Source organism: Bos mutus, chromosome 17, assembly GCF_027580195.1.
Source record: "Bos mutus isolate GX-2022 chromosome 17, NWIPB_WYAK_1.1, whole genome shotgun sequence".
NCBI lineage: Eukaryota > Metazoa > Chordata > Mammalia > Artiodactyla > Bovidae > Bos > Bos mutus.
The window spans coordinates 43520073-43579554 of NC_091633.1; the positions used below are offsets into that span (position 1 = coordinate 43520073).

General features: G+C 46.8%; 1 protein-coding gene across 10 annotated transcripts; it reads left to right on the forward strand.

The window, feature by feature from the left end:
* The first annotated feature begins 564 nt into the window (after positions 1 to 564).
* Positions 565 to 56817, forward strand: JADE1 (jade family PHD finger 1). 10 transcript variants are annotated; one of them, XM_070386521.1, is made up of 11 exons: positions 565 to 774; positions 19489 to 19566; positions 29674 to 29759; positions 31878 to 32035; positions 33889 to 34076; positions 36382 to 36593; positions 39248 to 39415; positions 40597 to 40713; positions 44134 to 44655; positions 49718 to 49835; positions 53181 to 56817. In XM_070386521.1, the coding sequence occupies exons 2-11, from the start codon at positions 19515 to 19517 to the stop codon at positions 54089 to 54091; spliced, it is 2532 nt and encodes an 843-aa protein (XP_070242622.1). In that variant the 5' UTR covers positions 565 to 774; positions 19489 to 19514; the 3' UTR covers positions 54092 to 56817. The 10 variants fall into 10 exon arrangements, 9 of the variants coding, with proteins under 9 accessions (XP_070242622.1, XP_070242624.1, XP_070242620.1 ...); XM_070386523.1 differs by lacking the exon at positions 565 to 774 and adding an exon at positions 1067 to 1184; XM_070386519.1 differs by lacking the exon at positions 565 to 774 and adding an exon at positions 1727 to 1938.
* Positions 56818 to 59482: the final 2665 nt, after the last annotated feature.

Sequence of the window (59482 nt, forward strand, 5' to 3'; positions counted from 1 at the left end):
TTCGATACAAACTTAGGTAAAGATGTGTTCCGGCTCCCAAACTGGATTTTCTATATTTAAAAATGTCGTAATAATCCGCAGCTCCCCCAAAACTGTTACTACCAAAGAACTATTTATTTTTCCATTCAATCTAAAAATAAAACCTCTCACCCAAACTACATTCCTTAATAGCCACAGTTTAATCTACATAATTTTAAAGTAATTTGAAAGAATCCTTTTCTAGTGCAGTGATGTCAAACAAGAGTTGAGACTGGGAGAGTCTGAAAGGGATAATTTAAAAGGCCACCACCCTGGAGGTGTCTTGGAGACACTTCAAGAAAGTCTAGGCTCACAAGAGAGGTGAAGGAAGAGATTTTAAAAGCTGAAGCATGCGGCTCTTTGCAAGCCCCTGCTGACATAGGCCGAGCCTGCTACGGCGAGGGCCGCGAAGAGTTAACGAGGGACAGAGCCCCCCGCACCGCGGTTCCCGGCGAACTCCCTCCGCCCTCCCGTCCCCACCCTCTCGTTTTGGCAAGGGATTAAAGTGCTCCCCCCTGTGGCAGCAGTGACCCAGAAATGAGTTTGATTCACACAGTCCTTCCTCCATAACAAGCCAAACGCCCGTCCGAGAGTGCCTCCCTGCGCGAGCGCCGGGTGTGTGCGCGCCGGCGAGAGCAGGGGCCCGCCCGGCTCCCCGCCCGCCACTCCGTCCGCCAGCCCGCCACGGCCCGAACTCATGCGGCGCGGAGCGAGCGGCGAAGAGCCCAGCGCCGCGGCCGAACCCCTCCGCAGCAGGTACGCGCGCGGGCCGCGGGGGGCGCGCGGGAAGGGCGCGCCGACCGAGAGTCCGCGCGTGTCCGCGTGTGGGTCCGTGTGCGCGTCCCGATTCCGCGGCGGCGGCAGCGGCGGCGGCTGCAGGACGAGCCGAGAGGCTCAGCCATATTTGATGGTTTTGTTGCTTTGCTCGGGAGTTCTCGGGAGTAATTTAATGCCGAAGGTCGCTGCCTAGTGGAAATAATATAGTACGTCATTAATATGGCGCCAAAAGATTGGGTTCTCGATATGTAGCGAAGGAGGGAGGGCCGGCAGCCGCCGAGCGCAGCGTTACTATCCCACCAGTAACTTGGGCATTGCCGGGGCGGGGGCCAGAGGAGGAGGAGGAGAGGATGATTTTTGGATCCTGAGAATTGATGTGTGTTGGATCAGTAAGTTTTATTATGATTATTTTTCAGTTTTGGGGGCTGAAGACTTAAGAGCTTTTTCTTTTGGATTAGCGAAGAACATGCGGTTTTCAGGCGAATCATCAATTAAAACGCGTTCAGGAGTAGAAACCCAGTTTAGTTGGCTTTAGTTATAGAATTTTTTAAACAGCTAAAGTGCATTAGGTTGCATGGAAGTGAAAAGCATAATAGCAACTTGGTAGACAGATGGCAATGGCAGAACAAGGTCCGGGTACATATATGAATCCAGAGTGTGTGTGACCGTGGTGGTGGTGGTGCGGGGGAAGGGACGACGACTGTATAGTCAAAACATAGGTGTGGGTATAGGTACATCTGTGTAGGGTAGCTGCAGCCCTATCTCTTATCACCGCGTCACCACATGTCCAAAATATTCATTGCATCAATTCAAGGACAGTGAGGGAGGGGTGGGGGGGCGGTGCAGGGACAGTTTAGCAATTAGGTTCTTCCCAATTGGGTTTCCAGTGAACGGACCTTTTACTTATAGTGAGACTGCCTGTGAAGTGTAAAACCCTTTATCGGTGAAATTAAGAAGGAGTTGCATTGGTAGACCAAACTACCGATTAACCATGAACTTAAAACGGATTGCAAATTGCAACCTTTTGGCACCGTCTGCAAATTGTGAGGATGGTGTCGTGTCGCTTGGTCCGCCTGAAAACGTGCAGTGTGCACCCCGGGACTGCAAGTTGCGAAGCCCTTCAAGTGCACGTGTCCTGTGCCTGTGAGTGTGTATTTGTGAGTTGGGGGCTGTTGTTCTGTAGCCAGCAGGCTTTCCGGGTTGTTGGCGCTGGCTTGCAAATGCGGGAGAGGGATGGAATGTGGAATGTTGACCGGGGAACCGAATCCTGTCGGAACGGTCCCATTTGCTAGAGAAATTCGATCCCTTCCACCTCCTTCCCGCTCCCCCCGCCCGCCTGCGGGCAGGAGGCGGGGCCGAGGACGCGGCTGCTGCTCAAAGTGGCGGAGCGCGGCGGCGGGAGGCAGGTGCACGGCACCCGCCAGTGGGGGTGCCTCAACTTCCGCGGGCGTTTAAATAGCAGCCTCTCTCCCCTCCCACCGGTAATAGGTGACCTGGCGGCCGAGGGCGGTGGGGGGGAAAGGGACGGGGTAGACCCGGGAGCTAACCTCCGCGGCACGTGGGCAGGTGCTGGGTGGCCCCGGGGCCAACTTTTGTGGCCCGCCTCTGGCTCTGGAGGAGAGGCGGCTCCATGTGGAAATGGGGACGGGCGGGCGGCGGCCGAGGCGCTGCTTTCTCAGCCGCGCCGGAGCGTCACCTAACGGTCCCAGCAGCGTTGCCGGGGCCCGGGGTGGGGGGTTTCGGGGGCGGGGACGCCTGGCCTACCGCGCCCGCGCCGCGGGAGCCCCGCACAAAGCCCGCGGCGCGGGGGCGGCCACCGCGCTCACGCCCGGGGAACGGCCCGAAGCCCGTCGCCGTCCCCGCGTTGATTCCGGCGGGCGGCCGCAGGCGTTTGTTTGTTGGTTCCGCGCCGCCTTCCTCGCCGGATGGCTTCCTGTGACAGAGGTGATACACAGTTTCCAGAACTGTCTGGGGGCGGGAGCGGGAGCCGAGTCCTCTCCGAGCTGCTCGCCGTCACCGCTGCTCCCGCTCCCATCTCACAGCCGTTTCTCGCCGGCGCGCCCGCCCCACTCTGAAGGTGCCGCCCGGGAGGGACTCGGGGAGGGGGGGACGGCGCGGCCGTTTCCAGCGGCGCAAGTGGCTTCTAGACGCGAGGGAGCGTTTGATTTGCAACTGGGGCCGAGCGGATTGGTGCAGCTGGCGGCGGCGGGGCGGGAGGAGCGGCGGCGGCGGCGGCGGGGGGGTGGCCACTTTCAAACGGAGAGGGCGGCGGCGGCGGGGACTCGCTGCGGAGGGAGCGGGGCTTGATTGCGCCACGAGAAGGTGTCATCACTGCACCGGGGCTAATTCCGGCGGAGGTGCCGGGAGTTACTTTCCCCTCCTCCCGCGCTGTTGTTTCTGTCGCCTTGGGAGGAGGAGGAGGAGGAGGCGGCGATGAGGGAGAGAGGGAGGGGGCGGCGCCGCTGCGCGAAGCCGCGGCTCTGCGCACAGCCCGGCGGGCGCCGTGCGGTGCTTTCTCCGGTGCGGGGCGGCGGCCCAGTTCTCCCCGCCCCGGGATCCCCGCCTTCCTGGGGTCCTCAGCTTTCTCTGTCCTGCCCCCCTTCCCCCCTCACGGGCTCTGCATCCCAGAGTCCTCCGCCCCCGGCTCTCCTCGCCCCGGGCCCCCCTCCCCGGGCGCCCCTCCCCGGTTGTACCCCCCTCTCCCCGCCCCGGCTTTTCCACCCTGGGCTCTCCTCCCCGGCGCGCGGGGGCGGCCGTAGTCCCGGCACCCGGTGAATGCAGCGAGCAAACAAAAAAGCGGGCGATTTAAACGTGCCTTCGAAACCCGTTAGGAATGCATCGTCACCACGAGACCGTTTAAAAGCAGCTTTGGCTGGTTTTCTAGTAAGTAGGAGGCAGGCGCCCCACCTCGCTTCGGCGGGGTGAGGGTCTGTCGCCTTCTATTTACCACAGCTGAGGGGGAATTTAAATTTTCTCTTTGTAAAGTGATAGCTGCAGTTGAATGACTTAAGACGGCTACGTTTTTAGGAAATTGAGAGAATCTGAAGTTTCCATTAATGGAAATACTTAGGGGCTCCTTTCCCAAAGGTTTTTATTAGGTGAACTATTTTTCCTTTTTAGAAAACCCGCTGTGAACGGCTAGCTCTCTAGTTACTTGTACCTCAAGGCTAATACCTTTCAAAGTTAATGAACTAGTTTTGAGATACAGAGAAATTACTTCCCTGGAAGCTGGTTTAGGTAGTGATCCACCAGTGGTTAGAGATTAGGAAGTTGTGTTTGACCAGATCGCCGCTAATCAAGATTTAATCACTTTTAGCTGGAGAAAAGGAGCGTTCAGTGTAACTATACTTACACTGACAACACTTTTGATAAAATAATTTATTGTAGTAGAGTGGGCAACACATACTGGACAGATAACGTGCGTGTTCTGTGTGTGACACTTGCTAGCAAATACCTTCACCCGAGAATTCTTAATGCCCTTTTGTCCCAACGATTTTAGTCTCATCTAATGCCACTTTTAAATCAGATTGACTTTGGTTATTTTTTTTCCCATAAGTTTATGTGTTTTTTATACGTTATTTGATGAGTTGGCATACATACCTCCTCCTTACAGCAGCCAGAGATAAAAGGAGTTGCCTAAAGTTGCAGTAGAATTTGAACTTGATTCCATCTTAAGGTCATAGGCTGCTTTCTAAGAAGAAAATTTGAGTGGGTTGTAACAGAGATTTTTAACTTTTACAAAGGTGGATGTATGTTCATTTAGAAAGAACAAGATTCCCCACCCCCTACAAGTTGCTCCTCCATCACCAGACAGGTTTTCAGCCTAAAAGTGAATACTTTGGTTTCCTATTGCAGAGGTTGAAAGAGTAGCTATAAAGGGAAAATAGTGAGAAATGATGAGTGTGTGAAAAGTGGGAACAGGAGAAAAAACTTTTTGGAGTTTAAGGACATGTTGTATTTTAGAATGAACAGTTGCTTAGCCCAGAGACTTTGGGTAGAAGGATTAACTAAAAAAGCAAACAAAACTTGGAGGACTTGGTGAGAATACAAACACATCTCCATGTGTTTCACCTTCATAAATAATTGATTTTTTACTTCAAAGAGCCCTTAGTGGCTTAAAGTATTGTTACAGAAATGGTGTTATTTTACATGTACATGTTTTCAACTAGAGAAGCACATATAAAAACACATTCCTATCACCTAGAAATCATCATTTTATCATTTTCCAGGTAATTGTGTATACATATGTATAATGACTCATACTGTCTGTACAGTTGTGTAAGGAGTGTTTTTTCCTCCTGTTAGCTAGCTTGTCTATTTGGGATACATTCAGATTTTCTTCCTTGGCCTCCAAATATAACAGCAGCTTTGTCTAAAACACTGTCCAATCAAAGATCATTGCATCTCGTTATTTCCTGTAAGTAGACACTAATCTGTAGTAACTTTTTGACAGAACCTATGACATTGAGGAGGCATGTCTTCGGAGTTAATCATGACTGGATTTGAAAAAGTTAGAATTTAAGTAGCATTTTTTTGTGTGTAATTTAGAGTCTTCAGTTTGAAGATTATTTGAAAACTGTTTTAAAGAAATTTGCCTGATGTATTTATCTGCACACTTGCTGAGAAAAAAAAAATTAACTGTGTTTCAGTACTGAGGTGGTTAGAACAGCAAACATCTAGACATCAGACACGGACCAAGTCTTGTATTTTTAGGCATTGTCAGGAGTGAGGAGGAGACAGATGACTCTCACAGTTCTGCTTGCTTGCTTCCTTTCTGTTGGTGAAGCTCTTTCCTCAGTAATACGGGGCACCTGTTACACTATTACAGTTCATGGTCTGTCAGAATTTGCGTTGTATGCCCAGTTTTCCTACATGGTTAATAAAACAAGACATTCTCTAGAGGAAAATATAACACTTTTGTCAATATCTTGCTGCTTATTTGGATTGGCATTGAAATGCTTGACTTAATTGGTCAAACAGTGGGAGTTATACCAATGTTAAACTTCTTTGTCTCTGTTCAAGCCTGTGATAGTTAGAACACTGTTGCCTTGTTTAACAGTAAATTAAAAAAAAAAAATTCAAATAAAGGCTGACTTTGCTTGGAGTTGTTAGTTTCTTGGATTGTATCAGAAGCCTGATAGGAACCTTAATTGGCAAAGTTTTAGTTCCTGAGTCAGTAGGTTGTTTCCTTTAAAGTTTTAGTGTTCAGCTGGTTTTCTCTGTATTAAGATCTTGTTCAGTCATTAAGCTGTGTCCTACTCTTTGCGACTTCATGGACAGCAGCATACCTGGCTTCCTTGTCCTTCACTGTCTCCCAGAGTTTGCTCGAACTCATGTCCATTGAGTCGGATGTTGCCATCCAACCATCTCATTCTCTGTCACCACCTTCTCTTCCTGCCTTCAATCTTTCCCAGCATAAATGTCTTTTCCAGTGAGTCGGCTCTTCTCATCAGGTGGCCAAAGTATTGGAGCTTCAGCATCAGTCCTTCCAGGGAATATTCAGGGTTGATTTCCTTTAGGATTGACTGACTGATCTTCTTGCTGTCCACGGGACCGTCAGATGTCTCCCTCAGCATCAGAATTCAAAAGCATTGTAAAAGCATTGTATCTGACTCTTTGCAACCCGCCAGGCTCCTTTCTCCATGGAATTCTCCAGGCAAGAATACTGGAATGGGTAGCCATTCTCTTCTCCAGGGGATCTTCCTGCCCCAGAGATTGAACCCAGGTCTCCTGCATTTTAGGCAGATTCTTTACTGTCTGAGCCACCAGGGATGCCCATTTGAAGACCTGGCAGCACTTTATTTGGTAATGTATTTAAAATTTGGACAGTTGATATGTTTATTATATGTAGTATATAAAATTTCAAAAAGTTGAGACAATTGAGAGTCTTGCTATTTGCTTGGTGAAAGTGAATGGGAAAGTCGCTCAGTCATGTCTGACTCTGTGACCCTATGGACTGTACAGTCCATGGAATTCTCCAGGCCGGAATACTGGAGTGGGTAGCCTTTCCCTTCTCCAGGGGATCTTCCTAACCCCGGAACCAAACCCAGGTCTCCCGCATTGCAAGCATATTCTTTACCAGCTGAGCCACCAGGGAAGCCCAGGAATACTGGAGCGAGTAGCCTATCCCTTCTCCAGCGGGTCTTCTGACCCAGGAATTGAACCCAGGTCCTCCTGCATTGCAGGTGGGTAGAAGCCTATTTGCTTGGTGTGTTTATACAAAAAATATTGATAGGTGATTGTGAGGGATTTATATTTTGGTATTTTCACAGATGGTTGGCTCTGATGGAATAAGTAAACTCTGCATTCCTAATAAATGGGAGAGTGCTCCTGGAGCCCCTTTTTGCCTTTCAGTTGAAGTGGCATCTTGTTAAGTTTAGGCAGGGCTGAGTGTTGTGGAACAGAGAGAAAATTTAGTCTAAGAGAATGTTGATTGTGACTCTGGCCATGTTATTGTGGCTTGGCCTTATCTAGCCTAGACTTTGAAAGTTTATTCAGGATGTCTTCCTTACCTGAAAGCAACAAAAATAGGAAGAGTCTGGGTATTTCCATTTTTGAGTCCTTTGTTACCTCTAGACTAGTGGTGTATTACGTGCCCTTAACAGGTGTTCAAGGACCAAGGTTTTAATGAATGCTCTAAAACAAGTTACGTGTTTACTTTTTTTGCTTTTGGTTCTTCAGGTAGAGTTAAAGACTGTTAAGGTGATTGAGGGCAGTTGAAGTAAGTTCATTTCTTTAAACTTTGGTTCTTTCGGGCTGATTTGTTGAAGGAATTAAATCACAGTTTTCTCTTGTTTTGAAAGCACTTCCAGCTGGCAATAATATATAGTTTTTAATACTGATCTGCACAGGATCAGACATTTAATAATGTCTGCACAGGAGATTTTATTAATTTGAAAATTCATGACAGCTTCTAAGACAGTTTCTAAGCAGTTATTTTAAGTGAAGGTTTCACTGGGGAGAGTCCAAACTGAAGAATAAGATGAACATTTTTTTCTTTTATTCCTTTCTCCAGAGTAAGCAGCAAGAATTGGCAAGGTTAACAAGTTGCTGGAGTTGGAGCTGCCTGGTTTGCGTTTGTTTAGCACAAAATACACTTAACATGATTTAAGATTTTTCTTGATTAGTCATGGTCATTTTTATGACCATCAGTTATTTCAGTGTTGAAATAAAAAGATGCACTTTAGATGTGTAGGCTGAGTACTTGTGACTTGTAACTTTTTTAAGGTCAAGGACACTTGAGATCCAAAACCTGTGGGAACCTCTCCAGCAGAAAAAGTGAGTTACTCAAAAATTTGCATGTCATTTCAGGGTCTGGATGAATACTTTTAAGTGCATCCTTGGATTTCAATTTGGCATTTAAATTCTGGTGACTTCTTTTTATGATTTCTCTCTGATCCTTTTATATCACTGTTAAACCACACATTATAGTTAAAATGCCTGTCTAGAACAGTCATTTTTCTGCTTATTGGTTACTGGCTTGAAAATCAGATAAGTTTATTAGTTGTTATAACTTAGTGTACACTGGCCCCAAGAAGGAGCCTCAGGGGTTTTCCTTTGAGAAGAATTCACAAGTTTCTAGACATGGCTTTAATTTAAGTTGGCTTAGAACACCACCCTCCTACCCCGCCCTTTTACCCCCTTACTGCTAGTCTGTTGATCAGTAGCAGAGATCAGTAAACTATTTTAGTAAAGGGGCCAGATAGCAAATGTTTTAGGCTCTGTGGGCCTGATAGTCCCTATTACAGCTGTTCAACTCTGCCATCCTAAATGCGAAAGCAATCAGTGGACAAAAAGTAAATGAACGAATGTGACTGTGTCCCAATAAAACTTTATTTACAGATAGTGAAATTTGAATTTGGGATAATTTTCAGGTGTTCTGAAATGTGATTCCCTCTCCCAAACCATTTACATACATAAAAACCATTCTTATGTATTGAGCAACAGCAGGTTGTAGACCCCTAATTTATAATGACACGGCCATACCTATATATATATATTGAAAACCTGTACTGTAGTATACATACCTGTAGAACAGTATATACCTGTAGTGTAGGATGTGCATGCATGCGTGCTGAGTCTCTTGAGTCATTTCTGACATTTGTGACCCTATGGACCTTAGCCCGCCTGGCTCCTTTGACTGGGTTGCTGTGCCCTCCTGCAGGGGAGTTTTCTGACCCAGGGATCAAACCAGTGCATCTTACAGCTCCTGCATTGGCAGGTGGGTTCTTTGCCACTAGTGCCGCCTGGGAAGCCTGTAGTATAGTATAGTGATACAGTTTTAGCTAGTCACCAGCTGGGACTGAATTCCGTTTCTGATAGGAACCTGAAACAAGTTGAAATCAGAAGTTTGTTTGATAAATATGAAGGCAGTTGACTCAACTCAGGGCTGTGGCTCCTAACTCTTTGGTTCCTAGATAGTCTTTGAGGGTAGGATGTGTAATACAGGACCCCATGCACCTTGCGAAACACAGCTAGGTAGTCACACCCTCCCAGGAGGCCAGGCCAAGAGGCCCTGCGTGAGGGAATATACATTATGACCTGGGACTGCATCCAGAGGGAGACGTTTCCAGAGGAGTGTGATGTCTCTCCACGTAGGGTGTGTGTCACACCAATCCGAAGTGAATACCTGCTGCTCAGAGGACACGTGGCCCTGTGATAGTGTTCAGGGAACCACTCGTGTGCAGTCTGTCCAGCTCTCCAGCAGGCAGAATGGCATTTGCAGCCATCTTCACATCAGCTTGCCAGGAAATATGTTTCAAGTTCTAAGTTAACAGACTGTTTGTTGAGTACATTTTAGTTGTCTGACCCCAGATAACATGTAGTCCATGGCCTTAATCTTCACGATAACCTCTTTCTAAATCTCAGGAGGTGTCCAGGAGCAGGAAGCCCACGGTCCCATCACCTGGGAGGAGGATGGATGGCACAGGTCTTTGATTCAGCCTCTGGCTTTGCCCTAGACCCATCTGTGTGTCTTTGCTCTTGCTGCTTAACCTCTCCAGAACTTACTGTACGTACTTCCTTTTAAAATTAGGAAAGGTAAATTACCTCCAAAACATTTTCTGGAGATTAAGTTAGGATTTTATGTGTTTCTTTGGGGAAGATGTCCTGTAGACACAATCCATGGCTGAGACTGTTTTCAGCTTTAGCCTCAGAGACTACATTGCAGACCTTGCTGCTAGGTTTTGAGACTGTCCTATGTTTCCGTGACTGTAGTAACAGGACTTGTACAATTGTGATGAAATGTTTGTTTTAATATATAATTCAGATGATGTGTAAATGGAGTTTTTGTTGTTAAGTGAGTCATCTAGATCTTCTAGTGTACAACATTGGAAGTCTGAATTTTTTTTTTAAACTGTATTTTAAAATTTTTTGGTGACTTAACATTGTTAGTGGTAACTGATAGTTTCTGACAACCGGCTATAATCAGGGAACAAAGTTCCTCAAAACAGCTGCATTTCAGCCTGTGCACAGTGTAATTGTCATTAGCTGGTTGAGTCTGGTTTCTGCAGAAGCTGCTTTGTATATCCTGTATAAGAACATCTGGTTTGAGCATTTAAAAATCTTTTAAAATTACCCTGTAGTCACTTTGCATTTATTGGCTTATTCTTCCAAGAGTCATATAAGGAAGTGTAGACTCCTTTCCCATCCTTATTTTGACATTGGTTCATTCAGAACTATCTCCTGCTAACACTTATTTTTTTTTTTTTTTTTTAAGTGTTACTCTTCAGTGAAGTTTTAGAGTTTGATCTGGAGAATGTGCATGTGTATGTGTTAAAAATTAGAATTTGGTTCAAAGATCCCAGGGCTGAATGGAACACAAAAGCCTCATTGCAGTGAAATGTTATATAAAAAACTATCTTTTCATATATTATGAAGAGATTGGTCTTATGTTTGTTTTCTCCAGTAATTTGTTAAAAAAGAAAAAAGTGTGAAAAGAGGACCTATAGGGCAAAATAGACTGCATCTTTCATGTGAATTTTGACACAGTGATAGCACTGTGTTAAGTGTTAAGGAGGATTCTGAGGTCACGCCTGGGCTTGTGGAAAAAAAGAATGACCTAATTTATTAACCATGCTTGCCATGGGTAGAGGAAATGGTGTGTTTGGTAACCATCTCTGGAATGTAGCTCCCCCCCCCCCCACCAAAAAATAGTACTGCTCTTAAAATGGATAAGAGGTTGAGTATTTATTTGACTTTGAATTCTTTAAAGGTAGTTTAAACCCTAGTTTTCTTGTCTGAGTTAGTTTTTCTATTCTTAACTGCATATATTTTTAGTGACCTGCTACTGGCACACTGGCTATTCTAATGTTTTGAAAACTTTCACTTTTGAATTAAATAATGAATGAGTGATAGTAGCATTTTACGGCATTATCCTATTACCTTTTCTATTTTTTTCCTCCTATGCTATTTCATCAGGTATTTTAAAACAAGATAAGCCTTTGATACCACATCTCAGGAAGGAGGTGGAATATATGTAGTTTATTGGTAGCTGCTCATTTTAGGCTGGTGCCTGTGTGGGGCCAAGAAGCTGTGCTCCCAGGGTCTTCTATAATGTGAGGAGCAAGAAACAACGGTTCTGGATTTTTAAATCTTTACTATTACAAATAGCATAGTGCAGGATCATGGTAAAAAATTAAAGTCATCTAAAATGTCATTCAGTTCAGTTCAGTCACTCAGTTGTGTCCAACTCTTTGGACACAACTCATGGACCGTAGCACACCAGGCCTCTCTGTCCATTGCCAACTCTTGGAGTTTACCCAGACTCATGTCCATCAAGTTGGTGATGCCATCCAACCATCTCATCCTCTGTCATCCCCTTCTCCTCCTGTCCTCAGTCTTTGCCATCATCAGAGTCTTTTCCAATGAGTCAGTTCTTCACATCAGGTGGCCAAAGTATTGGAGTTTCAGCTTCAGCATCAGTCCTTCCAATGAATATTCAGGACTGATTTCCTTAGGATGGACTGATTGGATCTCCTTGCAGTCCACGGGACTCTCAAGAGTCTTCTCCAACATTCCAATTCAAAAGCATTAATTCTTCGGTGCTCAGCTTTCTTGATAGTCCAACTCTCACATCCAGACATGACTACTGGAAAAAACCATAGCTTTGACTAGATGGACCTTTGTTGGCAAAGTAATGTAGGTCATATGCTGTAAAAGGTCATAAATGTAAATAAAATTTCCCAACCTATTCAGTCTAGAATTCTGCAGTCACTCCAGGAATTCTGAGTAGATGGAAACGGGTAGAAGCTCAGGGTTGGAGTCCATGATGTCTGGTTGCCTATATTGTTTGGGGTGAATTCATGGAAAGAGAACAAAAATACATCCCAAATACAGATGGTTGGAATATTTTGTCATAACTGCTCTTCAGGTGCTGACTGTAATTGTCATCAATTACAGAGACCTAAGAGGGATTTAATAGATTATTTTAGGGCTCATAAACAGAGATTGGATTAATTTATAAAGAACTTAATGATAAACTAGTGTGTTACAGCACTTGGATTTTATTAGTAACATTCACAGGGATGAATATTGCATTTATGATTATCTGGGCAGTTATTAAAATCTTCTTTCTGGTAGCGGTGGTTGGTTATTTGTTGCTAATATAAACTCTTTTTCAGCTGAATATTTTCAAGTAGATGTCTCTGCAGAGACTGTAGTAGCTTGGGCACCATGTCCTTTAAACAAATTTTGATATATGACATTATAACAGACACAGTTTTATAAGTTCTTTTTTTCTGAGTTGAAATATTTAGACAAGATTAAAGCTTTTAACACTTAAGATCTAAGCAGTTTGTCAGTTATATCAAATCTATGACTGTCTTTTTGACCAGATATAATTTTCTGGTTAAAGTGAGAAATCTGGGTTTGAGTTACAGTCACACTAGTATTTTTAAACTCTGAGCATTTGAATTTAGATAGTGTTGTTAATTTGAAAACTTTATGTCTAAGAGATTAATGTTTGCTATAAAAACTGAGATAAGAAACCAGCTGATCTTGTTCACATTCATTTATGGATAAGAGATTACTTTGAAGTATAGGTCATTATTATATTTGGGTATTTTATTTGGGGTAATATATAGTCATTGAATGGAGAAGGAAATGGCAACCCACTCCAGTATTCTTGCCTGGAGAATCCTGTGGATGGAGGAGCCTGGTGGGCTACAGTCCACAGGATCGCAAAGAGTCAGACGCGACACAGTGACTTCATTTTCACTTTTACTTTCATACTCATTGAAGATAAGCAAGAAGATCTATTAAGAAACTATGAGTCTTTCTTTATGGGGGAAGTATTAATAGTCTATGACCAGTGACCAAGGGAACAAATCATGTTGCATAGTGTTGAAAAATAATATTTGAATGTCTGAACTTAGCAAATAGAGCAACCTCATTACAAAATCTTTTGTCTTTATGTAAGACTTCTTGGTGTCTGAAAGTCCGTTCTTTAATGTATGTTTTTATATTATACATATGCTAAATATATTTTAAAATATAGTACATTTAAATATTAGATTATTAACTTTGACAGAGCATGGAAGGACACCTTATAAATTTGAAAATAAATAGAAGTTACTCCAGTTAAAGGTCAATTAGATATTAAAGTGAAGTGTCTCAAATTCTATAAAGCTGAGTTGAACATGGGATAGAGTTTACATACAGGAACTCGTTCATCCGTCCTGCATTGCGTGGGTGTGTTCAGTCACTCGGTCGTGTCCGACTCGTTGTGGCCCCATGGACTGTAGCCCACCAGGGTCCTCTGTCTGTGGGATCTTCCAGCAAGAATACTGGAGTGGGTTGCCATCTCCTACTCCAGGGGATCTTCCTGACCAATGGATCGAGCTCAAGTCTCTTGACTCCTGCGTTGACGGGTGGATTCTTTACCACTAGTGCCACCTGGGAAGCCCCGTTCATCCACTGCATTAGTTATGTATTAAGTGATACACAGAGAAGGAATATGTAGGAGGTCTTTGAGTACTTTCTAGAACTTCTTGAGAGTGAAATAAGAATGAAAACATACTGGACAAAATCGATACTTTGAATGAAAAAAATAGCCTTTCTGCATATAAACCATAAGCAATGAAAATCACTAGGGTGCAATCCTTAATATAGCCGTAGTGTTTATGGCCTGATAAATGGTGCCTGTTCCACCACAGAATAATTCTAATAACTGGACAGTTCCTCAAATCTGTCTTTTTCTCAGGTGTAGCGCTGAATAAACATCCTGAAATTCTTAATCATCTTATTCTTTTGTAAAAGTTCTTCTTTCTGTCCTCCAGGGTCATTTCTCATTCTTTCTTGGCTAGAGTCACATACCAGTCATGCCTCCCTGTTACCACACCCAGGTCACTAAATTTGTTCCCTTGCAAATTCCTGAACCACTTGGGGATGGGTTCCTTCAGCTAAGGGCTGCTCTTAGTGCTTGCCAATTCCCCACTCTAATTTCAGTCCAAGGAAAACATAAATTTGAAGGTTTTGAGGCAGCTTGCTGTCTCATGTACATATCCTGTGAAAGTGTTAGTTGCTCAATCGTGTCTGACTCTTTGCAGCCCTGTGGACTGTAACCTGCCAGGGTCCTCCATACCAGGCAAGAATGCTAGAGTTGGTTGCCATTTCCTTCTCTGGGAAATCTTCCTGACCCAGGGATTGAACCCAAGTCTTCATAACAGTTACCACACTGCAGCTAGTTATCTAGGTATCTGCTTACTGTATCTGCCTCTGGGCCATTCCCTACCTTGTTCATCATATCTTTGGCATCTACCTTGATACAATTGAATGAATATGTTAACTAATCCACTGCTTTTTAACCCATGTGGCAGGAGAGGCTGAAGGAGAGCGATCTGCATGCAGGATGTTACCTGTGCTTCCCGAGGAGATGACGCCCTGAGCAGCTACCACATGCGCTTGGTTGTCTCGGCTCATCCTCCCTGTTTCCAAAGGATGGTCACTTGACTGATCCAGCCAGCGTCTTTGGCCAATGACTTCCTCTTACTTGGCCTTTCTAGGCAGTGTTCAGATTATAATCAGGCTTCCTAGGTGGTTTTTTTTGCTTTTTGGGCAAAGTCCCAAATGCCTAATAATTAGTATTTTGTCTACTTAGCTGTTATGCTTCTCATGGCAAATGGACACTCCAGGCTCCTGTAAATTGTATCACTTTGAAGCCAGTTTTGATGAAATCAGATAGGATGTTAGAAGAGCCCTGTTGAGGACTGGACCCAGAGTTCCGGGGGTGTCTGTTGTAGCTGCCCTTTGAAGTCTTTTTTTTTTGAAGTTTTGCTCAAGACCCATTTCTGTGAAGTCTTTATTTCACATTTAATCCAAGAGAATCTCTGTTCTCTAGAACTTAACTATAACCTTTTAGAGACACACATGTATAAACCATTTGAGTGATGATGCAAGGCAGGAGTTGATTGCGTGTTAAAATAGTACATTAAAAGGCTGAGTGAAAAAGTTCTAAAAGATGAAAAAGGTGAAATGAGTGGTACTGAATGTAAGTGGTTTTACTTGGAGTGGTGGGATGGTACTTGGTGGTTTTGAGCTGAGCCCTGGAGAAGGGATGGGATTGGGATGGATGAGTGAGGAAGAAAGGGCCAGGGAGCACTGGGAGTAGAGGCTGAGGCTGGAAAGAAGAGGTGTTTATGATAGAGGCCAGGCAAGCTGGTTAGGGGGTCTTGGTAGGAGAGATGTTTGGGTAGAGCAGGGAGGGGCCAGGTGGTAGAAAACCTGGGTTTCTAGCTGGAGCCATTTGCAGTATGAAACGGAGAGATTGGTGGAGGAAATAGCTTGGAGAGGTCACCTCATAGGATGGATTAATTTGCTGTAATAATTCCATAAAGAAGGCTGAGCATTGAAGAATTGATGCTTTTGAACTGTGGTGCTGATGAAGACTTGAGAATCCCTTGGACTGCAAGGAGGTCAAACCAGTCAATCCTAAAAGAAATCAACCCTGAATATTATTGGAAGGACTGATGCTGAAGCTCCAATACTTTGGCCACCTGATGCAAAGAGCCGACTCATTAGAAAAGACCCTGATGCTGGGAAAGATTGAGATTAGGAGGAGAAGGGGTGACAGGATGAGATGGTTGGATGGTATCATCGGCTCAATGGACGTGAGTTTGAGCAAACTCTGGGAGATAGTGAAGGACAGGGAAGCCTGGCATGCTGTTGTCTATGGGGTTGCAAAGAGTTGGACTCAACTCAGTGACAGAACAACAACAAAGAACAACAACAAAGAAAACCGTGGTCATGGAGAAAGGAAGGATAGTGCCTAAAGCAGTCTAGGTGTAGGTGGCTAGAGACCTGGTGGGGCAGTAGGGGGACTTGAAAGGATCACATTTTATGAAATGATGAGCCTTTGCAATTGAACAGAAAGGTAAGAAAGGATTGTTGTTGATGTTGCTTAGTCGCTTAGTCATGATTCTTTGTGACCCCATGGGCTTTAGCCCACCACGCTCCTCTGTCCATGGGATTTCCCAGGCCAGAATACTGGAGTGGGTTCCTGTTTCCTTCTCCAGTGGATCTTCCCGACCCAGGTATCGAACCCATGCCTTGTGCTTTGGCAGGTGGATTCTTCACCGCTGAGCCACCTGGGAAGCCCAAGAAGAGATACATATTAGTAAATAAGTGAGCAAATAGATTCTGAATATGAAGGCACTGCAGAGAGTAATATGCTAGGTTATATATATATATATGTATGTATGTTAAATATACAGTGTTTTGCCCAAAATGTGCTGCCGCTTTTTGTTACCTCTTTGTTCTTCAGGACTCAGCTCAGAATCTTGCCAACGCCATCAGCGTGTGTTTCTCTAGTCTTGTGTTGACCACTGTCAAGCACTCACCATGTTGAATTCCTGCTGACCAGTCTGTCTCCTCAGCTAGACCAGGAGCTCCCTGAGATCAGACGCGGTCCTTGTGCTCCAGCACCTCCTCATACATTAGACATTCAGATGTCTGTGGGATGCATTATATGCTATTACGTTTTCTTGCTGCTTTCTCTGGAGCGTTGCAAGTAGCCCTTTTAATTGATTGTTACTTATCTTACTGCCATCTAGATAATAATCAGCGAGTGTCCTAAATGATGCTGAGGGCCCTCTGCTTGCTCTGTTGGTTTTCATTGGACAGATGTTTGCAGCTTACAACCACTGTATCGTGTGTCTTAAAGACAGTAACATGTGCAGACTTTGATTTCTTGATGGAGTAAGTAACCCCAGGTGAGATACATCAGCCTGATGTCAAGGTTTAAGTACCTCAGAGCCACGGAGGCGGCGATGCTGGTGTGCCCTCACCCCGTTACTGTGCAGGTTCCCTGGAGAAGTGCAGCACGCACAGCATTCTTCACCTCCTTTACTCAGGCTCTTTCAGGGCTGGTGAGAATGGAGTTCATTAGAAGGGAAATACTATTTTTACTTTGCTTTTACTTGCGTGTTTTTGCTTGGAAGTATTTTTGTGTGTTAGGAGCATCATCTGTTTGGCCAGTGCTTGCATTTTGCATATAGTGACTGTTGAAAGCATGTGCTTTCTCTGAGAGCTGTGTGTGAACACTAGGAAGAGAGCATTTTGATGTAAAAAGATTCTGAGTTTTCCAAACTCTTCTGTTTAGGTAAATGCTAGTTGTCCGAATCAGTGGAGATGCAGCCAACATTTGTTGCCTCATCTCTAGCCGGGGAGAGTTTAGGGACCTTCTCAGCCTCTTTCTCTTCCTCACCGTTCTTAAAACCTGCTCACGATAGGGGGACTGCATTCTTCTTGCCCTGATGCTCCACACTGTGACTCTTAAGGAATTCCTCTTTAGGAAGCACTTTATTTTTCTCTTTTTCTTGCTCTCAAGCTCTCTTGCAGTGTAGGATTTAGGAGCTGAAGCTGCTACTGGGAACGAGTCGGTCTTTGCCTTTCTGTTTTCCCCTGGTGCCTCCTGACGGTTTAGAGGGGGAGGGCAGGGGTGCCTTCTAGAAAGTGGGAGGACAGCTCAGCTGTCAGCACCTGGCGTTTTGGCAGAGGGTGACAGGGCAGGGAGGATAGTCACGTGGGCAGGGGGCCACAGGAGTTTGCTGACTGAGGAACTTTATCTGGGGTGGGCCTGCCCTAGGTTGCTGGGTGTTAGAGTTACGGGTGAAGAGGGCTCTGCAGAAAAGCCAGGGCTGTGGATGGGGCCTCACTGGTTGTAGATTTTATGACTGTAGACGCTACCTGTGACCCAGATCAGGACTCATGTCCTGGCTTCCTCTTGGAAATTCTTTTAATCATCTTTTGAAGAATCATGTGGTAAAAACATACAAACCTTAACTGGTGAGTGTCTCAGAAGGAAATTTCCAGTATAGATTAGAGGCCTGAATGTTTGAAAGAACCATATAGGTCTGCTTTGAAGGTGGGAGCAGATGCATTGTATGGAATGCTTTCAGCTTTTCTTGACTTCAGTTTTCCAGTTCCACTTAGAGCGGACCTTTGGGTTTTTATTTCTGACTTGTAGAGCAGTTTCTGTCTTGTTCTGTTCTAGCATAGTGATGCTCCACATTCTTTCCCCATGCGGTTCCTGTGTGCCCCACTCATAGAAACTCAACACACTGCGATGGTGGGATTCCCAGGGAGGGAGAGGTTGGGATATACTTTTCTGAGAGGCTGAGCGGGGAGGGGATGGCTGACCAACCATACTTTGACTTGGAAAGCCCTCCTCTCTCTTTGGGAATTACCGATATGGCAGTAGTATCTGGGTCCTAAAGATGGCAAGGTGATGAGTAATTGTTAGTTTGGAAAAGCTTTTTGGTTGTGTTTGGAAAGCTGCCCTGTCTGAATATAACCTCATGGTCATCTGTGGGAGTTCGGTGGTGGCCATTCAGTCTCAGCCCTCCGCCCTGTTTCTCTGTTCTGTGGTGATGGAGGCCTGTTACCACCAGTTGCTTGGCAGGAGCTGGCCGGGTAGACTGGGTGTCTGCTCAGACTGCTTTCTTCATTTGGTTGAGTTGGGTTGGACAAGGCCTGTAAGGAGTTGGGGAAAAGGTAGTGAAATTGGATTTTGCCTGCTTACAATGTGACCTTGGGCAGGTCACCGCCTAAACCTTTTAGACTTGAGTTTTCCTCCTGAGTAAAGGGGAGGAGTCTGGATAAGAATGAATTGCTGGGGTGTTGGAGATGACTAGGATAGGCATTTGCATTCCCAGTGTCCGATTTGTTTTGCTCCTAGAATTCTAGGTATTCAGTTTTTAGGATTCTTTCAGCAGTATTTGCCTGAGAAGCAATGCTGCCCAGAGCAGTGTAAATATTCACACATCCCGGCATAGCCCCATCCCTAACCACCCGCCCACCCCAATACACGTGTGAAATATGAATCTGTATATAGTGAGGAAGCACTGTGCTCATTGCCATGGGTTTTTTTCTGCAGAGCTTGCTGCCAGTCAGCTAAAGAGACTCCCGGAGTAGTTGTAGTGATAATGTCACAGGAGCAAGAGAGAAGCCTGGCACCTTTGGGAGACCTGCTGATGTGTAATTTCTCCACCTCTCCCCCCGCCCTTTTTGAACCTGTTCTGTTAATAATTGCACCTAATTACGTCTCTTTGGTCTTTTTACTGTTTATAATTCAAATGCTACTTAAAGCCGATTGTTTGCGTTTTGTGTGCTGTAAATCCTGGGCTGCCGTCTGAAGCACAACTTGCTGGTTGTGTGTTATCATCTTGGGTTAAGTGCTGTCTCATTGCTTTGCAGGCTGCCTGCTGTTTCCCGGGGAGATCATGAAACGAGGTCGCCTTCCCAGCAGCAGTGAGGATTCTGACGACAATGGCAGTAAGTCCTGCTTTGTTGTTCTTGGAGCCTACCAGGGTTTGGGTCCACGTAAAAACAGGATTTTTTAATGTAATGCTTTAAAGAGCTGAGGCGCTTCATGTATCAGGGAGGTCAGAAAAGAGCCAAGGCCTGAGTATCACATCTGAGTGGGATACTGCAGGTCTTTATCTTCCTGGGTGAGGTTGAACGCAGGCGGCATTCCTCAGGCTTCCTGTTTGTTGTCCAAAGGTGAATAATCCAGTTTCCAGAGTCACTGGTGTGTCTGTTTTTCCTAAACATCATTTACAGCACCTCACAGTTGTTCTTTATGAAAAGGGAACTTAATCGAAGCCAGTTAATTATTAACTAGTCCAGCCTGATACGAAGGGAGATTGGGCTGCCTGGTGTGATGTGAAAATATCAAGCACAGGTTTTTAGTAGGTCACGAGTCAGCGCTCTTCAGTGGATTTGTACATGACTGTATTTAATAATACTACTGTCTGCGACTCAGCTCTCTGGCATCCTCATATTTTCACAGTGCAGCTGAGAACCAGAAGTTAGTTGGCTTCTAGGCAGTCAAAATAAATGTCACACAGTGTCTGTGTATTGGGAAGCTCACAGACGACCCAGGGAAGAGTGTCTTTCAGATAACAAGGAAATTTTGAACCTAGCAGTGTGCCTGAGCTCTGGCCCATTATCTTATGTTTTGTATTACAGATCAGATTTGGGAAATCTTGAAAGAATGCTTGCTCTGCTGAGTGATGGGAAAGGTATTGGGCCTGTTTACAAGGAACTCTGTCTTTGACACATTACTCTCCATCAGAGCTGGATCTTATCAGGACAGTTGGAGATGGCTTTCTTATGCACTGTGGAAATGAATATATGTAGAAGACACACATTCAGAGGAGGGAGGGGCCAGGGAAGGAGTATGTAGGAATATATGTAGAAGACACACATTCAGAGGAGGCCAGGGGCCTCCTCTATAGAGGAGATGGGAGTTGAGCAGTCCTGAAGGATGAAATTGTTTTATGCAAACTGTTGTTTTTCTGTGCTCCAAGTTTTGGCAGATTCAGTTAAGTTCATTTCAGTCGCTCAGTTGTGTCCGACATTGTGAACCCATGGACAGCAGCACTTCAGGCCTCCCTGTCCATTGCCAACTCCCGGAGTTCACCCAAACTCATGTCCATTGAGTTGGTGATGCCATCCAACCATCTCATCGTCTCTTGTCCCCTTCTCTTCCAGCCCTCAATCTTTACCAGCATCAGGGTCTTTTCCAATGAGTCAGTTCTTTGCATCATGTGGCCAAAGTATTGGAGTTTTAGCTTGAGCATCAGTCCTTCCAATGAATATTCAAGACTGATTTCCTTTAGGATTGACCAGTTGGATCTCATTGCAGTCCAAGAGACTCTCAAAAGTCTTCTCCAACACCACAGTTCAAAAGTATCAATTCTTTGGCACTCAGCTTTCTTTATGGTCCAACTCTCACATCCATACATGCCTACTGGAAAAACCATAGCCTTGACTAGACGGGCCTTTGTTGGCAAAGTAATGTCTCTGCTTTTTAATATCCTGTCTAGGTTGGTCATAACTTTCCTTCCAAGGAGTAAGTGTCTTTTAATTTCATGGCTGCAATCACCATCTGCAGTGATTTTGGAGCCCAGAAAAATAAAGTCTGCCACTGTTTCCCCATCTATTTGCCATGAAGTGATGGGACTGGATGCCGTGATCTTCGTTTTCTGAATGTTGAGCTTTAAGCCAACTTTTTCACCCTCTTCTTTCACTTTCATGAAGAGGCTCTTTAGTTCTTCTTCACTTTCTGCAGATTAAAAGCAGCAGAATTAAAAACAGCAAATTAGAAAGCAAGGCTTTGCTGTGGGCAGCACACTGACAGCCAGCAGAACTATTAGAAACAGAAGAACTCAAACATAGTTTGATTGGAGCTTTGGGTGCAGGCATGGAGCAGCTCGGAGGAGAATTGGTGGTGATGGGAAAGCTGTGACCAGATGGGGAAGGGCTGTGACCCTCCCAGACAGACAGTGGGAGCTGACCTTTGGCACTCCCACTGGGAGTGAACTGGGTGAGGAAAGCAGAGGCCCAGGTGTGAGCGCTCCAGGCGCGGGGCTTGCCTTCTGTTTCAGGGGACTGTGTGAGGGGGCTGTACCCCACCTGTGGGAGCCGTTGGGAATGCCTTCTGAACTTCTTGGTACTTGTTGGTTCATGGCCCTCACTACTTGTTTTCTTTAATATTTACTTAGGCCTTTTACTCCTTGAGGCAAAAACGAGCTTAGGTATCCCTTTTCTGCACCTCTGGTGCCTGTCAAAGTGTCCTCTGGAGTTGTATGCACTCAGTAAGTGCTTGCTGAGTACACAGTGTCGTCCTGCAGCAATTGCAAAAAGGAAACATTGCTTTTTAGGTTCAGAATTAATCAGAAGAAGGGTTCATGAATTACTTCCAGTGCTTGATGAAAGGCCCAGAGAGGCCTCTTCCCCTGCATTTTTGGTTGAGGAACAGGTCTATGCTTGCTCTGACTCGGGCCTCTTGTCCACCTTGGAAGGGCTGAGTCACAAAAGGTTCTTCTCTCAGACTTAGACCCTTCTGCTTTCTGGAGTAGAGCTGCCCAATAGAAGGGAAATGTTGCAGTATAAGTAAGGAACTGAGTTTTAAAATTTTATTTAATCTTAATTAAAATTTAGAAAGCCACATGGCTAGTGATTACCGTAGTGGACAGTGTAGTTCTGGACCCTGGCCCAGTCCAGGCCTCGTCAGCTGCCCAGAGGCCCTTCCATTCATCATTGCCGGCAGACGTAACGAATCCCACAGCCTTTGTGGCTTAAACAACAGACATTTACTTCTCATGATTCTAGAGGCTGGAAGTCCAAGGTCAAGATGTTGGCAGGTTTGCTTTCTCCTGAGGGCTCTCTGCTTGGCTTGCAGACCGACTGCCACCATCTTACTGAGTCTTCACAGGTCTTTCCTATGACCATGTGCATCCTTGATGTCTCTGTGTTTAAATGTCCTCTTGTGATCAGTGACATTGGATTGGGACCCATCATTTTAATCACCATTTTAAAGGCTTTATCTCCAAATAATATAATACAGTCACATTCTGAGATACTGGAGGGTTATGTTTCAACATAAAAAATTTGGGGGGGACATAGTTCAGCCCATAGAAGACCAGATGCTTCATCTAAACCTGTTTTTTCACCCAGAGCTCTAGGAGGAAGAAAGGTGTCCAAAGTCCCCACCAAAGGTGTATCCATCAAGTCACCTTCTTTGTAATGGGCTGGTTTTGGCCTCCAGCTAATATGTTTGTGTCTGTGCTGGTCTCCCTGCAGACTAAGGTAGATATTTATGATGTGCTGGAGGGTTAATGTAGGTAGACCACGAAGCTGGTTTTTCTTCTGCCCTGGGCTCCACATGGAAATTGAGCGGTGGTGGTAGAGGATGAAGACGATAGCTGCTCATAGAAGGAAGGCAGGCTGGCCTCGTCATGGTTGACCCAGGGGAAAGTGTGTGGTGGTACTTTGTGGCTGTGCTGCCGTCTCGGCCTGCTGATTTGGTCGTTAGGGTGGGTGATGGTTGTGGCAAACAGCTCTCATTTAGAACCCTTAGAATGCTGGGTCATAGAGACACGTGCACACATCTACAGCATAAACACACTTTGCACCTTCTCTGAGGGCGGCTGCTGTCCCGTGTGGGCCTCTGCCACCAGCCTGCCTGTGTGCGTTGGATGCCATCCTCTCATGTAGGCACGCGGTGGGTGTGAGTAGGGTGCCTTCTGCCTCTGCACTCAGGTACCCAGAGCTGAGCCTGCCCTTAGTTGAGTCTGGGTGCTTGGAAGCCTTGCTCATAACAAGGGCTGTGTCAGTGCAGTGGCCACTCCCCAGCCTTTCCAGCCTGCATTTCTGACAGAAGTTTGGCAGCAGCTCCCAGCCCAGCGCCTCACATGTCCAAGTGGAGAAGAGACAGCTGCAGACATCAGCTTGCGGCCCCCACATAGCCCTGGCTGGGCCCGGCTGGCCTCCTGGGCCGGAGCCCTTTGCTTTGATTTCTGGCTTGGTGCAGGGGAATAGCTGCATGGTATTTACAGTTGGGGATGCACAGGCACTGTCTGCGCCATGCAAGCCCGCCTCCAGCTGCAGGCATAGCTGTGGGAGCCTTTCTCCAGGTGCCCTGGACTGCCAGCCTCGCAGTTGGATGAAACCGTGTTGGAGTGTTCGCGGGCTGGGCTCCTGGGACGGGGTGGCTCAGCCAGTCTCGGAAGTTTAGTGCCTTGTGCCAGGGCGCAGCCTCGGGACACAAGCGCTTTATCTCTTCCGAGTCCTTGGGCCTCCGTCTTCAGGGGTTTTGGCAAATGCAACAGTGGGGCTAGTTTCAGTGTTTCCACCCAGCCTGAGGGGGGAGGAGAGGAGCTGGAGCTGGTCATCAGTGGCCAGTGATTTAATCAATCACGCTTGTATAAAGAAGCCTCCGTACAATCCTGAAAGCACAGAGCTCGGTGAGCCTGCAGGTGGTGGCCCTGCGCTGGCTGGCAAGAACGGTGCACTCTGAGAGCCCTCGGATGCCAGTGCCCTTTGCCCAGGCCTTGTCCTGTGCGTCTCTTTATTGGCTATTGATTCATCCCCCTCAGTATCTTTTTTATAATAAATTGGTTATCTAGTATGGAACGTGTTTCTTTGAGTTCTGTGAGCTGCTCTGACAAATGACTCGAGGAGAGGGTCTTGGGAACCTCTGCCAGTCAGAGGCACAGGTAACAACCTGGGCTTGGCAGCTGGCCTCTGAAGCGGATGGTGGTCTTGTGGGACTGAGTCTGTGGAATCTAGTTCTGTCTCCATGTCAGAATTGAGTTGAATTCTTGGACATCCTGCTGGCACCTGACAGTTGCTTGTTAGGATGTGGAAGCTTCCACAAGCGCATATTGGAATTGGGTCTAGGAACCATTTTTGCCTCATGCCTCAAATTTCAGGGCTGCGTTGACCTCCCTGTGGGAAGGTCTTGGGTGAGGCGAGGGGCTGCGGAGCCAGGCGCCTTGTGGACGCCTTGCCTGGTCTGCCGGTTTCCACACCTGTGCTGACCCTGAAACACTTCTGTCTTTTCCAGTTACCCAACCAAGTTCTGCTCCCTCAATTGTGATGACAAAGACACAGAAGAAAGTCAACCAACTAATTTTTCACTTAGCAATGCAGGTTGTTGAGTGACAAACATGAAGTTATGTGAGGACTTTGGTTTTCCTGGGCTCTCTCCAGCTTACAGATAAACAGTGAAGAAGCACCAAAGTTTTTAGTGGATGAAACATGCTTTCTCATTTGGACCTTTTGTGTTACATGTTTTTAATAACTTGCTTTCACTTTTTTTGTTTGTTTGTTTATTTGACTGTGCTTGGTTTCCTTCATGACAAGTCTTCAGAGGTTTCTCAGTGGTTTCTCTTTTGCATAAAGGTTAGTAACTCTGCTTCCGCTTCTATTCCTGTGTGACTGGACCTTTAATTTGCTCCTTTCCCACCATCAGTTGAATCTTGGGACACTGAGGAGTTGTGTAGGAATTCTTGAAATGTGGGAATTTTGGCTCAAGTACTGCAGAATGTGCAGTACGCGTGTCTCCTCTAGGCACGTGGAGATGGCTTTATCCCTTTTCACACCCAGCTTGTGGCTTGTCGACATTGATGGGCAGAGCATCGTCTTGAGCTCAAGGAGCAACTAGCACCTGATCTGCTACATGGACTTGGACTTAACAGAAGGGCTGGGTGACTATGAAACAAAACATTTGTGTCAGTTGGTTGAAGGCCCAGGTATGTTGAAACATTCCTGGGCCAGTGCTCTGAGCACGCACCCATCAAGCTTTGTGCTTTGGAAGATAAACTGCAGAGCTAACAAGCCATTTTGGGAGGGAAGGGGCTTGGGCTGTGGGAGGTGTGGGGTCAGGCCCTGGTAGAAGGAGCAGTGGTGTGGGAGGCGGGTCTTCTATCACACAGCGCAAGCAAATGGGCACTGTGTTAAATCTGTTCCCTTCTCTCAGACTGGACATTCCGCAGCAGCACCTCACTGGTGCAGGGCTGGCCTCGCCTTGCTCTCTCCAGTCTGCACTGTTGTGACATCGACTGGCCCTCTGGGCTCCATACTTGCTGGTCCTAAGCACCTCATTTTGTTGAGCTGGTTTAACACTCCTAAAAACACCAGCGTGGGATTTAGGGTCTAGAAGCGGGGTCTGAGATAGGAGATGCACCATTTGGTCGGGGGTGAGGTTCTTTCGTATTTTGCATTTGTGGTGGGGTGAGCACCCAGCTGTGCTGCCTGCCATTCAGTCTCTGCTGAGCCTTTCGTGCGCTGCACCACCTGGAAGGCTGATGTTGGAGGCGTGTGCAGTATGCAGTAGATTTACTCTTGGGGTTTCCCCTTATTGGATCTAGGGCAAGACAGCATGACTATATTTCGAAGGACAGTGTTGAAGGTAAATGCAGACTAGAACCAGAAAGCAGGGTGAGTAGTGCAGAGCACGCACAGGATCATGCTCGTGATGCTGCGACCTGCGAGCCTTCTGTCGCTTTCATCACCCCTGCATTTCTGTTTTAAGGGAAGATGGGGATAATAAAACAAAGCAGGGCTTTATTTTTCGCTAATTCTTCTCCGTGTTTAATAAGATTAATTGTTGATACTAAAAGTACATGTCAAGAATTTAAAAGTCACTTGTCAGTAGAGTGGACTTAACTCTAGGTAATAATATCTTGTGTATGGGCAGTAAGTAATTTTAAATGTTACTGCGAATTTTTAGAGTTCCTAACGCTTCTCTTGAAAGCAACAAGAAAATAAAAAAGAAAATTTACTTGCCATATTCTTAGCTTATCAGTAAATGTCAGCACTCTGAAAACAAAAACAAAATATAGCATTTAACCCAGCATAATCTTACACATGGCTTTTCAGGACTAATGAGTGGCCAGTATTTTACTGTAGAGTAAATCGTTGTCTCCTAGTCCTTTCGTGTTAGAAATACTGATTTTTTTTTTTAACCCAACATACTTAAAAAGTTCTATATCATAACTTTTTAAAATTAAAAATGAGTGTGAATTCTTCTGCTTGGATCATGGTCTGGGAGGAACCAGAGTGTGGCTGAGAGAGAACTCGTGTAGGGACATCAGGCATTGCTTGGAGGCTCCTGTGGACTTTGTAGATGGAGATATGTTCTGGTCAGGAAGCAGTGGCCCCACCACACTGTCTTTAAAGGCATTAGTGCTTTATTTTCCATGACCTCATTTTCCTTGCGCTCAAAAGCCTATCTTCTAATAGGTAAAACAGCGGTACGTTCTTAGTACCTGCCACCTTCCGTTCTTGAGTTATAGTCCTGAACAGCGACACTGTATTTTTGGCTACTTAAAGACATTTTTTAAAACATTAAGAATCTGCCGTGTGCATAGCACTGACTTCGTTAGGTGAACTGTATGTTGTAAATACTTATTACATAGTTTTAAAGTGAATTAGAGGGAGCAACAAGTATCTGCTGCTGGACGAGGGAGGGAGGGACCAGCTGCTTCTCACTGTTGAGCCAAGTCTAGGTTCAGTACAGACCACCTGCATAGAGTAAAACGGAGCATTTTCTTCTCCTTTATTCTAAATGGATGGCAGAAAATCATCAGTTATTTTCTGCTCACACATACATGTTGACATGTTTACACCCATGAAATCATAAAACTGAAGAGAATCCTTCCCTTCCCTCTTTCCCTAGTTAACCTCTGATCTACTTTCTGTCACTATAGATTAGTTTATATTTTCCAGAGTTTTATATAAATGGAATAATATGTACTCTTTTTATCTGGCATTTTTCACTCCACATAATTATTACCACATTTATCCATGTTGTATGTATCAACAGCTCATTCTTTTTTAATGCCAGATAGTACCCCATGGTATGGATATGCTGCTATTTGGATGGTTTCTGGTTTTTGGCTTTATAAGTAAACTAAGAACATTCCTTATGTCGGTGATAATTTAAGCTTAGCTTTCACCCCAATCTTGCCCTTTCTGCAAGGTGAGTTTAATATTAGTTTTTCTCTTCCTCCTTTTGCATTAGGCAAATTAAAAGGAGGAGAGACAGACTATTTCTGGGTGGACCAGTCTTTCTCTTGGGTAATAGAATTAGATGCCAAATTTGTAGCAGTTTTGAATATCTGTTTTTAAAAACAGGCAACATTTTTCAAGAATGTGAAAGCAGTCCTAGGAAAAGTTTCAAAATGATCACCATTCCTTGGACTGAGTTCTGTGCCAGCTGCGTGGAACCTTGAGAACCAGCCTGGAGGTTGTCCCTAACACTTCAGATAGCGATTTGCAGTAGAGGGGCCACCCCTCTGCGCCCTACGTCTCTGCCCCTCCCCGGGCTCCTGGGCAGTCCATCGAGTCTGCTTGTGCAGACTGGCTGGGCTGCTGGAGGGTGGGCCCAAGGATCAGAGGGGGCAAGACAGGCCTGTCTAGAGACTGTGAGCTGCCCAGCCGCCTTCCTCTCTGGGTTCCTAATTTGGTTTCTGTCTTCCTTTTTCCAATAATGACCAGATTTAGAACTTCATGCAAGTCAGACTTACCCCAGTATGCCCAGAATATTCCTTTCAGTGTGGGATTGAAACTTTCTTGTTCATTCAAGAGTCTAAGACTGAACCACTCAGTAGGATTACTGGTAGGAAATCTGTTCTGCTGGCCTAACCGCACAGTCAGTTGACCCAATAAACAAGCTCAGGACTGGTCATCAGCGGTAGTGCTTTTGCCTGTTGAGGGACGCTTGGCAATCCCCTTAGTCTCCGTCATGGCAAATCTGATGATAGGCTTACATGCAGAATCTGTTTCTTTATATCCCCAAGGTCTTAAGGGTGCTTTGATTGTGTCCCTTGTCTCTGGAATCTGTAGAGATAAGAGTTTCCTGTTTGAGTGAAAAGTGACTTTGTTGATAGAATGGCAGTCCCCCTCAGGTTTTAGCTATTATTTCGGGGGGAGGGGGAGTGGTGTTAATTTATGGGAAATGCTACAGTCTGTTCAACAGGGAGGAGAGTTATTAGGAAGCTAGACACACTGCAGGTAGTTAGGGTGGTTTTGGATCTCAGGCAGTGATACAGCATCCAGAGACAGGAGGCAGTGACAGGTGGAGAAGAGGGGCTGAGGTGCTGAGGTCCTGGGCAGCTGCATTCTACTCGGCCATTAATTGGATGTGTCCCGAGTTAGGAGAGTTTAGAATGACTCTTGAATAGAAGAAGAAGAAAAACAGGGTTGAATAAAATATTGAGCCCAGTTACTGTAGTGCTGAGTTGACCCACCTTAGGAACACCCAGGGCTTGCGTGATGTCTGATCCGAAGAGGGGAGCATGGACCTGGCGCTTGGGAGGGACACTAGTGTGGGAATGCTGGTCTGACAGTCTCCCAGGTGAGACTATGGGTGTAGACGAGCCCTCCCCGGGGAAGAACATCCGGAGCAAGAGGAACTCAGACATTGTGGCATTAAGGAGACATAGGCGGCCTGGTGGAGCTCCCCATTTCCATGATTTAGCGGGGGAAGGGGCCACATGATGGGATAAGAGCATCCTGTCCTCCGAACTCAGAGAAGGGCCGATGCTGGCAGGCATTTTCTGGGATAGGGGGGCAGGCAATTTTAAAGGTGATTTGGCCGCAGCCCCTAGTCTGTGGCAGGTCGGAGTTTTCCTATTGTAGGAATTGCTAAGTTCGTTTGTGGAGTCAGAACTTTTTTCCTAATGTTTTAGGGTATGGGTTTAGGATATAGCACAATGCTGTTAGCGTTTAAAAAGTTCCTGAAAGTTTTTTTAAAAGCTTCTGGATTTATATATACCACTGTGAGACTCTGAACCTCTGAAGAAGTGCGGGCTTATGGATGAAGGCACCAGCTGCATGGTGCGCTTGAGCGCCTCTTCCCTCTGAGAGTGTGCTGTGATGCAGCGGCCCTGACCACTGGCTGCGGAGTGGTCTTGCTGGCTTGCTGTGGGAAGTGAGTGTGGGAGTGGAGGAGCTCTTGGGGAGAGGGGAGAGCTCGGCGGGGCACTGGCGGTCTCCTGGGGTGGCACTGAGGGCGCCTTGCTGCGAACACTCAGTGGTTTGTGTACCTCTGATTGATTGCTTTTCTTGGGACATTTGTGTCTTTAGGCCTGTCGACTACCTGGTCCCAGAATTCCCGATCCCAGCACAGGAGAAGTTCCTGCTCCAGACCTGAAGATCGAAAGCCTTCAGAGGTAATTTCTGAGTGCTGGTGTGACTGTGCATGTCCTGCGTGTGTGTGTGTGTGAGTGCATATGGTTGACACACACACCTGATTGTTGATACTGATGTCAGTGCGTTCTTGGGTAAGTTATGTAACCCCTCTGTTCCTCAGTTTCCAAATCTGTAAGATGGGGATAATGCAGGTGTTCACCTTACAGGATCCTTATGAGGATTCAGTGGATTAATACACAGAGGTAAATTGTGCTCAGTACCTGTTAGCTGTTATTAATTATATTGTTCAGTATTTTTGACTGAAAAATCCCATGGACAGGAGCCTGGTGGGCTCAGTCGGACATGCTCTGTAGGCAGCTGGTCCCTGTGTGAGAGCACCGGTCCCCATTGCTGGAAGCCCTCCCGGTGTCGGCGCTGGGCAGTCTGGGTGGTGCTGGCCTTGGCCCTGACCTGCGTTTTGTTCCAGGTTGTTGTTGTTTTTTTTAAGTTTCTGAGTTGAAATGACTTCCTACTTGAAGTGCTGAGGTTCAGCGCTGCTGGGGACCTCTGATATCAAGTCCGTTTGAGGGCATCTGCCTCAGTCTTGAGCACCCTCTCCCGAGTCTCTAGTGCAGAAAGAGTGGGGTAACTGCCTTTTCTCTTCTTGTTGCTTCAGTTTGAATTTTTTTTCTTCTTTGGCAGATTCCCTTATTAACACTGATACTTATCAGACTTGTTGGAATATGTTTTTAACTAATTTGCCTCCTGAAGATGTAGAGCTGAGACTTGAAAGGACTTCTCTCTTTAGGGCTGGGGAGGGCGTGGCTGACAGTTCACGCCCCTGGGGCATGGGCCCCTGGTCTCACTTGTGCTTTTGTGGAAGGTGCGCAGCCAGGTTCCTGCCAGTTCCTGGGACTTCAGTGACATACAGGGGGAAAGTCCAGATCCAAAATGGCAGGCTGGAGACACGGCCCTTTTATTCAGACCCTGCCTCAGACTTTATTATGGTGACGTTTATTAAAGTGATCACCAACCTGAAAAGTCACCAGGAAAAACAAATATGGACCTATTAGCAGGCATATAATGTGAACCGTACTTCGCAGCACAAGAAAGAACTCCCTGTCCCAAGAAGAGAGAGTTCAGCATTGTGACTTGTGTAAACAGAGTAGCTTACAGATGCAGGCTTACTTCGTGCCAAATACAACTTGGGGTGGTGCTAATGCCAGGGTCAGCACTTCCTCTTGTAGCTCTGAGACCCGAGTGGACTGAGGCAAGGCCCTGGTGGGAAGTCTCCATCAGGAGCAGCAGGCGTGAGGGGACTCCTTTTGTGGTTGGTCCCTCCTTGACCTGCTGTGAGGCACTGAGGTGCTCTCTTGGCAGAGGGTACCTTGGAGTCTTGTGGTCTGTTTTTGGCAGGGTGAGGAGAGGGTGGTAGCTTGCTTTCTTCTTTTTCTCTCCTCATCCTCTCCTTCCCTGACAAATGCTGCTTACCTAGCAGAAGTTACACTAGGTGAAGGAGTGCAAACACATTCTTTACAAGCTCATTTCTGCCTGGACTCCACTGGTCTGTCGTTGCTTCTCTCCTAGATTTTTGCAGCCTTTGCTCTTCCTGGTATTGACCACCCAAAACCTGCCCTTCCAGACACCTTGCTGGAAGCTCTGATGCCCAGCGGGCAGGGGCTGGGTGGAGGCAGCCTGAGGGTGGGAACAGAAGCCCTGGTGGCCCTGGGTTTTGGCTTGGTGTTGTTACATGGTTAGTGGAGTTCTAGTTCTTAAACATTTACCAGGAAGTTGCCCTTGAGTGGAATGACTCCCTCCAGGGGTTTTTAGGCACGCGTCTTCAGCAGCCTGCTTGCTGACTTGGGAGTCTCTTAGCAGTTTCCCAGGGAGGACACTGAGGCTCTTGTGTCGTTGCTGGTGCAGACGTGGCCGTCTCGCAGAGCCAGGGAGGGAGTGAGGGCATTGAGCTTCTGCCGCTCCCATCCTAAGCACGGCCCAGGGTATTGGCAGGCCCAGGGGTTTCCTCAGTAGGTGGACTGGTTCTCTGTTGAAACAGTGACCTGGTTACATGGCAGTACCATGGTTACCCTGCAGCTGCCAGTGCTCTGAAGAAGAATGCAAATACCCAGTGTCAGTGACCCTTTGCTCTCCCTGTCCAGGTGTTTAGGACAGACCTGATCACTGCCATGAAGCTCCATGACTCCTACCAGCTGAACCCGGACGAGTACTACGTGCTGGCGGATCCCTGGAGACAGGAGTGGGAGAAAGGGGTCCAGGTGCCAGTGAGCCCTGGGACCATCCCTCAGCCTGTGGCCAGGTAGACGTACCTTGGAGAGGGGCCACCCCTCCCCCACCAACGGTCTTACTGCCCTGCCAGCCAGCCGGCTGTGGGGAGCAGTGTGGAGTTAGCAGTAGGGCTTCTGGGGGAATAAGAAAGGTGGTAGAAACACGCCTCGGGTCCGCAGGTGGTGCTGTGGGCCTCCACCTTGGAAGGTGCTGCTCTCCTCGAGAGGAAGGTAAATTCCAGGACTTCCTGGGAAGTGGGGGGTGGGGGGGGGACGCCTGGATGTAGGCACAGTGGCTCCCTCTTCTGGAGGCCGCTCTCCTGGGGAGGGGTGTCTGCCTGTCGTCCTGCTGGGTCAGCGCCACCTCTGGGGGAGGACGGGGGTGAGCAGTCCTGTCAGGTTAGGGCTATGTGGATGGGACCTTAGAGTTCTCCCTGGATAAACTTTGCCCACATGTTGTTAGAGACTTTCTTTGGATTTTACTTCCAAACCACTTTTCCCCTGAAAGGTTTTGAGGGTCAGGCTTTGATGACCTGCCTCAGCATGAAGCTGGGCTTGTTTGCTCACCTGTCCGAGGCTGCTCACAGGGAGAGAGCGCCCGACTTCACCGCCACCTCAGTTCCCTGCTTTGCGAAACGTCCTCTTTCACCATCACTGAGTGTGGCCTGAGTTTACCCTCAGCCCTCGCCCCCATCATGGCCTCAGGCGCTTGAGATGATCGAGCCTGATTATTGGGTTAGGGGTCCCTGGGACAAATGTCCCCATAAGTGCACAGGATTAAATGACCCTCCCAGGCCGGACTGCCGTCTGGGAAGTGAGTGGAATGTTCCCTGGGCTCTTTAGGTTTCACCCACCCCTGGGGCACAGCACCACCTAACTGCTCAGCGCTGGCATCCCCAGTCCCAGGCATTCTGAGCCCAGCAAAGGACAAGTAAACACCCACACAGCTTGTGGAAGTTTTCACCTGAAACCCTGCCCTTAGTTGAGTAGGAGGAAAAACTCCCTTAAATTTGCCTATCTCAATGTCATATATTAATAGATAAAGTCACTCTGGTATTATAAGGGTGATGGAACTATGACGGACTCCTTGGACAGCTGGGTATAAATGCAAACTGCCGGCGCCCTGAGACCTGGAGGTGGAGGGATGGTGTGGATGTGAGCGGCTCTTGGGCCGCCATGGTCTCTGGTCAGCAGTGGCTGGACCTTCTCACGTGCTGTCTTTCTCCTGAGCGGGTGTGAGGGCAGCAGTTCTCCAGGTGTTCACAGGTGGAAGTATGAGGAGCAGAGGGACCTTGCCTTCTCTCCTGGGATCCCAGGTGTGTGTTGGGAGTGTCCCTAACTTGGCCGGGACTCTGATTCTCAGGCTGCCTGGAGATGGCCGAGGCCCGAGTTTTAGCCCTGGAGGGGATGGTTCCTCCCTCGGCTCCCCAGCGCGCCGCTGTACCCGCTGTCTGTGTGGCTGCTCCTGTCTCTTCTGTGTCCCAGAGAACCCCGTGCTTGGTGGTCTCCAGCAGGGGCGGGCAGGCCTGGATTGTGGAGGGGGATCAGTCGTTAACCCTTGACACTTAGGGCGGGGTGCATTCTTGTGTGTGTGCGCTGCTGTCAGATGGCGGCAGGCACGCAGGGTCCTGGGAAGCCACACGGAAGAAGCTGGTGGTGACAACTTCGGTAGTTTTGTCACTTGACATCTAGTTTTATTTTAGGGGCTTTAATGACTCTACTGTATTTTATTAGCAGTGATGTTAGGGTGTTAACTCTCTTAACCAGGTGGTGACCTGGGGTTTGAGGGTCAGAGGTGGAAGCTCGCCTGGGGCCTTCTGACAGACAGACTTGCTTCCTTGTGGCAGGAAGGGTAACCCCACTGCCTTGTTTTCTTCTTAACCAGGGTCGTATCTGAAGAGAAATCCCTCATGTTCATCAGGCCCAAGAAATACATTGTCTCGTCAGGCTCCGAGCCTCCGGAGCTGGGCTACGTTGACATCCGCACACTGGCCGACAGTGTGTGTCGTTACGATCTCAACGACATGGACGCCGCGTGGCTGGAACTGACCAACGAGGAGTTTAAGGAGATGGGTGAGAGAGGGCTCTGTGGCCTTGTGTACAGGATGAGTAGAGGCCTGCAGGTGAGGGGAGAAGCTCCTCACCACCTGGGGGCGCCGTCGAGTCTGCGTGTGCTCCCTGGACGAGTGGTGGGCTGAGGAGGGCTGTGAGGAGGGGAGGAGCAGGGCTCCTGGTTCCCACCCTGACCTACAGCCCCGAACCCGCCACTTCCTTACCTCCAGGAAACTAGGGAGGCTGAGCTCTTCGGATCGCTTCTTCAGCGCTGACCTGCTGTTTCTCACAGTAGACTCCACTCCAGCCAAGCGCACCGATTTCCAGACGTAGCGCTTGTGCTTTCACTTCAGCCATCCCCTGAAGTCTTTTGCTAAACCCGAGCGCTCCATTTGTCTGTCCTGGCTTTCCCTGGGTGAAGCCCCACGTTAGCGTGGGTGTCGTGCCCATCGCGATCTAACTGTCTACACATCAGTCAGTTCTTGTGTGTGTGCAGCTCAGGGCTCCTGTACCGCCTTTGCTCGCATCTCCTTGTGTCACCACCAGGATGACACTTGGGTCTCGGCTTACACGCCACTTCTGATTGCTAAGAGTTGCCTGGAGTGTGTGGAGACGGCAAGTCAGTGAGGCCCAGTCTGGGTTCCCTACGAGAGACTGTGAGGATTAATTAGCTTTGTGCTGGAGGTCGAGGTCGGGAAGTGGTGGCACAAGCTCTTTGCAGCCTAGCTTATGTAAGTATGTATGAAATGGTGGATGGATTTCAAAGCCCTGCAGGACTGAGACTGTGTTTATGTGGGTCCCTGAGCCTCGCATGGGGCCTGGCGTGTGACGGGTGCCGCCGCGCCTTCTGCTCCCCAGCCCCTGAGTGGGAAAGACCCTGTGGACTGAGCTGGGAATTTTGACAAAGCTGATTCGTTCCTCATGGTCCTTGCTTTTAGATATTAGTGGCTAGACTGTTAGTAGGTGACAAGGTTGCTTTATAGAATCTGTTCAGAAGTTTCCTCTTGGACAGAATACTATGTTTCAGCTTCATAGACTTTGTGGAAACCCCTGTACGCCACTAGACTGGCGGGGGGGTCCTGAGTTAAGGCAGAGGGGCCGACGGCCAGGGGCTGGGGGCTTCTGTGGATGGTGCAAGGGGTAGTGCTGGGTCTCTGTCGGACAGTGAGGCAGTGCTGAACGATTTGGCAGGATAAGTGGTGCAGTTGTCTAACATATACTGAACACATGCTTGAAGACTACCTTGGCTTTCACTGTTTTTTTTAATGGTGAAAATTAATTATAGGGTATAGGGTTGTATTTTCAAAGCCAGTGATGTTTTCAAAACTGGTAGGAAGAATTGAGATGAAAGTGTCTGGCCACGCAGAAACAATCTCGTTATTAAATAGGGTTTGAGATGAGAGGTGGCTTTTTTGAATATGTGTTTATTAGGGCTTATCTAACTGTGGTGCCAGCACTGTTGTGTTCTCCAAGTTTTTAAAAACTGGAAGTGTCAGTTAAATTTATGGTAATGCGTAAGAGTTGTTGTTGGCTCTGACGGCATTTCTGTTGTTTCTTAGATGTGTTTGACCACTTTTTACAGCCCGTTTTTTCTTTCTTGCATGAGTGTTTTCGTCGTAGGAAGTCTGGACACACCCACAAATGGAAGAGAATAAGCCGCACCCACCGCCGGGTGCAACCACGGGGGCCGCCGGCAGTTTAGTTCGGTCATTTCTTGCAGAAGAGTGCATTTTATTTGCTTCATAAGGAGCTGTCTTCTTTGCTTCAAATTGCTTGTATTTCTGTCTTTCATGGGTCTGATTAGCTTATGCATCTCAACTAGTAAATTCAGAGGATGAGGAGGGATAAACCAGGTAAAAGCATTTGAGTATTCACAGTGAAATCTGTTCTCAGCACCATTTTAAACATTCCATTCCATTGAAAAAATGGAATGTTTTTTGAAAAACTAACCAAGCCACACTATGTGGTCATGGTTTTGAAGTCTGTTATATGCTGGTGGTTATATATAATATAGTAATGAAATGACAGTCTAATGTATTCAATACTTAACATCCTTGAGCACTTCTGGGATTTATCTTTCACTTTTCTACCTTCCAGTGCTGTGTCTTCAGTACCTGACCATAAAGAACAAACTGTTGTGTGGATATGTCTTTCTCCCTTTTAATTTAAAGATCCTTCCTTGAAAGGGTCAGAGAGATGTTCAACAGATAATATTTAGGACACTCAGGATACATTTATTTATTCATTGTGAATTCGTTAGTATAACTAATATTATAATATTTACTCATGGATTTATCAAAGTAGGTTTGCGGCATTTTTCCTCCAGGAATGCCCGAGTTAGATGAATACACCATGGAGAGGGTCCTGGAGGAATTTGAACAGCGGTGCTATGACAACATGAACCATGCAATTGAGACTGAGGAAGGTCTGGGGATCGAGTATGACGAAGATGTCGTCTGTGACGTCTGCCAGTCACCTGATGGTGAGGACGGCAACGAGATGGTGTTCTGCGACAAGTGCAACATCTGCGTGCATCAGGTAGGTGGGCAGCGGGGCCTGGGAGGAAGCCACAGATGGGGGGCTAAGGACGTGTGCCCATCTCTTTCTTATTACCGGGTGTTTCAAGTATTTCTTGCTGCTTTTACAGCCAGGAGAATGGGATCCTGTATTAATTTGCTTGGGCTGCTCTAACAGAGTATACCACCAGCTGGATGACTTAAAATGACAGAAATTATTGTCTTGCTGTCTGGAGACGGGAAGCCTGAATTCAAGGTGTCGGCAGGGCCATGCTCCCTCTGAAGCGCCCCTCCTCGCTTCTCTGGCCCCTGGTGGCTTGCTGGCAGTCGTCGGCATTCCGTGGCTTGCAGCTGTGCACTGCTCTGGCCTCCGGCTTTGCCGTCGCTCCGTGTTCTCGCTATGTGTCTCTGTCTTGACACTTGGCCGTCTTGTAGGAAGACCCGTCACAGTGGGTGAAGGGCTCTCCCTACTCCAGTGTGAGCTCATCGTAACTGACTACATCTGTTTTCTTCTGGGTTAGGACTGACTTTAACATAAACTTTTTGGACACAATTCAAAACATCACTTTTGCTGACATCACGATAAACTCAGCCCTTAAACAAGAGGAAAGGGGCCCTTTTTCTTGAACGTTATCTCCTGTCCTCCCTGATGTCAATAGGATTTGGCGGTTGCTTCAGTAAGGATGGGCATAGGGTAATTTAAAAAGCTTGGGAGAATCTCAGTCTCGACTCTTCTTTCATTTATTTTTTAATACAATAATAATCTGTATTTCTGTGGGGACTGTGTTCATATAAACTCTTTGGAAGACTCTTCTGAGGTACTTGCTTTGAGCTCACCTGTTGATGCTGAGATTTACAACAATCTTGAAGACTTGTGTGGGATGGTGGCTTGGTGACCTCTGGGGAAGAAGAATCGAGTTTGTGATTCTCGGCTGTTTTTGTCCTTCTGGCTGCCTCCTGGGGGTCCCTTCTGCCCGGGCACTTCACAGGCTGTGTGGCCTTAGCCCATCTCATCCTCACGACACATGAACCATAGTCTCCTGCTGATTGTGTTATAGTAGCTCTGGATTTTCAGATGACCGAAGAGCTTTCCTTGGGATGATGGAGAATTCTCATAGAGGTGTTGTCATCTCAACATGATGCGCGTTGTGGCTACCATTTCACTCCTTTGTGCTATTTTACTTGGATGACATTTAGTTTTTTTTTTTTTCCCTACCATTTTTACTCCCCGCCCCCCTCATCCTGAGAAAAGTTTTGTTTGAAAAAAAGAGTTCTACTTGGAAACTGCTCAAACCCTCTGTTTTATGAATGAGTCACCTGGTGTCAGGGTGGGCTGCTCAGAGTCCCACAGTGGGTTACTGGCAGAGTTGAAACTGGAACCCCAGGGTGGGGGCTGGGTTGTGGGGGGCAGCTCTAGACACCCCACCCCCCAGCCTGGTCTCCTGTTCTTTTGGCCACACCTCATTGTCTCTTAGTATTTCCTCTGGGTCCTTTTTCTTTTGGGATGTTCTTCATGACTTGTCTTTAAGGCATCCTTTGTTTAATCTTCTAATTTACTTAGACTTGTTTTTCCAGTAAAAAAGAAAAAATTACCTGCTCAAATGAGACTTTTTTTCTGGAGTGCCTGATATAGACTTTTTTGGTATTTGAAGCCTTAATAGTGTCAGTTCTATAAAAAGTTTTGTCTTGTTTTGTTTTTCCAGTCGGGCTGTGTTGACAGTGGCTCATTCACGGCACCGACACTGCTCCTGAGCTCCAGCCTTAGTGTCACTTAACTTTGCTGCACTCCCATCCTGTGGTTTCCTTTTTGCGTCCTGGATATTCAGATTGCATAGCGGCTGTGTTTTTCCTGTCTGGAGAATTGGAGTTGTGTTACTCTGTCTCTCCACTTCCTGACTCGTAGTTAGTTCATTTAAGGATACAGTTCTGAACAGTTTGGTGTTTTTAAACGGCTCTGACTGTGCTCCTGGTCCCATCACGGTTTTCTTTCTCTGCTTCTTCAGCGTTTGCCTTTTCTTTCTTTGACCCATCTTAATGGCTTTTCGTTGCCTTGAGTTCTGCAGTTATTGCTGTCTTGTGTAATTTGCCATCTTATGTAAAGCAGGCTTTGTTTTGAACATCAGCCAAAGAGACCAAATTTCTTGTTTTGTCTAGAAGGTCTCATTTTTCTGTGCCTGTGGTGCTCACTTGGGGTGAGGAGGCGTGGGGGCCAGGTTAGTAGAGCTTGCTCAGCCTGGGGGCCCAGGCTGCCCCTTGGTTCTTTCTCATGTCCAGAGGTGTCTCATGTCACAGCTTTGGGAGACTCAGCTGCTTTGTGCTTTCTCCTCACTCTGTCTCAGCTGCATCAGTAAATCGGAGGGATGCCTACCCCATCTAGCTCTGGAGAGTGTTTTGAGGGTTTACTGACTAATATTTAGAAACTTGGTACAGGGGGTATCTGTAGCTACACAGCAGATTTCTGTTGGACCTTTCTGTCCTTGAGTGGTTCTCAGGCCCCCCCCTGGAGTGTGTGTCCCCCACCTCCTGACTGTGAGGCTGCCCGGCACCTTTCCTGAAGGGAGTTCCTCTGTTTGGTGGCAGTTCTGTTAAACTCTTTCTAGGTGTTTAAAATTAATAGACATACGGGAAAAACAACTCTCTTCTCTCTTTTCCTTGGGATGTGCGGTGTCTTCATAGGCCTGCTACGGAATCCTCAAGGTCCCAGAGGGCAGCTGGCTGTGCCGGACGTGCGCCCTAGGCGTTCAGCCCAAGTGTTTGCTGTGTCCCAAGAAAGGAGGAGCGATGAAGCCCACCCGCAGCGGGACCAAGTGGGTGCATGTCAGCTGTGCGCTGTGGATCCCCGAGGTGGGTACCCTTCTGGGTGGTTCAGCTCCAGAGCCTGTGCTGCTCATTCTCACGGGGAGCCGTTCATTAATTAGCAGACCTCATCGCAGCGGTTGAGTAAAACGCCGCCTGTGAATTACTACTCCTTTTTCCACCTTAAATTGAATCTGAGGCACGCTGTCACCTGCTGACGGTGTGAACGTTTGTAGAGACGTTGACTGGGAGCCACAGCTAGTTGGATTCCTGGGTGGAGGTGTTCAGATTTGTCTCCGCTGCGCACAAGCTCCCAGGAGTGGACCCATGGCGTTCACGTTGCGACCTTCCCCTGAGGTGGGCTGTAACCCCTTGGAGCTGGCGAACCACGCAAGCCACACAGTTGTGGTTAAAGAACCACTGCTCTAGGTCACATTTGTGTGATTTTTATTAAAATTCTTACTTAGCCTCGACCTTTTTAATTTCAGGTCTGGTCTAATTTATTTCAAGTCCCAGACCTTGACTAATTTAATTTGCATGGCTCACTCTGAGAATATCATTTGTGATTCAAATTTTAGCATTTTTTGGTGTGTAATTTTGGTGCATTTTTCTCCTGAGGAAAAAAGTTATCTGAGTGATTTTTGAAGTGAGGCTTCAGGACTTGGGATCTCACAGTTTGGTATTAACAGGATACAGTTCAGTGATCCAGCCCGAACATGGAGAGGGCATCTTATTTATCTTGGCAGTTTTCTATTTAGTATGTAGTAAACATTTCTGACTGAGGAGAATGGTTTTTCTCCAGTGAAAGAGAGATACTAGTTTAAAAGCAGTCAGTACTTACTTACTCAGTTGTTCACAATGTGTTCTGGTATATTTAAGATGGATTTCCAGCCTTGACCACTTCTCTGTGGACCAGAGGTGTACTCGTTTACCTTGTCCTGATACGTACACATCTGAGCTATCACTTGGGTGAGCAGTGAACGTTGGTATATCTGAATGTCTTTACAAACAGGATGTTTGCATCAGATGAAACCCAACCCCCCTGCCCAGGTGTGGAGCTCGCCCCTTTAAAGTGGGATTTTACCTGTGCTAGGAGGGCGAGGGCCCCTTGGCATGCCCTGGTAGGAGAGTCGTGGGGAAGGAAGCATCTTGAAGTTTCTCCATCTGTGGTCTGCCTTTGTCTGTCTGGTGGCCTCTACCGCTCTGTCTTGCTTTGTCTCGGCCTCCAGGTGAGCATCGGCAGCCCCGAGAAGATGGAGCCCATCACGAAGGTGTCCCACATCCCCAGCAGTCGGTGGGCGCTTGTGTGCAGCCTCTGCAATGAGAAGTTTGGGGCATCCATACAGGTAATCAGCTCGGTCGGGACAGTGTGACTGCCCTTCCCTGCATTGCAGGGCAGGGTTCTGAACTAACTCTCACAGGGTTTGGAGATGGGACTGGACTCCAGGAAGCACAGCCCTCTCAGGTTGCTGAGGGCGGTGGTGGTGGTGGGGGCGGGGGGTGCGGCCACACCCTGTGTGCGCGCCTTTGTTGGTGGGTTATAACCAGAACACCAGTTGTAACCGTCACAGGGCAGCTCAGAAGTCTGCCTGGGCCGCCCGGCAGTTCCAGTCTGTGCCTATTTCTCGTTGCTGCCACAAGCCTGGCGTCATGGGGACAGCCCTGGTGGCGAGCTGGAGGCTGGGCACTTGAGGGACAGTCACCCCCGACCTGCTGAGGGGCCCTGCTGGTGTCTGAGGCGTGCACGTGGGTTCCTTGTCTTGGTACACAGTGTTTGGAGTCAGCTTGGCATGCTGATGCTTTTGTGTTTGGTAAAACAGGTACACCTTGGAGCACCAGCTGGGTAGGGGGCACCCCTGAGGTGCTGCTCCTAGGGTTCTACACAGCCTGGATTTCTGATTTTTTTTAATGCTCTTGTGTGTGGGGAGGTGGGGTTGTGGGGAGAGCCTGTATGTAAAAATTGTGCCTGTATTTTCTGTGTCCATGTGCAGGCAAGTGTGGAAGGTCATAATGTAGGAAGAATTAAGGAGAAAATATAGATGGCCTGGTGGTTTTCTGTGTGTGTAAAAGACTGCTTGAGAAGTTAATTTCTGGGCCTCACGTTTTTGGCATCTAGTCTTGACTTAAGAGGCCTGAGACGCTATTCCACCAAGGTCTCCAAGTCCTGCCTGGGGCCCTGCTGGCTCCTCCTGTGGGGGGTGCCCCCTCAGGGCCATGGCTCCACCCCCCCTCCTCCGTCCTCCCCGCTCCTCCTCAGTCCCCAGGTCATGTCCTGAGGGCAGAGGTGTTGGTTTGGGGTGTCTTCTCTCTTGATGCAGAAAACACAGCAGCTCAGCACAGACACACACCGCACAAGCTCGGTCAGACCACCAGTTGCGGCTTTGAAAGAAGTGACCTCATTTGACAAAATCAGTTTGTATTTTGGCTGATAGATATTCCTCTCGGTAAGGTATCCAGTGGCTGGTGGTTTTTAAAAAGTTTGCATTTTACACGCCAAGCAGTTGTGCTTTTCTTCGTTATCACTTCCACTGGTGTTCAAGAATCCAAAATGTAACAAAAATATTCAGAGGGTGAGGCAGGAGACAGCTGGTGGGATTTGGCTGTGGACCTTGAAAATAGTGCAGATTTTTTTGTATGTGAATGGAATCTGCTTAAAACTAAAACATGACAAAAGCCTTTGGCCTGAGAATTGTATTCAGAGGACATGGAGGAGAAATTTTTTAAAAGCCACAAAGTAAAGCAAATAAAAAAGACATTGGAGTGGGTATATGTATGTGTGTATAGACTGCCCATGTGAATACTTTCAGGAAACAAGCTGTGCTAACCAAGAAAAATGGAAATTTGTTTTCTTCTGAGGTACCTGATGTTCTGAGGGTAGAGACTACACCCTTTACTGAGCAGGTCCTTCATTGATGCTTACAAGAGGCAGGCGATTGGGATCTCTGCTTCTCTTTTAAACAGAGACGATAAAATGATGTTTTTTTGTTGTTGTTGTTGCCATTGACCTCTTTTTTCCAGAACATTAATTTGAAGGAGGAGAGGCCAAGGAAGTTTGATGATTTTTCATATCTTCACAGAATAGACTGATTTTATTAAAGAATTCCTGTCTGAAATGTCTGCAGCTGGAAGGGCTCAGGCTTATGTTTCTGTAACATCTGTTTGCTGAGTCAACCTGAATGGGAAAACCCAGAGGAAGGCCATTTGGCGTCTTTACAAAGCCCAGCATAAACGCTCTGCTGTGGCGTGTTCCTCTTGCAGGTCGGGGCGCTGATGTAAAATGTCGTTGGCACCAAACACTGATAGCGTCTCCGTCGTCCGTTCCACTTGCCTCCCCTCTTGGCTGCCTGTGGAGGAGGAGGAGCACTTGGCCTTTTACTGATAGTGGCCAGGGGTGTGTGTGTGGTGCCACCAAAGCGGATTTCACACGTTGCTTGGAATTGAGGTTATTATTAAAGACAAAATTACAGATTTATGTTGGTTTGTGTGCTTGAAGTGTGTGCACTGGGGGAACTGATTTTCTGTGAAGCGAGCTAGATTTTCTGTACTTCTGGGTAGAAGAGACTTTGTCATAATGGAGGAAGTCACGACTGGCACCGAGTCCCCTCCTAAATACTGAAGTGATGAGGGGAAGAAGCCCAGCCCCAGCCTCTGCAGAATGTGACGATGCTGTGCAGGGCTCCTTTGAATGAGTTTAGTTAAGCTTTTCAGCTGGCCCCAAGCCCCACCGGGTTGCAGGTTCTTCTCCTTTCTACAGCCCTGCCGCGGCCAGGATCACTTGGCCTCAAACAATACCGTGTTGCTTTTTAAGGGACTGGCTTCAGTCACCACCAGGAACCTCCTCCCTGGCATTCTCCCAGCACTGATCAGATGGGAGAAGTTAATCGCTTTCCTCCTGCTAGGCCTCCAGCTTGCTGTGTGGATCAAAGGCACTACATGGTCCTCCTGGTGGGGCAGTGAGTGGGAGATCGGGCTGGGTAGTGCCTGACCTCTGGGCTGACCTTCCTTCCACCTGCTGGCGGTAGGTCCCTCGAGCTTGCACTGCCAGGCGCGGCGCACCCAGGTCTCAGAGCTTGGCCTCATGGGCCAGGAGGCCTCTGCATCTGGCAGAGCTTCCCTAGGGTGCAGAGACTAGTCTCACGCTGTCTGTGCAGGGTGGTCCCAGTCTCTGGTTCCTTGCATCTCTTTGGGAGTTTCTAATTCACCTCCTGGGTCTTGAGCAACCCCTGCTGCTGGGAGGAGTGTGCCCCTGTGTTGGGCCTCGTCCTGGGGGCCACAGGAAGGGCCCCCGTGATCCTGTAACAACTCTGACTGGTGTCGTCCTTGAGGAGATTTCACCACTCAGGCTTTTAATATACACGTTAAAAAAGCTCAGATAAAAAAACAAGTGAATGCCTCAGAGTACACGCTGTGTATTGAGAACATCTGCACGTGCCACCTGTATAATTACGCCCGCCTTACGAGGTGATTCTGGATGCAGTTGCTTTTGTAAGAGAGTTACTGTTTGGTTAATGAAAAAAAGCCTCCTGAATCCCAAGCCATAGCTTGTTTAAAACACGATTAGATCTGCCGGGGGTCATCCACGTAAAGCCTTTCTGTCCTGAGCACTCCAAGTGCAGCTCTTCGGTGTGTGTGCGTGTGTGTGCGCGGGTGCACGCACGTGCGTGCAGGTGGACGGGGTGCCTGCGCTCAGGACTTCGGGTCCTGTCGCTCCCTAATCCCACCTCTTGCTCCCTAACCCCACCTCTTGCTCTCTGTTTTCTTGCCAGTGCTCCGTGAAGAACTGCCGCACGGCCTTCCACGTGACCTGTGCGTTTGACCGGGGCCTAGAGATGAAGACTATCTTGGCAGAGAACGACGAAGTCAAGTTCAAGTCCTACTGTCCGAAGCACAGCTCTCATCGCAAAGCCGAGGAGGGCCTTGGTGAGGGGACTGCTCAGGAGAATGGTGCTCCCGAGTGCTCCCCGCGGGATCCGCTGGAGCCCTTCGCTGGCCTCGAGCAGAATCGGGAGGAGGCCCACCGGGTCAGCGTCCGCAAGCAGAAGCTGCAGCAGCTGGAGGACGAATTCTACACGTTCGTCAACCTGCTGGATGTAGCCAGGGCCCTGCGGCTGCCCGAGGAGGTGGTGGACTTTCTGTACCAGTACTGGAAGTTGAAGAGGAAGGTCAACTTCAACAAGCCCCTCATCACTCCAAAGAAAGACGAAGAGGACAATCTAGCCAAGCGGGAGCAGGATGTCTTGTTTAGGAGGCTGCAGCTGTTCACGCACCTGCGGCAGGACCTGGAGAGGGTAATGACCGACACTGACACCTTGTAGTGGCCTAGAGAAGACGACGGCAGAGACGGCCGCTGGCCCGGAGCAAGGGACGGTAGCCGTTCATTTACTCTCAGGCCCTGTACACACTGCAGCATGAGGTGGTGTTGGTTCCGTATATTTATGGCTGGGAAACTCGATGTACACACACGCAAGATGACCACAGAATGGGGAGCTTCTCTGGTTTAATTTTAAATAGTTAACTGTTCTTCTGGGAGATCACATGGGTGCCTCTTTCCCCTCCTCCATTCTAGAGCTAGAGGGAACAGCCCCAGGGAAATGGCCAAGGGATGGGCTTAGAATTGTTTACAGACTGAGGAGCCAGAACGGATTTCATGGTGTGGGGGTGGGGCAGGCGGGCAGAGGAGGGAGATCTTTTGTTCAGCCTGAGGGGGCACCCCGCCTTGCTGCCTCTCGGCCCAGCCCTGTTCCTCGGCTCCCTCGCGGGGCCTTCGCCCTTGCAGTCACTGAGCAGAGCAGGTGTGGGTGCCAGCGTGTGTGCATCACCGCCACGCCCGTGCATGCCTGTTCCCCGTGGTTCTCCCGCAGCGAGGTGCTACGTCGCCACTGAGGCTGTCCGTGTTGTGTGGCTGTGTGGCTGTGTCCATGTGTCTGTGTGCTCTGTCTGGTGTGGGCGTGGGGTGGGACTCCTGGTGCACAGAGGCCTGTGATCTGACTGAGGAGCCCGTGGGCACACTAACTAGCACACTCCGTTGCACACTTCCGGATCACACTTCTGCCCGCAGCCTCCGCTGGCGGCACTTCCCTTCCGCTGTTGCTGCTTTGTATTTCCCCAGCTCTCCAGCATCTCTGGAGTCCCCGTCTGGACCTCCTTTCCTGCTACAGGAGTAATCAGGAGCAGGCTGTCTTTTCCCCCTGGCCTCCTGCTCCCTGTAGGTAGCTTCTGACTGAAGCTCACTAATTGGCGATGCGTCTCCGAGCACCTTCTGCGGCAGCTCCCCTGATTGCCCTGCTGCCAACAGCCGGCTCCGATTAAATTCATTAGTGCACGGGAGATGGAACGGAGGAGCAGCCTGTGCTGAAAGGCACTCAAGTGGCCTGAAATGGTTAACGCATGTCCCCCAAGCACCTAACTTATTAGTGATTCACCTGCCTGGGAGAGAATCTGACTCAGAGCTGATGGGAAGTGAGAGCCTAGGCAACGAATAGGGATACGTGGGGGAAGTACTGAACGAAAAAGCCCGGCTCTCACAGACACCAGCACCGCCCTGGCAGAGGCGGCGTGGCAGTGAGAGCATTGGTGGGCCTTCCTTAGAAGAGACTGTTCTAGAACCTGACAGTGACACCCCACCAGGATTCAGGCAGAGGGGAGGTGAGGGGCGTGGCATTGAGGCTCTCCTGCTCCCGTGCCCCCCCTGGTGGTGAGTGTGAAGAAGACCTCGCCTCAATCACAGGTCTGTGTGACCTTTTTGTTAGCCATGAGAAAAGGGTTCAGAAGGATACAGTGGAATCCTGGTGAGAAGCCTTGTCCCAGCTCGACAGCTGCTGTACTTGGGGTTGCATGAGCTTTGGCGTCAGTCCTCAGGAGGGACGACGAGAAGTCTAATGTTTGGACTGTGTGTGTGTCTCAATCACCACAGAATAAAAGTGTAGAAAACGCTTGTGGTGTACTAACTCTTCTGTACATAAGATCCTCAGATTAACACGCACCTGTAATTCTGAAGTGTTTTTTTTGAGTCATCACTGTTGCTTTTTAAGTAGAATGCCAATGATGTATGAGAATAGGGAATAAATCAGGATTTTCGTCTGTGTGGCATTACTTGCATTTACTTTAAAGAGTCTTTTAAGATTTTAGGGCATTTAGTGTCAGTTTAAAATAAGCTTATTAAAATGAAAACCATGTTTTCCAGAATGTGCCACAAGGCCTGTTAGGGTGGAGGCTTTAAAAAAAACGGAAATCCTGGCCATGCTGCAGAGAGTAGTTATTTGTAATTATAAACAGTATTGGGCAGAAGACTCATCAGAGCAGGGGTGACAATAAGAACAAATCATAAATTTGTTTTTAAGAGTCTTGGGTAATTCACACACTAGGTAGTGTAATTCACACTAGGTAATTAACATTCCATAGTGCTTAATATGAAGGAGCATGATCAAGGCATGTGTTCCCTTCAGAACTGAGTAGTAGGCCTCATTAGAAATGCAGACAACGCTGAGTGAAAATGGTGGTGGTTCCTGCAAATACATGCCTTGGGGGCGCCTTGCACACCTGCGTTCTAGTTCTGGACCAGACAGGCGGCAGGAATGGACTCTCAGCGGTGTGGGGACCTGAAGACACGATTACCCATGTGGCGGGTGCCATGCCAAGTTGCCAAGGCTGCCACTTCACTGGTGGGATCGCTCTTCCCCCAGACATTGTCTTCTGAAGGAAGCACTAAACATGAATTCAGCAGCAAAAGGGGTACTTTCTCAGATAAGGATATGCCACCTCTGCACTGGGGCATCGAAAACAGCAGGTCCTGGGGGGCCGTTCTGCCCAACTTTCGGTGGGATGGTCACTTGACATTCTGATAGCGGCTGCAGTTGTCCGGGAGCATAAAAGGCAAGTTAAGTTCTAGTGTTGCAAGCAGTGTTTGGGATTCAAGAAAACTTGAGATCATTGTTGGGTTCCCGAGGGCAGTGGTTCTCAGAGCGTGGCCCTCAGCCTGCAGCAATGTGACCTGCTGACCTTCGGACCCCACCTCTGACTGTGGAAATTCTGGGTGTGGAGGCCAGCATTCTGTATTTTAGGGCCCTTTCATGTTTGGGAACCTTGGCTTTGTGTCTTGGGTTTGACACGGTATGGTAGATCTGGTTTTGGGTGCCACCTCGCTGGCGATTGGGAGAAGATGGAGGGGAAGGAAGTCAGGTCTAGCAGGGCACAGAAAGGCCAGGCAGGGTGTGTCTTGACAGAGCCTCAGTTCAGTTGGATATATGGGGGCTGCTGATGGAAGTTGCCCTTCACGGGGTGTTTGGTGCATAAGGGAGGTGAGGTTTAGGGCACTCAACTATTCTGTGGCCACCCAGGTCTAGGTTATTCAGAGGCTGATTTTTCCAATAGAAAACCCTGGGGTCATAGTTAGATGTCTCTTCTCAGATCATGGGGAATGGAAGTGTGGTTTTCCCACTTAGCAGCCAGGGTGGACATCTTTCCTGGGAGAAGTGGTTGCAGACGCCGAAGTTCAAGTTCTTTGTCTTTTCTATTTCCTTGACCATTTTAAGGAAAGAGATGTATCTCTGTTGTACATCTGACTTAAATAGAGAGTAACCTTGTCCACTCCTGTCAGAGAATTTACCTTTCCTAGCTCCACAAGTTGGGTCCCCTGCCTTAATGTAAAAATCACTCTCCATTTGTTTTTCAGTAATTAATGAATCTGTAATAAGGATCTAGGTTCGACTCCTTCCTCTTTTTGAGCTTCTACTCTTAATCTCCTTTGGGTGGAATATTTGTAAAGAAAATCTCACCCACTGGCTACCTCCATCCCCAAACTGATCAGAATTCTTAAAAAAGAACACCTACTTACTGGCCTGGCGGGGAGAGGGTGAGGCTGTCAGAATGTGTTTTAACCAGGGTGAATGACACTGAAACAATATTTACTCTGAGATAGGAAGGCTGATTTTCTTTGCAATTATTTTTATTAACAAGTGTCAGAAAATTCCTAAACAGTGAATCATTTGGGAACAAAAGAAGCCTGACTTGGTGTTCCTGCTGTTGGCCTGGAAATTACACCATTTATGATGTGTAAAATGCAAACGTGAAAGCCAGCTGACCTTGTGTCCTTTCGCAAAGGAGGCTGTCTTTAACACCGCTGGGGAAGAGCAGATGGAATTGCTGCTAGGCTTCTTTAGGGGCGGTGTCCGAACATAAGCCAAAATTCAGGGTCATGTGTGTCTTGTTGCCACTTGCTGCTGAAAGATGAGTGACCTTTGAGAAGGTGACGGGATGGGACTGCCCAAGTGGTGGGAGAGTATAGTTGTGCCTTTGGTGTAGGAGCTGATCGGGATACCGAGACACTTCTCAGTCTTGCCACTGAGCTTTCTGGGAAGGTATTGTTCACATCTTGAAGACAGGTTTAATTGTGCATCTGGTGTGTTGCGTTTGACATTTGTGTTTCCAGGCCCATGCAGACTGATTGGGTTTACCAATAAGTGTTAGGACTGAAGAGATTTAAGGGAGTTTATTGACTAAGTCATTAAATTTTGACTCTATTGACTGACCACAGGTGGCTTTGAAAGCGGGTAACAAATTCGTGTTGATTAGCTAGTGTAGGTTAATGAGGATATGCGTGCAGCCCCCAGTGGTTGCGCATCAGATGCCAAGTGGAGCTCGTAGCGCTGGGCTCTCTGTTACTGACAGATGGATCAGGAAGCAGGCAGTGTCAGTGATGCAGAGAGCTGGCCTTAAGATGCTGATGTAGCAAATCTGAGGCAAAGCAAGGACCCGCCCTAGGTGTTTGCTCTGTAGGAACAAATTAGCTACCTGTAAATTCCAAGGTATTTCAGAGAGCTCAGTGTCCAGTTGATGGAACTTCACTTGGATTCTTGGTGACCACTTGGCATTCTCGTGGGCCCCATGCAGGAACGCTTTTTTGGGGGGCTCTTTCCTCTAATGGCCCTTGACCCTGTGCTTGCCTAGTTGCATCTTCAGAAGATGCTTGATAAAGTGCAACCAAGGTGGCTTCTGAACTGCTCTAAAGCTTCTGACAATAGAATTCATGGGAGGATAAGCAGAGTCCTTTGGCAAGAGCTGGTATGCCTGGCCTTGCACACCATTGGGCATCTCTCTGCTGGGATGAGCCGATGGCCAGGCCGTTGGCCTGGTTTGGTGTTGGGGGCATGGCTCCCTCCTACAAGCCCTTTCTCTGGTGGTACTTAGCATCACAAAGGGAGGTCAGATTCCATAAAACATTTATATTTTGATTTCAAAAGTCAGTCAAGGACCTAGTGGGATACATTTTTCCCCCCTCAGGTTAAAAAAAAAAAAAAAAGTACTGTTATAATGTATATTGCTTACTTAGAATCTTTATTCTCTACGTTCCAGGTTCGGAACCTCACTTACATGGTGACCCGCAGGGAAAAGATTAAACGATCTGTGTGCAAAGTCCAGGAACAGATATTCAATCTTTACACTAAGCTTTTGGAGCAAGAAAGAGTTTCAGGTATGCATTAAGCCCTGGTAGGTCAAACAACAGGGCAGGGGTTTGTTAGCCTTAACACTCTGTTCAGGGGGAAAAACATGCTAGTGTCTTTTCAATTTTCTTTTTTACTCTAGAAGAATCAAAGGGAAGGCTTTTGCTGTTGAGGGAAATCTCAGGCATTTGAGGCACTGTGGTCTAGGGGACGGGGCCATGGCTTCAGCCTCATATGGGTTAAATCCTGTATTCCCTACTTATATGCCCAACACAAGTGAGTCTAAAGTTTTCTGAGTCTCTTCCATTTCCTCACACGTAATGTTGGGATGAGATCTCCAGCTCCCTCCTGGGAAGTAGTGAGACTCAAAAAGCAACTTATGTATTGTAAAGCACTTGATAAATGTACAGAGTCTCGGGGATACCTAAAAAGATGTATTGGTTATTTAGCCTTTGGGTCTACCTGTAACATATGGTAAATATATCTAAGATTGGGTACTCAATGCACATATCCACGTTTAGATAATATTTACAGTGGATTCTTTCGGTGTAATTGAAATTTTGAATATTTTTGAGATTCAGCACAAAGTATTTAGTGCTGCCTATTTTTGCATTTCTCTGGCAAAGAAAAAAACTAAGGGATGGACTTCCTTCCCTTTGGAGAGCACTTAAGTGACTTTGAGATCAAGTGCATAGTGGGACAGGTTGTTGGACCTCTCTAAAGTCTGTCCATCTGTAAGAGTTTTGGTCCAGCATTTTGGCCTCTGAAGGCCTTGAAGGGCTAACGTTCTGTGCTCACAAGCCCCAGAAGGCAGGTGTTATAAGGATTTCAGAGGAGGAGGAAGAGTGCCGAGTGTGTAGAGACCTACCCGCTAGTAGGTAGGTCTTGGGAGCGGGTGTCTGCTTGTCTTTGCACGACTTTCCTTGTGCACAGTCAACGGGCTTACTCTAACCTTCTGCTTTTGTGGCTCTTTACATATACTATGAAACATGGACTGAACAAAGAAATAATAACCTATTATGTTGACAAAACCATCTGGATATATGTGACCAGAAGTAACTGGTCAGCTGAACAAAGAGGAGAAAAAGCTTGGCAAGTTTTAAAAGATATCCTTGTTTTGATGCCATTAACTTATTTAATAATATCATCCTAGATAATTTCCTTTGCAAGAGTAAATATTCCCCAAATCTGTCAAGGTTATATCAATAGCTAGACTTGTGAGTTCAGTTGTAAAATTTTTGAAATAAATTTTTTCAGGTACAGTATCGTAAATATTGGGTTGGCCAAAAAGTTTGTATTTTTTTTTTCATAAGATGGTACAGAAAAACCCAAAAGAACTTTTTGGCCAACCCAGTACCAGCAGTCTGATTCATCAAAGTGAACTTATGTCTCTTCATTATTCCTACTTGAATGCAAATAAAAGAGGGGGCTCTCCCTTTGTGTCCACCTGGCTGGCGTGGAGCACTCTCCTCCAGCAGCAGAGGCCCGGGATCGCCAGTGCAGCTGTGCCCACGGAGTTCTGCCCCTGGAGGGCTTTCTCTGACTTGCTAGGTCCTTATGTCATGAGTGATCACTGATGAGTGAGTTTGCCTTCGAAAATAAGTTGTGAAAGGAAGCTGTAAAGAATACTTTCATCTGATTCTCCTTGAGTCATTTCTTACAGATATCGTAGGGCATTTTTGTTGTTTGTTTGTGTTTCATGGCAGTGTTTCTTTGGTAAGTGGTTGAGCCTCTGAAGGTTACGCAGTGTTCTGTGTAACAGCTGTGATGCGGGCCTGTGTTCCCAAGTCCCCCTGCTGTTCCACAACAGGAATGGGGTGCGGGGTCCTCCTACCCCCAGTACGTGCCAGGTTGACTGGTTGGAAGCCATGCCCCAGGGAGTGAAGTGGGAGCCCCTTAGGATGCCTTTTTCCTTTTTCCAGTTTTAGACTTTCAGTTGTGTTCTTACTTGTGCCTCACCTGATCTACCTTTTAAGACAGAGGATTCCAGATGAGGCAGAGCAGATGGCCGTGACTTGAATGTGTCCCTAAGGTCCATGTTGATGCTGTCCGTGATTCTGGGATGGGCAGGGCCGTTCTGCTTGGGTGTGTGTCCTCAGTGGGGACAGTGCTTGTGGGAGTCATGAAGCCGAGGCTCCTCAGAGGCCTGGATCCCGAGTCACGATGGAAATCAGAGGACAGTACCTCTTACCTTTTTATTTTCCCACAGCGGGTGACTGAGTAAAAGAAATAGAAATGTGGTGTGAAGGTTGACCCTAAGTTTGGTTACTGAGAAAGCGGGCATTTCTGAAACAGCAGATTGGAAACCCCCTCCCCTGTGGTTGTGGTGATTCTCCGTTTAGAGTCGCTAGCTCATTCTGTCTACACGTGGTGTCCATTCCTGCCCAGCAGTAGGTTCACATGGGCTCCTGTGCTACTCTGGACGAAACCTCATTTCCTGGTGGCTCATGGCTCAGAGAACATGACAACTGTTTTGAGGCTCTGGAGGCTTCTGCAAGGACATGGTCCTTCTGATGAACTCTAGTATGTTATGGATTTACCCAGTATTTTTCAAACCGAGGATAACAGTTTGTTACCAGGTTGTGAGATGCATTTTAGCAGGTCAGCACCAGCATTAAAATATGTGAAACAACAGAAAATGTCGGAGTGCACGTCAGGTGATGAAGGCTAATATGGTTGCATGAAAAGTGCACTTTTACTGGGTTATGATTGTGCAACTTAGTTCTTAATGTGATTTGCATAAAAAGTGCTTGAAAAACACCAATTTAACTTATCCTTGTTTAGATGATAATCAGTTTAATTTCACAAGTGTGTTGTACATATAATGAGTAAACATATGTACTCTGTGTCAAGAATGATTTTTAAACACCTTCCTTTATTCATTTCACAATGTATGTGTATTTATCCTCACTCGAGCCCTGGGTGGGATAGATAATTTGCAGAAAGCAGCGTAACAGCTCCACTCCCTGCCCCTGTGGGTGTGCTGCTCCCAGGCGGCGGGCCAGGCAGGTGCTGAGACCGGGGGGGTGGTGGAGGCAATGCTTACTTGACCACGGAAAGATTCTGCAGTAAATCACATACGAGAATCAGATCAGTTATTTTGTTTGAAGGCAAGTGTATTCCTTGAAAAGGCAGTTTCATGAAAAAAATTATGTGAACTTAAGCTGTTTTAGAAAAGAGCATCTAGAGCATGCAGATTCTCAAGGCAGGTAGTATCTTTACTATAAAAACCAAATTTTTACAAACTGGGTGATTGTATGTTGTACTGTTGGGTGGGAAGTCTGCATTAGTGGGCCATGCTAAGGGGTCTAAAATTTTATTCTTCTGGATTTGCTTCTGCTGCAATTTCTTTTTTTGTGGTTTTATGTTCACAGGTGTGCCTTCTTCCTCTTGCTCCTCCTCCTCACTGGAAAACATGCTTCTGTTTAACAGTCCTTCTGTGGGCCCTGATGCTCCCAAGATAGAGGACTTGAAGTGGCATTCTGCGTTCTTCAGGAAGCAAATGGGTACTTCCTTGGTTCACTCGCTGAAGAAGCCCCACAAGCGAGATCCATTGCAGAACAGCCCTGGGAGCGAAGGCAAAACCCAGCTAAAACAGCCAGACCTGGGGGGCAGAAGGGAGGGGACGGTGGGCCCAGAGAGCTTTCTGAGTTTTGAAAAGACGTTTGCAGAAGCACGGCTCGTATCAGCACAACAGAAAAACGGTGTGGTGATGCCAGACCACGGGAACAGGAGAGACCATCGTTTTCAGTGTGACCTCAGCAAGGGGGACGTAAAGGACAGACCTTTGAAACAGAGTCACAAGCCTCTGAGGTCCACAGACGTGTCCCAGAGGCACGTGGACCACGCCAGAGCTGCCGCCTCCCCTGGGGCGGGGCAGTCGGCGCCGGGCACGAGGAAGGAGGTGGTGCCCAAGTGCAACGGCTCCCTGATCAGAGTGAACTATAACCAGTCTGCAGTCAAAGTGCCTACGACACCGGCCAGCCCAGTGAAGAACTGGGGAGGATTCCGGATTCCAAAGAAGGGGGAACGGCAGCAGCAGGGAGAGGCCCCAGAGGCGGCCTGCCACCAGCACTCAGACTACTCCTACCTGGGCCTAGGCCGAGTTCCAGCCAAGGAGAGGGCAAAAAGCAAACTGAAAGCTGACAACGAGAATGACGGGTATGTCCCTGACGTAGAGATGAGTGACTCGGAGAGCGAGGCCTCCGAGAAGAAGTGCATCCACGCCAGCAGCTCTATCAGCAGGAGGACAGACATCATCAGGAGAAGCATTCTGGCCTCTTGATGAAACGGGCACGATGGTGCAGGAGGCGAGAGCTCTGACACAGGGGAACGAGCGGAAACCCATCACTCCTGAGCTACACAAATACATTTACTTGCAATTCTGATTGGAATTTTTTTTCAGAGTCATTTATAAATCATTGTTGTGAGAAGTGTGTTATTTGCAACTTGTTGAGGAAACACAAGAGTAGATTGTAACCATAAGACACTGCTAAGACTAGAGGCTGAATTAACACTACAATAAGAATGGATGAAGTAAGTTTCTCAAGAGGGCTAGGCTGAACTAAGCCTCATGAGTGCTTACTGCCCTCTGTATCCTTCCCAAAGCACAAACTCTTAGTTACCTGAATATATGGAATCAGAGATGGTTCTTGAGGAAACCCTCACGTATCATTTAGTAGCCCATAAAACTTATTTTCTAGGACTATGGTGATCTTGAAATCATATTTATACTTTGGCCCACGGACTGTTTTGTTGCATTGTAGTATACAGGCAGTAGCTCTGAAGCTTCAGTAATTCTAGGGAATTCATGTGTAAATAAAGCAGATAAGGGAAGAGAAAAGTTTTAAAAAGGCCATTACCGGAAGATCTGAAGGGACAGGGTAGAGCTGCCTGAGCTTGGAGATTTAGGGTGAATGGAAGCAGCCAGGTCCTGCTGCCGGCAGCTCTCGACTGTGTTCTGGATAGAGGGCAGGCGGAGAGCGACGTGTCACAGGGCTCCATCCATGAGAAAGGACAGTTGAGGTCCCGTCCTTACCAGTCCTCTCAACCTTTCTCTTCCCTACCCACTGCCTTCTGGGCTAGCTTGGGATTCCGCTGGCCTTTGGCAATACCTGGCCACCTGGCTTCCAACAACACAATGGCTGTTCAAGTTTAAGCAATGACTTCCAGACTCTGGTGACTCGTGTTTCCAGAGAGGAGCACTAGTGCGTACGCTGGGGAGTCCGGCCTTCCAACACGAATGGGTTCCTTGGGAGAAAAAAAGGAAAATGGAAAAAAAACCCAAAATAGGTTATATTTTAAAAATAATAGAAAGGCAATAAGTTGCGATAACCTCTTAACCCTTGACCAAGTTTATACAGGAAAGAGATTGAAGTGTAACAGGTTTTCTGGAGTCAGAGTTCTAAGCTCTAATTCGTAACTTGGACTTTCTGATTGCAAATGGCAATAACTAGTAAGTTATCAGCAATAAATTTAGCATTAAATTTGAGTACAATGTTCTGTTTTTGCACTCACTGCAGTGCGTTTTGTATTAAGACAGTGGATAGTGTTAAGGTCCTGTTAATTTTCTTTGGAATTCAATGTAGTTGTGAATCAAACTTAAGGAAAATTTAAGTAGCAGTGAGATTTAGAATTATGGGCACTTGGAACAAGCCCAACTTCCCCTAAATTATCCCTTAGTTTGTTAATACCAGTACTCAGATTCCTGATTCATTTATACATTTATTTCCATGTGGCAGGGACATTCTGATACTTAATGAGTAATGCTTTGAGTTCTGTAGTAGTTACCTTTCAAGTCTTCCAGATGACTGTCAACAAGGAAAAAAGGCTTATTGAATTCCATCTTGCTATGCAAGTTTTATCAGATGATCAAATAGTAGATCTGATACATCCCCATTGTATGTATGACATTTTCAAACCAAGTCTTAACTTTTCAAATACATTTTAGTAACTGATTCAGGGGAGGGGAAAGAATGACCCAGGTTTTTAGACTGACTATTTTTGAGCTATGGGGCTCATTTTTCAAAGAATGTTGTCCAGATAAACTGTTGCTACAGATATTAAAAGTTTCTTATGAATCCAAGTTGTACATTAACTCAGCATAATTTAAAAATCAGATTTTTTTTTTTTCTTTGCATAAGAGCAAGAAACCTTTTGCTGGATACAGAAGAAGGTGGACTCTTTACAGTTCTTTTTTGACTACAGCAACAGCTCTGGGTGAGAGTAGAGTATATAGAGGGATAATCTGTCAAGCCATAGAAAGAAAATCTAAATTCTAGTAAGTCTATGACCTCTCACCGTTTATAAGAGGTACCAGATTCATTTGCACTATTAGGAATGCTAGTTTTGTGCAAAAATAATGCCTTACCTGTTTTTTCCCCACATTTAGGTTGAAAAGCTTTCAAACGTTCCAAGTTATGCTGAACCAAAAAGAAAACAAAACAAAAATAAAAAACCCCACACAAAAACAAAACACACAAACACAAAAAGCCCACACCTTTAATTCCTGCTTTGAAATGCAAATGGTACAGTTTCTCTGACAGTGTAATGACAGCTCTGTAAGTCAGTTTCGCTCCTGCTGGGAACTCTGTATGAGGTTATGAGCGGCAACTAACCCAACCTGCCCACTTGCACTCTGAGTATGGAACCATTTGCTCTTCTTTTCTTCTTTTTTTAAAGCTTTATCTTTCCGTGTGCATCCTGACCAAGAAATATCTTTGATTATGATCAATGTATTATGTCAAAAATGTAGGCTAGTTAAACTTTTGTAAAGTTGCCTGGAATGTCATTTGTTAGGTTATAAACACAAAATCTAAATGAAGGGTTATATGTGTTGTGTACAAATCTTAATTATTTTGACATGGACAAACTTGTCATTACATTTGTAACCTTGTACAGAGGATTTTTCACTATGTGCCTAGCTTGGTGTCCATTCAGCTAAAATTGGGTTAAAAAAAAAAGGTGCATGAAGAGTTAAAAATCAGAATTAAAAACAAAAGTATATGTAGAGATGACTATTTTATATTACATGGCCCAATCCTGTATTTATTTCTACCCCCTTTTTGAAAGTATTTATAAAACTAGTTGAGGACAGCTGTATTTTTTTGTTGAACTATTTAGTAGAATTTGTGCCTTTTTGTCTGTATGTGAATAAATGCTGTACATTTTGCAATACATTTTAAAGCGTCATTTGAAATCTAGTTTTGCTGAATATTTAGATGCACATGTACACACTGTCCCATGTGATGGCGCGTGTCGCTGTCTCACTGGCAGGAAGACTGCTGGGTACAAGACAAGACTGGATGAGCACGGGTTCACTGAGCTGCTTTCTGGTTCAGCTTTGATGGTGAGACCCCGACAAATCATGGCCTGATCTTGGTGTCCCCTCGCCGGACTTCTTTCCAGAATACAATGTTGGATCTGAAAACAACCAGTTGAAGCAACTTAGTCAGGTTGGAGAGACCTGGGTTTAAAGGCTAAACTGTAGTTTACCAGCCATGTGACCTTTGCCAAGTCACCTAGTAATTATAAGCCTCAGTTTTCCCTTCTGTAGAAAGAAGAGTGACATCCTTCCATCGTCTTGGGTTTGCTCTGGTATTTGAAGAAAGCTCATGGAGCATCTCATAGAAAGCAAGCAGTAGGCAGTTAGTAAATGTTTGGCTGTCATGTTTATGATTAAGAAACTTATTTCTCCAACATAATGTTGACTGGTAAGTCTTCTGAGGCAAAAAAATACATGTTACTCCTGAAAGACAGGGAGACTATTAAAAATTATTTTTCAAAGAATGGTTTCATTAAATGCATCATTTTGATCACAGAATTCCACAATATTAGGGCAAAAAGAGATACCTCCATGCTTTACAAAGAAGATCACAGCATTAATTAGGCACTGGCAGAACTGGGCCAACCCCAGTTCTGGTTTTCTAGTCCGGTGTTCTCCCTGCCGGAAAGTCTTTACTCAACCTCTACATGGAGGCATCAGCATGTAATACAATGCACCTCTGTGCTGGGAACAGCAAAAGAGGTGCGGGTTACACAGAGATTAACTCTCATATATTGCGATGAACAGGAGCCACAGCAGGGTGGTGGTACCATTCCTAGTTTCAACTTTTGTAAAACTGGCCACTGGTGTTTTCTCTTTTAATAACATGAATTGGTGTTCATCAATTTGGCTAAAAGCTTGTTTATTTCTCCTTGTTCCTCCTTAGTGACTATTTACTTCCATGTTGCTTGCTCTGAGTAAGACCCCAGAGAGAAATAACTGATTCTTCCTACAAGGTCTTCAAGTTGAATAACCACAATAGTTCCCAAGGGAAATTAAGTCCCCCAGAGCCAAAGGAAGGGTCTCTTGCTGGCAGTTGTGCAACACGTGATGGGAAACGTGGCGTCAGGGACCGTGTTCGTGGTTTTACCCAGATCACTTAGCAAACAACAGCTAACTGAGACATTCGCCATCTGCAGCAAACTTGGCAATGAACTTCCAGGTCGAAATCTTCAGTGTGATTTCCCTCCAATGTTCAGAGCTGCGTCTGATGATGAACCCTGGTCTGGGGCAGGCCAGACCTTTGACTGAAAAAGGGTAAAATCAAGTGTGTCATCTGCTTCCTTGACACTGACCGTCCCTGGGCTGCCGAGTGGCATCGCCGCAGTCCAGCCTTTCCTGAGTTCTAGTGCACTGCTTGTCGGGCACTTCCTCTTTGACGTGTGCAGGTGCTTGAGATTCGGGAACTCATCCTTTTACTATACCCTGCCTTAACAGAATGCCATCCAGGCCTGGAACTTACGTGTATCTCTCCAACTCCTGGAGCCAAATGGTGATCTCGGTATACATATTATACAGTATCTCTTTAGTGTTTCTTGCTTCTTCTTTCCCACTATCTGTTGCCGTATAGTTCAATGGCATTTCTTGCCTGGATTATTGCAGCAGCCTCTATCTGGTTTCCTTGATTCAAGTCTTGCTCCTCCCAGTTAGCTTCAGCCTTGCCATCTCCATAGTGATAACTTCCACAATAATAACTGACTCTGTCATGCCACGAAGTCATCAGAGAACCTCCAGACTCCTGCAGATGGTTACCCACGGCTTATCAAACGACAGAAGCACTGCTGGGCATTTTATGCGTGTTACTTTATTTAAAGCTCACAGCATGACGGACAGGGATTAAGCAGCGTGCTCAAGGTCGGTAGGGGGTAGAACCAAGCGTCTCCAGTCTCCAGCCCCAGGACCCTGCTGCCTCAGAATAAAGAGAGCATTCACACAGACTAGTTTGTGTGTTTTTGAGTACACTAAGAATTTTATATGTGAACTTCAATGAATTTCTATAAAGAAAAGCTAATTATCTTGGTTTAAAATACTATGTTAATGTTCTGGTTGAATGACTATGAACACAACATGATATATTTGGCTTGTGGTCAGTTAGTCCCTACCTTCTAGGAAGAATGGGATTACTTTAGTGTCCTATACATTTGTAGGACACACACGTGCACACATTTACAGATAAAAAGTATATGCATATATGATCAAAAAAACAACACTCTATCAGGAATGCAAAGGATAATTTTCTCTATGTCCTGACACATTACTTGGAAAGTTAAAGAGAATCACCTAAAATCACACTGTTTCTTGACAGTGACTCTGCAATTAGAACTGTTTTAAAAACTTAGATTGACGCTATGC

Bases quoted from the DNA above. Each gene is read 5' to 3' on its own strand.
- JADE1 (XM_070386519.1), top strand. From the start codon at position 1,845: ATGGTGTCGTGTCGCTTGGTCCGCCTGAAAACGTGCAGTGTGCACCCC. The intron at 19,567-29,673 runs GTAAGTCCTGCT...TTGTGTCTTTAG, and splicing joins GGATTCTGACGACAATGGCA to GCCTGTCGACTACCTGGTCC. The intron at 49,836-53,180 runs GTATGCATTAAG...TTATGTTCACAG, and splicing joins GGAGCAAGAAAGAGTTTCAG to GTGTGCCTTCTTCCTCTTGC.